Here is a 57,808-nt window from a genome sequence, read left to right as displayed (position 1 = left end):
ATGTACTTGTTATCTTGCTCAGTTGTGCACCGGGGCCTCCCACTCTTCTTTCTATTCAGGTTAGTGCCAGTTTGCACTGTTCTGTGAAGGGAGTAGTACACAGCGCCTTTTAAAATGCTAAACTTGGATTAGCTAGAAGAAAAAGAAACGCACACCTATTAAGACGAGGTACTGGCTAGCGGAGTAGAAACTTGAAAATAAAAGAGAGCCGCACACTCTAGGAGCTCAGATGCAAAAATGTAATACCAACGTTTTGACAGCCAAGCTGTCTTCATCAGGGTATAATCACAAACACTGCGGGATGACTCGTTTATATAGTGTCAAAGACACAGGTGTCTGTAACCATGGCCAAGAGTGGCCTAATATCATTGGTTAATAATCAAATATTAAAATGTCATACAAAGAACAGCATACAAACAAATGAATAGCATACGATCATAGATTAATTCATATGCTATCCATTTGTTGTTTGTATGCTGTTCTTTGTATGACATTTTAATATTTGATTATTAACCAATGATATTAGGCCACTCTTGGCCATGATTACTGACACCTGTGTCTTTTGGAGGTATACCTGTGAATGTGTTTCAAGGCCTATATTCAAACTCAGTGTTTCTTTGCTTAACATCATGGGAAAATCAAAAGAAATCAGCCAAGACCTCAAAACAATTGTCTCCAATTGGTTCATCCTTGGGAGAAATTTCAAAACGCCTGAAGGTACCACGTTCATCTGTACAAACAATAGTACGCAAGTATAAACACCATGAGACCACGCAGCCGCATTACCGCTCAGGAAGGAGACGCATTCTATCTCCTAGAGATGAACGTACTTTGGTGCTAAAAGTGCATATCATATCTTAACTGACCTAAAACAGGGAAGTTTTACTAGGATTAAATGTCAGGAATTGTGAAAAACTGAGATTAAATGTATTTAGCTGAGGTGCATGTAAACTTCAACTGTATATATTTGGGTATGTGTATTAATATATTTACCCCAAAAATATGGGGGATTGGAAATGATGCAGACAATTACATGGACGGAAGCAACAATCAATCCGCAATATTAAACCTGATCCACCCTCTAAAAAAAATATATAAAAAAAAAGACTCTTCCTAGAGCTGGCCGCCCGACCAAACTGAGTAATTAGGGGAGAAGGTCCTTGGTCAGGGAATTGACCAAGAACCCGATGGGCACTCTGACAGAGCTTCCTCTGTGGCGATGGGGGAACCTTCCAGAAGGACAACCATCTCTGCAGCACTCCAACAATCAGGCCTTTATGGTAGAGTGGTCAGACGGAAGCCACTCCTTATTAAAAGGCACGACAGGCCACTTGGACTTTGCCAAAAGGCACCTAAAGGACTCCTTGAAAAACAAGTTTCTCTGGTCTGAAGAAACCAAGATAGAACTCTTTGGCCTGAATGCCAAGTGTCACGTCTGGAGGAAACCTGGCACCAGCTCTTTGGTGAAGCATTGTTGTGGCAGCATCATGCTGTGGGGGGTTTTCAGCGGCAGGGACTGGGAGACTAGTCAGGTCTCTTACGACTGAAAATCTCTGGAGACCTGAAGATAGCTGTGCAGCGACACTCCCCATCCAACCTGACAGAGCTTAAGAGGATCTGCAGAGAAGAATGGGAGAAACTCCCCAAATACAGGTGTGCCAAGCTTGTAGCGTAATACCCAAGACCCGAGGCTGTAATCGCTGCCAAAGGTTCTTCAAAGTAAGGAGTAGAGTGTCTGAATACTTATGTAAATGTGATAGTTATTTTTATACATTTGTAAAAATGTTTTAAAAAAACCTTTGTTCTATCATTATGGGGTATGTGTGTAGATTGATGAGGGAATAAAACAATTCAATCAATTTTAGAAAAAGGCTGTAATGTAACATTTTGAAAAAGTCAAGGGGTCTGAATACTTTCTGAATGCACTGTACGAAGCTCGACGGGCCTAGACGCACAAAAGTTGCTTTGTGGTCTGATTGTGTTCAGATCTGTCTGACCACTTCAGGTGGTCAGGGATGCATTGTGTGCTGATTTCTCCTCAGTCTGGACACAATCAGACTACCGAAAGCGCATACAGTGGGCGACGTCATCAGCACTCCTCCCACAAGTCTCCAGAAAACGTGTGTTTTGGAACCGTGGCAACTTTTCGTTGATGGTGCTTCCAACAATAACTGCTTATTCCAGCTCAATAAACTCAAGAGAGATACGTGTGTATATTGTGGAGGCTAACACTAAGACTCGCTACTGATGAGGTGTCTCAGGTTGAACAGAGTAAGAGCCCAGCAGGTCTTGTGGGTTTGGCCCAGAGCTCACTGCTAGAATCCCCACCTCGTTCCAGTGGTGTCTTGGTCCAGCTCAGGATTTCACAACTTATTGGAAATTCCCTGAGCACCTTTGGGTATTTGTGGCTGAAGGCTGAAGCTTTTAAGGGCCTGAGGCGAGTTTACAAGTGAACTTGATGTTGGCATTGGTAGTGTTGGCATTGGTAGTGCAGCATATTTGTTGGGGATCTGCTTGCAGAAAGGTGCTGCTCAGAATCACTGATCTAAAATTCACCTTACATGCCAAATAACCACTCATTATGTGATCAAGTTGAGCAAATCTGTGTAGCACCTTCCTCAGGATTATCTCCTCAAACATGCTGAGTGTTGAGAGGGATTGTGAGCTTTATGCATGTTCAGGTATTTATGTATTGAGCTATGTTGAGATTTTTCAACAGGTTCAAGCTTTTGAGTCAAATCCTGCAAGCCTACATCCTGTGCTTGCTTGTCCCCCTCTCTCCCTCTGGACGAGCTTCAATTATTTATACGTCTCGGCTAGCTAACTTGAAACCGATAACCCACATGCTATTTATACTTCATTTCAAGGAGCAAATACTAAACTCTAGGGTCGTGCTCGTTTCTCCAGTCAGCTACTGGTAGGCCCTGGTGGGAAAGGGAGGATGAGGAGTGGGGAGGCTTGCCCTAGGTGGGCCGAACCAGACAAGAGCAGAAGCCAGGCTTGAGCTCTGAGGAAGGGGTTGGACCAAGGATTGAATGCAGAGAGGTGGGCAATACATACAGTATTAAGTAAGTGGGCTGGCTCCAGATACTCCTACTGATCACGGTGTCCCCAGGTCACTTTTTTAAAGGTTAGGAAACAAACACATTTAGTTATTTTTGTGAATTATCCCTTTCATTTATGGTAGAGAACGATGAAAGGTAAGAAAATGCGGCACAGTGAGAAAGAGAGAAGAATGAGAGATCTGAAATCAAACACGGCCCAATGTAGATTACGCTTAACAGTTTTATTTGGAATATTAAGACAATGAAGCATAAGCCAAGCACCAAGAGTGACAGCTACAAGTGTCGCATCATACGGCTCTTTAAAATGAACAGGTTATAATGGAAAGAAACAACTGTCTGAATGGTGAAGCAGATACACAGAATAACAAAGACACTGAAATGTGAACATTTGCACTCTCCAAATCCTTCCTGACAACAGTAAAAAAAAAAATATATAATAATGGAACGGCGATATTCGTCTGACCAGAGTTTTTTTTTAAAGTCTGTGGCAGTGCCTGAGGCCCCAGATATGAAAGGGCTCATGATTGGTCAGAATGAATAAGGCAGTCTGGGAACACAATGGTGCTGTAGAATGACAACCATTAGTCCCCATCATTGTCAAGTCCTGTTGCCACGGCACCCACATAGCAACCGATGTGCACATACAGCATTAAAGTGACAAGAGGATTGCGACCATTGTTACAGTACACTCCATTGCATATAAGGGAGAAGAATAATGAAAAATAATAATTCTTTAGTCATACATCTTTTCATTTTCCCCCCCTCGTTTGCATATAGCATTTTTACCCAGCTTTCCAAAAAAATAGGGGAAAGATGAGAATAAAACTTGTATTTTTCCTCTAAGAGCTGAAACCTTGATCCAGGCCAGGGGTCGTGATGTGGTCAAACAGGGTTGGCTGGTGATATGACCTGCCTGTCTCAGATTTATAACAAGTAAGTTGAGAAGAGATCCTGGAACTAGCCTAACATTGGGCCTGCCTGAGAATAGGTGGACAAGAGGCATTGTTCATAGGGGGGGTACCCCTCACAGCAGACTCCACATCCCCTCCACCAGACCCCCTCTATGTGGTCCACACACACACACACACACACACACACACACACACACACACACACACACACACACACACACACACACACACACACACACACACACACACACACACACACATCTGTCCTCCAACATTGCTTGTGATGTATGAACACAAATGAAATACTCCACTCACATCTCCACCTTGAACAAATAAAACACAAACACGCGCACAGACAATTAAAGTGCCATTACTTCAACAAATCCCTAGACCCCCCCTCGCCCCCCATTCCCACAGCAGGAAACCGGGCCTTCAATGGTACATTGTGTGACTAAGGCGCTACTCTCTTTTAATGCTAACTTTAGCCTAGCTCCCAAACAGGGCTGGGGAGGCCGCAGAACGTGGAGGGGAAAGCAGCCACCAGCATAAACAAGAGCCCCTAAGTCCCCTCCACATATCCCAGCAGCATCAGCAGGGTCATGTTGAGGATGTGGTCAGAGAAAGAGAGGGGCACCCATTAGGAAACACAGTGGCCCTTTATGCGCACAGCACAGTAAATGTAGATCTTGGTGAGGTACATTTAGCCAGTGATTAGTGCCAGTAGGACATCGCCGTAGCATGATAGACAGGTGGCAAAGAGTAGGTGTGTGTGCGCGCGTGGGTAAGAGCCTGTGTGTGTGCGCAGGATAGTGCATTTTTAACAGCTATCCCATACAAGATGTCAGGGTGATAGACAGACATGGATGTGGATATAGAACATACAAGTGCACATGCAAGTGACTTATATGTCAACCTATTTTTCCCCCCTTCAAACAGTCCTCCACAGCCCTTCATAGATCATACAAATGGGTGATTTTCACATGCAATCTCCAAGCTTTCTGAAAACAAAGTAAGTTCTGTCTGATTGGGTTTAGGCCACAGAAGAGAGAGGGAGGGAGGGATGGATATGAAAAAGAACATCTAGTTGATTTAACTATCACACACATGCCTCAATTATACCATTGACAATGACACCCTTTCCTGCCCTTCTGCCTCCAAACCATAACACATACCCACACATCACATTACCTTTCATTAGTACACTGTGAACGTAGCACAAAAGGGCTTGGCAGAGGCCAGAGCAGTTGCAAGACAGAGGTGTAAGATGATGGGGGCTCGTCTCTGTTTCTACCTGGCAACATCACCTGCCCTGTAGGCTTAAAATGTTTGTTCAGTTGAAATCAAATCCAGGATGGTAATTTTAAAGAGCCCTAGAGACATAGTGGCGAGCAATACTACTAAAAACAATGCAGCTTGTGTGCAACACCGTTGAATAACAGAGCTTTGGTCACAGACACTCAGAGATGGTCATGAATAAGCTAATAATATGCATTCATTGCATTTTCATTCATGATCCTCCCCCTCTGGTAACACACACACACACAACGCGTGTTGGGTAGTTAAAATAAACATATTCCCTGCCATTCAGAGAGACGGGATTCAAGTTACCTATCCAACCAGGATAAAAATCACTGATATCACACCGATAATTTGTAAGAATTATATTTGTATACATTTGCAGATAGTATTTCCATATACATGTACTCCTCATTTCTTATCTTTTTTTTCTCCATAGATTTTACAGACTCGTGCCTGTGTGTCGCTATAGGTGTGCCGTTCTAAAAAATGTCCAGTGTAGAAGCCCTCCAGGACCTGACGCTGCCTTGCCCAACCTATCCAGCCACCTATAAAACCCAATGACTTTTGGAAGTGAAGCCAATAAATGATTCTAGACAGCAGTGGCGGCTGTTGGGAGGAGCTTTTGGAGGACGGGCTCATTGTTATTGCTGGAATGGAATAAATGGAACGGTATCAAACACCTCAAAGATACGGGAACCAAGTCTGACTCCATTAATTCCATTCCAGCCATTACAATAAACCCATCCTCCTATAGCTCCTCCCACCAGCCTCCACAGCTAGACAATGGAGTAGTGTATTCACTTCTAGCTAGCTAGCTAACATTGACAATATTTTCTTGATGAAATAAAAATGTGAAAAATGTAAATGTAAATATATATATATATATATATATATATATATAATGTGCACCAATGAACAGAGCTCTTCATCCCCTGCTCCACATCATTCATTTTCCTCCTCCTCATCCTCCATTTAAGGGCTACATGAGTGGGAAGTGCTGCTGGAGTATTCTATGCACCAGGCTCAAGAGTTTAAAGTAGATCAGGAGGCTCTATGAAAGGCACATAGGTTACACTTTGTTGTATTCGTCTTCCTGATGCAAGCTCTCACAATATGCTGGGTTATTACGGGCATGGCTAGCAGCAGTGACAAATCGCATATCAAATGTAGCTCCTTCGGGTACTAATACTATAAAGCGGGATTGTGGCTGTAATGTGTAAAGCGGAGTCAAGTTAACTGTATAATGTCAATGGTCTGTGGAGGGTGCAGACATGAATTATATGAACCCTGAGCAGCATGGAGGATGCCACAGAGAGAGATAAGGGACACCATGAAGGCAGAACACAGGTCCAGAAACAAACCAGACCCTGAGACAATAACCAGTGTGTGTGTGTGTCTTCAAAAACTGCACGCACAGTTAAAGTGCCTGTTCTGTAGCCAGTTTGAGCCACCGGCAGACAGGTGTGAGAAAACAACCACCAGGACAAATATCATTAGTATTGTTCCATTAGAAGAACCGTACACTTGTGCCAACAGAGTGGTGGTGGGAGACAACGATTATGCTTCGAGAAACGACAGTGAGGATATCTAAAAGCCAAGGACTCGCAGTGCCAACACACACTGCTGTGTATGCCTCGCCCCCTACAGGTGTACGCTGTAGCAGCACCTTTGGACCTGGCCGCGTTCCACATTGCCTTTGGGGCGAAGAACTACTGGACAGCACCCTTAAACAGCACCTTATTTCAGACATAGGCCTACTCAATGATGCTTGATGATGGCTGGGTGTGTGTCTGTACGACACTGTCCACCAAGCGGGCCCTAGCGAACTGCAGTAGGAGTCCCCCCCACCCCTCTCTCCAGTAAAGCCACTGTCAACTCCACACCTCAAGCCTCACAATGCCCGCCAGGCATTCTTCTAGTCGCTTGATCAAGCAACAGGAAAAAAAAGGAAGGATAGAAAGTATGAGTGAACTGTACAACATAGCTAGCTAAACATGTGGGCCTAGATCGAGACTGGGGGGAGGGGTGAGGGGGGCCATGCAGGCAGCTCATGCTGTGGGATCAGGCAGACACTTGACAGAATGAAACAGGAGAGAGGGAGACCAAGCATGAAGGCTTATGCTCTCCCTTTCAGAATCTTTTCAATAGTAAAAATGTGCTTGCCAGACAGCATTATACTGAATATAATAGATATGTATTCCATGTGATGTAAGTAGTAATAAGTAAAACAAAGAGATTAGAATGAATCTTGGATAGATCACTTTACCTAACTCCTTCCCTCCAGTTACCCCTCCCTGCCTGACTGAAAAGTGCCATGTTCAGTATTACCTCCTGATTGGCTGGGAGTTTTTCCTGTTTTGACTAAGCCCGCGGCGGCACGCACAGGCCGCCAGAACCCCGCCACTATTTGATCTTGAGTGGCGGCTCCCTCTCCAGCCAGCGCACACGCACTTTCTGTTTGTAGTGATACTCCTTGAGGAAGTCCTGCAGGGCCGGGGGCAGTGGCAGGCCGCCGATGCCGTCGTACGTGGTCCGGGGGCAGATGGCGGCGCGTGCCAGGTGCTGCAAGCCGAAAGGGAAGGCCCGGTGGAGTGGCGCCGTGAGCAGCGGCTCAAAGAACATGCAGGCGCTGGGGTCCTTGTAGTGCTCCAGTAGGCCTGTGACGGTGGATGAGTGGAACACGCAGGGGTCGTGGGCATCGAAGCTGAAGTTGTGGTTCCACTGCTCGATGCGGGCATGCAGCGAGCGGTTGTAGCGGCGAAAGCTGACCGAGAACAGGTAGTCCTCCTGGGCCGAGTCTCGCAGCAGGAAGGTGCCCTCGGGCCGTCCATCCAGCAGCGCCTCCGCCTCGTAGCGGTCCATCACGCCCCAGTAGCAGGGCAGTGCAGTGATCTGCAGCAGGTCCGGTACCAGGCAATGGATGTAGTCAATCTGCGTGTGCACCTTCCATGGCCCAGGCTGGTTCCGGCTCAGATTGCCATCCCCGGACGCGTGCCGCTGCTTGGGCCTCAGGGCCTGCAGGCATAGGGTAGTTGAGTCCTCCTCCGAGTCACAGTCAGCCAACTGGGCTGTAGCCCCCCCGAGCACCTGCACCGATACCCCCACTCCCGAGCAGCAGGCCGCGGGGCCCCGGGCCTCCCCAGAGGCCTCTGCAATGCCGGGGGCCATCTTTGGTCCCAGTTTGTACAAAGAGGAGCCCTGCGCCAAGGCCTCCAGGGTGTGAATCTGGGCGTTGGGTGGGGGGTCCACTCCCTCTTCAATGCTGAGCCTGCGGCGTTCGCGCAGACGCTCCTCCTCGTCCTCGGGGGAGGGGTGGGCGGTGTCGAAGGCGTCAAGCAGAGCCGTGGAGGAATGCGGGCTGACGGGCGCCGTGTGCTGCTTGATCAGGTGCCACTTGTTGGCCAAGTCCGAGCCCTGGGGGAAGGGACAGGTCTCCAGCATCAGCTCTGTCAGGTGGATCTTGCGCTTCGAGATGGTGGGGGTCTTGGAAGGGCGCGAGCGGCGGCGGGGGGGCAGGGGGAGACACAGGCCCACTGTTTCGCTAAGCCGCTGGCGCAGGGAACGGGCGCTCAGACTGCGCCCCCCGCCCCCCGAGTCCCCCATTTCCTGGATAGAGCTGACTCCGTAGCGACGGTCCCTCCGACCAGCGGCCCCGCGCGCGCGCCCTGACCACCTGTCTGTATCCATGGAGCTCTGAGTCTTAGTGGAACATGAATGTTTTTTCTTGCCCCCCCAAGGTGCATGGCGTGAGTACGAGTCTCTCCGGGCCACAGGGACTCCTCCACGACCCCCCCTCGCATCCTCACTGTCTTTGCTGTCTATGGTGATCTCCACTATCTGGGGGATGTCCGACACACAGTTGTGACGTCGTCCCCCAGTAACCATGGGGAGCGGCAAGAGGCTTCGGGGCAGGCTAGAGGCCCGAGAAGCCTGGGCCTCGCCTGAATTGCCTCCCCGTCCCAGGTCCACCACACAGTGCATACCGTCCACCTCCACCACGCTGTTCTCTGTACTGGGTCCCGCACTGTCGCTGTGGAAGAGGGTCTGGCATCGGCTCCTCAGGTTGCTCCACATCTTGCCCACTTTCTCCATGGATAGGAGACCAAGACCTGCCAGACAGATGGACACATCAAATTAGACCAGTTGTAGGGTACAGGAATCTCACAATCCATGGCCTACATTACTATACAATTGCAGAATTTAACATAACATTTTTGTTAGGCCTAAACAATAGCTAGGTTTCCACCCAATTGGCGACAGATTTCCATGCGAATATTCTGGAATCCGCATTGAGAAAATATGCACATTTTCAAACCAGTGATATGCTTTCACCAAATGGACATGTTGCAGATAAGAATCAGTGCGTGATGACGTAGTGCACACAACATTTTTTAGATTTTTTTTGCTTAAGTTTCCATGTACAAAAACAAAGTTCAATCTGTTTCCATCGCATTTTCAACTCTAATAATAGTTTTGTCACAAAAACGGTTGCATTAAATAGCAAATGTGCCTACTCTGCTCTTGGTACCTGCGCTCTAGCCAACAGCTCACAGATACAGTGCGGGTAGGCTGTGTGGGTTGTCGAGTTTACATGAGATTATTATGGATAATGGATAAGACCCTGGATATTTATTGGAAAGCAGCATCAAGCTCATCAATGTGCACTTTCACCACCCTGTGAAGTTCATCATAACTTATTTCATATGTAGCCTAATAAAGTGCATGCTTTCCCGAGTCATAGTGGGAGGTCCAAACACCATATCACCACATGACTCCAAATTTACTTCGATACGATGGTTATTCTATCAATATTTGAGCATAAAGTCGTTTCTACCTCAATTTCCCACGTAATTAATTTTAGACACAAAAAGATCCCACCATGTCGAACAAACAAACTGTCAGTATTTAAAAAATTACACTGAAATTTCATGTTTCTGTCACAGCTGTCATGATAATTTTTTATACTATATGACTTGACTTGAATAAAAACTGTGGATGGAAATGTGGTTACCGTAGCAATTCAATGGTAGTGATCCTAAAGACAAAATTTGGGTGTGGGGGAAATTGGGTGATTCTTTGCATGTGGGATTCTTGCACAGGAATGTCTTGTGTGTGAGAGAGAAAGTGGGCTAGTTGGAGCTGTAAAGTGAGTGAGGAGTTGCCAGGCAGACGTGCAGGGACACAAGGCCACGGCTGTAAACTAACACAGGGATCTGCCTGCACCCAGCTGATCTGCTGGTATGAACCGTATTACAACGTCCGTCTGGACCTGACCAAGAACTTTCCCTTTCACAACAGTGTAGACAGCCAGCACAAACACGCACACAGACACTAAATTCATCAGTGTGCATGGACAATACTAGGTTCTTGAGCGCAGTGACCCCAAACTGCCTTCAAAATGGTTTGCCTCTCCAAGATCATGTTTAGTCTAATAGAATTAACATGTGGCCGCCAGCTCTCTTCCCTCCTTACCAAAGGTAATGGATCTCTTTCACACTGCATTTCCTTCCTACTGAACGCATTGATTATTGACTTTAAACCTTTAGTAATTTAATAAGGAGGTCAGAGACCTGGCCGTGTCGTGCCAGGACAACAACCTCTCCCTCAACGTGATCAACAAAGGAGATGATTGTGGACTACAGGAAAAGGAGGACCGAGCACACCCATATTCTCATTGACGGGGCTGCAGTGGAGCAGGTTGAGAGCTACAAGTTCCTTGGTGTCCACATCACCAACAAACTAACATGGTCCAAGTACACCAAGACAAAACCTATTCCCCCTCTGGAGACTGAAAAGATTTGGCATGGGTCCTCAGATCCTCAAAAGGTTTAACAGCTACACCAGAGAGCATCCTGACTGGTTGCATCACTGCCTGGTATGGCAACTGCTCGGCCTCCGACCGCAAGGCACTACAGAGTAGAGGTTGACCGATTAATCGGAATGGCCGATTAATTAGGGCCGATTTCAAGTTTTCATAACAATTGGAAATCGGTAATCTTTACACCTTTTTTAAATCTTTATTTTACTAGGCAAGTCAGTTAAGAAAACATTCTTATTTTCAATGACGGCCTAGGAACAGTGGGTTAACTGCCTCGTTCAGGGGCAGAATGACAGATTTTTACCTTGTCAGCTCAGGGGATTCAAACTTGCAACCTTACAGTAAACTAGTCCAACGCTCTAACCACCTGATTACATTGCACTCCACAAGGAGACTGCCTGTTACGCGAATGCAGTAAGCCAAGGTAAGTTGCTAGCTAACATTAAACTTATCATAGAAAAAACAATCAATCAATCATAATCACTAGTTAACTACACATGGTTGATGATATTACTAGTTTATCTAGCGTGTCCTGCGTTGCATATAATCGATGTGGTGTGTATCGTTGCTCCAATGTGTACCTAACCATAAACATCAATGCCTTTCTTAAAATCAATACACAGAAGTATATATTTTTAAACCTGCATATTTAGCTAAAAGAAATCCAGGTTAGCAGGCAATATTAACCAGGTGAAATTGTGTCACTTCTCTTGCGTTCATTGCACGCAGAGTCAGTGTATATGCAACAGTTTGGGCCGCCTAATTTGCCATAATTTTACACAATTATGACATAACATTGAAGGTTGTGCAATGTAACAGGAATATTTAGACTTATGGATGCCACCCGTTAAGACAAAATACGTAAAGGTTCCGTATTTCACTGAAAGAATAAACGTCTTGTTTTCGAGATGATAGTTTCCGGATTCAGCCATATTAATGAAATAATGCTCATATTTCGGTGTGTTATTATGTTATAACTAAGTCTATGATTTGATAGAGCAGTCTGACTGAGCGATGGTAGGCAGCAGCAGGCTCGTAAGCATTCATTCAAACAGCACTTTCGTGCGTTTGCCAGCCAATCAAAACCCGAGATTAGACTGGTGTAACCGATGTAAAATGGCTAGCTAGTTAGCGGGGTGCGCTAATAGCGTTTCGAACGTCACTCGCTCTGAGACTTGGAGTGGTTGTTCCCCTTGCTCTGTATGGGTAACGCTGCTTCGAGGGTGGCTGTTGTCGTTGTGTTCCTGGTTCGAGCCCAGGGAGGAGCGAGGAGAGGGACGGAAACTATACTGTTACACTGGCAATACTAAAGTGCCTATAAGAACATCCAATAGTCAAAGGTTAATGAAATACAAATGGTATACCTGGGAATATTGAAGACTAATGTTAAAAGGAACCACAAGCTTTCATATGTTCTCATGTTCTGAGCAAGGAAGTTAAAATATTAGCTTTCTTACATGGCACACTTTTTCACTTTTACTTTCTTCTCCAACACTTTGTTTTTGCATTATTTAAACAAAATTGAACATGTTTCATTATTTATTTGAGGCTAAATTGATTTTATTAATGTATTACATTAAGTTAAAATAAGTGCTCATTCAGTATTGTTGTAATTGTCATTATTACAAATAAATAAAAAATTGTCCGATTAATAGGTATTGTCTTTTTTTGGCGTTGAAAAATCATAAATCGGTCGACCTCTACTACAGAGGGTAGTGCATACGGCCCAGTACATCACCGGGGCCAAGCTTCCTGCCATCCAGGACCTCTATACCAGGCGGTGTCAGAGGAAGGCCCTAAAAATTGTCAAAGACTCCAGCCACCCTATTCATAGACTGTTCTCTCTGCTACCGCACGGCAAGCGATACCAGAGCGCCAAGTCTAGGTCCAAGAAGCTTCTAAACAGCTTCTACCCCCAAGCCATAAAACTCCTGAACACCTAATCAAATGGCTACCCAGACTATTTGCATTGCCCCCCTCTTCTACGCTGCTGCTACTCTCTGTTATTATCTATGCATAGTCACTTTAATAACTCTACCTACATGTACGTATTACCTCAATTACCTCTACATTGGTGCTCCCGCACATTCAGACTGTACCGGTACTCCCTGTATATAGCCCCACTATTGATATTTACTGCTGCTCTTTAATTATTTGTCATTCTTTCTCTTACTTTTTGGGGGGTGTATTTTCTTAAAACTGCATTGTTGGTTAAGGGCTTGTAAGTAAGCATTTCAATGTAAGGTCTACACCTGTTGTATTCGGCGCATGTGACAAATATATTACAGTATTATCAAATTGTATGTCATTTAGCAGACACTTTTATCCTAAGCGACTTGTGCATACATTTTTTTGTATGGGTGGTCCCGGGAATTGAACCCACTACTCTGGCGTGACAAGTGTCATGCTCTACTAACTTTGTTACAAAAAGACCTCTAGTAGTGGGAGATCTGATCTCCAAACTGCCATGGTGTACTCTCAGTTTCCCACCGTCTCACATTTGCAGAGATACCATTGCTGTCCTGTGTAGCTCTGTTGGTAGAGCATAGCGCTTGTAATGCCAGGGTAGTGGGCTCAATTCCCGGAACCACCTAAATGTAAAATGTATGCATGCATGACTAAGTTGCTTTGGATGAAAGTGTCTGCTGAATGGCATATATTATTATTATATATTTTTGCCCCAGTTACATAACATAGTTGCCCCATTTAGCCAAGCAGAGCAGGCTCTACAGTCTGCTTCCTACAACAGTGAAACACAGACAGAGTAAAACCTCTGTTTCAATAGAGATACAGGGATTTTGCAGTCAGCTGCAACGGCGTTAAGATGCCAGAGGAATCAGGCCCAGACTCGGCACATGACTGATTATGTTGATTTACCAAGGCCTATCCCCCTGGCCTAGAAAAGCCTATGACTATTGCTAATACCACTCATGACATCCAAAGCTAAAACCAGATGATTTCTCTTAACATTAACATCTTTTAAATGTATTTTCACAAAGGACTTTTTTTCTTCAAACGTTGCCTTAATTTAACCAGGTAAATCACTGACAACAGATGCTCTTTTACAATAGTGACCGGACCAAGATGGAGCACAATTAGGGGAATGATGTGTCCAATTGTCCTGAGTCAGGTGGTCAGAGGTGGTGAAGACAAAATGATTGCATAGCGTCATGTATTCTAAAAGGCACGAGATATGACTAGTATGTCATGTTTGGTAGAAGACGCCGCAAACATAACTCTCGTGATATAGGCATTTGATAGAAGTAGTAGTGGGTACAAATACCGGTATCCATAATACATCACGATGTTGTCCAAATTAATTGTTGCATTCGACAAAACATTCAAGCCAGTATGAAATGTCACCTGCTACAGACCTGCATAGACTGTGGTAAAAATTGATATAAGATGGATGTAGGCCTAATGTAGGGCCCTATAAGAATCTGCGTTGCGGAAGACACGGACGGAATCCAGACATTTAAACGTAATTCAATGATATTCAAAAATGTATTGAAAAATGCATTAATTCTGTCTGGCAGAATTATATCATGATTATTTGTATCAATCCAGTGGCTATTCGTTTTGCAAAAATCTGCAATCACATGAGCGCTCCAGAAACACCGCTAACCAAACAACGGTCTCTGGCTCGTGCTCACTTGCATTAAAAAGATAGGCCTAACTACACCCCACATTTTTCTGATACCACAAAAGTGGTCTCCTGATGTGATTTAAGTAGTTGTGGACTTAGAACTTCACTTTGTGGTTTTCTATAAAAAAAAGGGTGACATTTGAAAAAACAGAATGAAGCAGAAAATAACAGATTTTATAGGGCCCCTACAAATGATGGATAGGCATGACATTTTTGACTGTTCCGAGTACTCAGATGATTTTTTTCAAGTACTCAAATATATTTAAATTTCATTATTGACCCTTTTCAGAAAGCTGTGCGTATGACGGAAGTCACTACTTCACAGGAGAGGCATTTGAATGTTCAAAAATATCCTGTTTATGTGCCGTAATAACAAACGTGTATGTAATCTGTAAATATAAATAAAATGTGAAATCACAAAACTGTTTAGAAACAGAGAAAATACAGAATATTGCACAGCCACGATTGGTTGAGATAATGAGGGGCCGGGACATTCACGAGAAAGAGCATCCATTCTGTCATGCAAGGCTTCTGTCAATTTATAATTTTTATTTTTTAAATGTTACCTTTATTTAACGAGGCAAGTCAGTTAAGAACAAATTGTTATTTTCAATGACGGTGGGTTAACTGCCTGTTCAGGGGCAGATCGACAGATTTGTACCTTGTCAGCTCGGGATTTGAACTTAACCTTTTGGTTACTAGTCCAACGCTGTAACCACTAGGGTACTCTGCCGCCCCAATGGCACATCCTGCTCTCTGCTACCATGGATATTTGAAAGATCCGTTGGATTTACTCATATTGACATCATGGACAACATGCAAAGTGTAGCTACAGCTTTCAATACCAGAGTTGTCCTGAATACAGCTGCTGGTATCGACACAGCTGTCTTCTGTGGCAAAAGCAGTCTGGACTGGTTGAAGCAGAGTGGGAAGGATTATCTTGAAAGTGTTTCAGTCTGCTGTGAATCATCTGAGCCCATACACAGGTAAGAGTCTACAGTTAAAATGCCAAGATAGCTACATGTGCATTCGTTATTCTCTCAACTGTATCGGAAAGCAGTTTTCATTGCTAACTATTGTTAGCTAGCTAGCAGTTGCATACAGGTAACGTTATAGCTAGCTAGCGGAGCTGGCCAGTTGCATTCTGATTGCTGATGTGCTATCTTTTTCCTTTTCATGTATGCCAATTTGTCATGTTTAACTAGCTAACTACAGAAAATTGCCACTGTGGTGAAAATCCTATCTGATTAGAAAGCTAATGAAACCCCATGTTAAGTGATAGGGACACATGCTAAATTGGAAGGGACAGCTAAATTAAGTGACAGCTAAATATCTAGATATTGGATTACAGATTGTTTTTTTACATGTTCAACTAGCTTACTAGCTAGATGAATACCGTTTACATCTAACCAACTGGTAATTGTGAGGCTAAATGTTTGCTAAACCTAGCTAGCTATCTTGTAGTTTCTGTATTGCCATTGTTGGGCTGGAAGCAGGTTGTGTGTACAGGGCATTTTAGTACAGCTGTAACAGTAAATAGGCAATAACCTATAGGATATTAATACATTTATGTCTTAACATATTTTTCTGGAATTTGTCTTTCAGGATAAACCTGTTCACCACCAGTACAAGGACATGATCGAGGGTGAACAAGCAACAATTCAGGTATTTTGTCTTTGTACTTTGAGCTTATTGCTTGAGCTTGGGGGTCAATGAATGTTATGGCATATATGCAAGGCTTTAATGGGCCTTTCTGTAGCTGTGGGCCTTTCTGTAGCTCGGTTGGTAGAGCATGGCGCTTGTAACGCCAGGGTAGTGGGTTCGATTCCCGGGACCACCCATACGTAGAATGTATGCACACATGACGACTGTAAGTCGCTTTGGATAAAAGCGTCTGCTAAATGGCATTTATTATTATTATTATTATTATTATTATTAATGTCTTGTCTATTTTTGCCTGCTTTCCCCCTTTACAGCTTCAATTGTCTGGAGCCTGGTGTTGTGGCCAAGGAACTTTCACTCTGATGGAAGCAGGTTTCAGTTGCCAATGTAAAATAAAAAAAAATCTAACTATTTCACATTTTGGAACATTAGATTGAAAAGAGTTGGCGGTTCACATTTTTAGAACAAGGCCTGCACTGGAAAAAAGGAAGAGTTGTGCCGTTCTGCCTACCGCTGTTGTCCTGCCCCATTATTTGCCTGTTTGTGGCATGCCGGTTAGCTTGTATGATTCTTGCCATTCTCCTTCGAACTCTCATCAACAAGCTGTTTTCACCCACAGAACTGCTGCCGACTGGATGTTTTTTGTTTGTAGCACCATTCTCGCTCCAAGTCGCATAGGTCACTCATTTTGCCCATTCTAACATTCAATCGAAAAGTAACGGGACACCTGTCTGCCTGCTTTATATAGTAAGCCATGGCCACGCGACTCACAGTCTGTAGTAGCAAGCCATTTTCGTGAATGGGGTGGTGTACCAATACTTAACAAAATTATGTTTCATGAGTTGAAATAAAAGATCCCAGAAATGTTCCATATGCACAAAAAGCTTATTTCTCTAAAATGTTGTGCACAAATTTGTTTACGTCCCTGTTAGGGAGAATTTCTCCTTTGCCAAGATAATCCATCCGCCTGACAGGTGTGGCATATCAAGAAGCCGATTAAACAATGATCATTACACAGGTGCACCTTATGCTAGGGACAATAAAAGGCCACTCTAAAATGTAAACACAATGCCACAGATGTCTCAAGTTTTGAGGGAGTGTGCAATTGGCATGCTGACTACAGGAATGTCCACCAGTGAATATTAATTTCTCTACCATAAGCCGCATCCAATGTCATTTTATAGAATTTGGCAGTAAGTCCAACCAGTCTCACAATTGCAGACCACATGTAACCACGCCAGCCCAGGACCTCCACATCCGGCTTCTGAGACCAGCCACCCGGATAGCTGATGAAACTGTGGATTTGCACACCCAACGAATTTCTGCACAAATTGTCAGAAACCGTCTTAGGGAAGTTCATCGGTGTGTGTGCTCATCGTCCTCACCAGGGTCAAGACCTGACTGACTTCAGTGAGCAAATGCTCACCTTCGATGGCCACTGGCACACTAGAGACGTGTGCTCTTCAACTGTACCGGGTAGATGGCAGACTATGTATGACGTAGTGTGGGCGAGCGGTTTGCTGATGACAATGTTGTGAACAGAGTGCCCCATGGTGGCGGTGGGGTTATGATATGGGCAGGCATTAGCTACAGACAATGAACACAATTGCATTTTATCGTTGGGAATTTGAATGCACAGAGATACCCATGTCACAAGGACCTGTACACAATTCCTGGAAGCTGAAAATGCCTTAGTTTTTCCATGGTCTGCATACTCACCAGACATGTCACCCATTGAGCACTTTTGGGACGCTCTGGATCGACGTAGAAGACAGCCCGTTCCAGTTCCCGCCAATATCCAGTAACTTCACACAGCCATTGAAGAGGAGTGGGACAACATTCCACAGGCCACAATCAAACCCGGACGGCCAAACCCGGACGAAGCAGGGCCAAATTGTGCTCCGCCCTATGGGACTCCCAATCACGGTCGGTTGTGATACAGCCCGGGATCGAACTCGGGTCTGTAGTGACGCCTTAGACCGCTGCGCCACTCGGGAGGCCCAATTCCTATAATTTGTATCTACAATGTTTGTTTGGTTACGGTAATTTCTGTGAATGCATTCAATATACTGAATCATTATTCCAGTCTTTTACCATTCTCATTGTTGGAGTGGACAGATTGCTTGCAGAGCGCACAACCTATGCTACACTTGTGAGGCACAAGTTTTGGTTTATTTCATTCCATTTACGAGTTGTCAATTTAGTCATTGTCTTAGTTTAGAGCGCTCCTGTAAATTTTGAGTAAGGACGCACACCTGATAACACATATAAGTAGGCTTATAGGCTACCTGACCTGCGAGCAAATGTAGGCATATAAATGTGCCCATTTGGGGAGCTGATAGTATTTCTGATTAGCTTAACACACCACCACTAATGAGCTGTGGAGCTTCTCAAAGTAATGTGTTCTTCACCTCAAACAGCAAGCAACGGAAGTCTGTTTTTACATCAATAGAGCATGACAAAAGTTCCTCAATATATTCTAAATATCTTTACAGCCCTCTCCTTTTCAATAACCACTCAGCGTGAAAGGGAAAAATGGCATGCTCTGATCCAGTGGAAATTTCATAAAATAGGCCTGATTACTTCTTATCCCTTGCACAAATAGCCTACAACTGTTTCTGTCCAGAGCTCACTGGCCCGGGAAACTTGGAGTTCAGACCCAAGTTAATAGTTGATACAATATTTCAAGTTGGTTGCAGACAGGCCATGCGTAGCCAATGTGATTTATAGGATATTTGTTTTTTTCTACTTTCTACCTGCAGGCTGCAATGTTTTTATTTGTTGGCTTTATGTAGGCTATTTTTACATAATTGGCCATGGAAGTTACTTTTTAGGTTTGTATAATTTCATTAGGATTTGGATAGAATTTGGATTTAACCACGACAATGATTGAGATACGAAGACATTATTATAAATGAAATTAAAATGTTCACAAAAAAGTGTATTTGAAAACCATAACTGGCACGCGGAGCGGTAGAAATGGTAAGATAAATTGTCATTCCACATGAGAATGGTTGCCGACTCCTCATGTAGCCCATTACGGGCCACTTCAGGGGAGTAACGACAGAATCTGCAAAAGTTAGCAGGAGTGGGAGGATGGTCGGGTCAGGTTACATTTTTTCCTTCTGGTTATCTTGATCTCTGGCTCCTTCGAGTCATGGGTGTCTTATTTAATCAAGCAGTGTCCTTAAAGCATGTGACAAGCTCAAAACATATAGTTGATTTTATTAAAAACACACTTTAACTCTGAAGCATTTATTTGGGCTGCAATTTCTGAAGCTGGTAATGAACTTATCCTCTGCAAAAGGTTGGGTCTTCCTTTCCTGTGGCTGTCCTCATGAGAGCCAGTTTCATCATAGGGCTTGACGGTTTTTGCGACTGCACTTGAAGGTTCAAAGTTCTTGAAGTTCTTAATGTCTTAAAGTAATGATGTTGTTTTTCTTTGCGAATTTGAGCTGTTCTTGCCGGAATATAAATTTGGTCTTTTACCAAATAGGGCTATCTTCTGTATGCCACCCCTACCTTCTCACAACACAACTGATTGTTTCAAATGCATTAAGGAGGAAAGAAATTCCACAAATTAACTTTTAACAAGGCACATCTGTTAATTTAAATGCATTCCAGGTGACAACCTAATGATGCTGGTTGAGAGAATGCCAAGTGTGTGCAAAGCTGTCATCAAGACAAAGGGTGGTTACTTTAAATATCTTTTGATTTGTTTAAACACTTTTTGGGTTACATGATTCCATGTGTGTTATTTCATAGTTATGTCTTCACTATTATTCTACAATGTAGAACATAGTCAAAAATCAAGAAAAACCCTTGAATGAGTAGGTGTGTCCAAAATTTTGACTGGTACTGTATATGGAAAAATACACCATTTAAAATTGACACATTGATTGGTCAAAATAACAGACGATTTTCGGTCAACCAATATTTTTGTTGGGTCGGGGACAGCCCTCCTAACCAATTCTAAATGGCACTAGCAGTTCGCAAAGTAACTTAAGTGGGAAATAGACGGGATGCAATTATTCCAAAAATGCAGCTCATTGTTGGAACACATTTTCCTACTTCAATCAACAGTCCATTTGTGATAAAACTGTAGTCGATCGTCTCATTGCTGCAACTCCCCAATGGGCTCGGGAGAGGCAAAGGTGGAGTCATGCGTCCTCAGAAAAATGACCAGCCTCCTTAACAACCAACAGCTTAATCCGGAAGCCAGCCGCACCAATGTGTCAGAGGAAACACAGTTCAACTGGCGACCGAGGTCAGCCTGCAGGCACCCGGCCCACCACAAGGAGTTGTTAGAGCGCAATGAGCCAAGTAAAGCCCCACCGGCCACACCCTGCCCTAACCCGGACAACGCTGGGCAAATTTGGCACCACCTATGGGACTCCCTGCCGCGGCAGGTTGTGGCCCAGCCCAGGAATGAACCTGGTTCTGTACCAACACCTCTAGCAATGTGATGCATTGCCTTAGAACGCTGCGCCACTCGGCAGGGCCAGTTAGATATGTTTTTATAGGCATTTATTTCTGTAGGCCTAAGGGGTGTTTTTGTGTGCACTCAGCACATGTGTGTGGAGGGAGCGGTCGGAACGCAATTAAGTGAACAAGACACAGAGGGGAAAGGGACCATAGAACAGTGTGATGCTTGGCTTGGTTTATTTTCTGTTGTCCTCCGGAAATGCACATGTAGAAATGGAACAATCGAGTCAAAGCATATTAAAGTAGTCTTCAAGATAAAATGTAACTTGCCGGCAGCCACAAAACACATTCCATCAAATAGTTTCACAGTATTTCAAAAAAATGTGATCTCTGGTTAAAGATCGAGCTTTGACGTCCGTTCGAGTACTCCATTATTCATGCCCATCCCTACTACTAATGATGATCACACAAATACACACCTGTCACTAAGTGGGGGGGAGAGAATCAACAGTGTGTAATGATCATAGGCCTAACTCATAAGGTTGCTCATGGCAGGCTAAATAGTGAGGGGGAGGGAGGGACGAGGGAGTTTCAAACAGGACATTCATCCTCAAACTGTAACTGTACACAGCCAAGATTGGAGCAGGGGGCCTGGGTGTGACATCACTCATTCTTTCATTGTAATTGACCTAGTGTTACAGTCAGTCTCCCGTCCCTGACTAAGTCGTGGATAAGAGTGCGAGTGGGGGTGTATTGTGTGTTGGGTTGGAGGTGTTCCCTCTATTCTCTCAAGGGGTGGTGCCACTTCCCCTCTCTCCACAAGAACTTACAGACTTTATACGGTATCTCCCTTCCCTCCTTCAAGACATGGACCTTGAGGCCCCATTCACCCTCAACCATGTTAACTTAGTGGTCAAAAGCTTTAGTTATGATAACCGCCATTTGCAATTACGGTAACCTATCCATCATCGGTTCTCACAAGACTTACTGATAAACTCACTAGCCTATAAATAGTGTACAATTCATTTTTAAAAAACAATCCAGCTTTGACAGACTTATATAAGGACTTACACGCTAGGTTCAGATATGCACAGCAATTCCCTCACATAGTAATGTCAGAGAGATGGCCTATATTACTGCCATTATAACAGTCCAACACAAAGCAATCTACAAAAGGTAAGAATCATCCCACTCAAAGCAAGACTAACTAAGAACATACATGCATGTGTAACCTTTTGTGTGATCTGTGCAGAGTACTGAGTTTGCATGTGTGGGACTAGTTCAATTCCATATACAGACTGATTGTGAAAGGCCTAACTGTTCCCAATCAAACAAACAAGGTCGTGATAGAAAAAGAAAGAACTGCCCAGTCTACTGGACAATGCAGCTTTCAGCAAATGCACTTAGTAGGAGAAAGGTGCACACCCTACTTTTCCTTTTGTCTTTCCCTCCAAATGGACTGGTTGGTAACGTGAAGCAACATCAAAACTTTCTAAGGGGGACCATGTTTTTCCATGTGGGTTGGGGGATTTTATCCTTACGAAGTCTAATCACATCCACGAAAAAACAAAGAAAGGTTAGATTGTCATTTCAGGATTTACATTCCAACATTATTATTATTATTAATTTGTTTAAATCATGCCCAAGAATAGCTAACCCATGTGGTGTTTTACACAGAAATTAATATTGTGATTATGCAACTTTAACGGGGGTTATGTTGGGCCGGTGACAAATCTGAATTTTGGTAACTGCACGCACTGCTCGGCACTTAACCTTTAAATCACAATCAAATGTAGGCAAAGTTTTTCAAAACACCAGAAGGACATTAGCCTGTCCATTCATCCAACATAGCAGAGGTGTAACATGCAATGAGGAGTGTTTCAGAACGATATGACAGTGGTGGGAACTAGGAAATAGGATGAGGCCTCGGCTACATACACTGCCACTATACTGTAATATGGTAGAATAGTTTTACAGGCCTAAAGAGTTGTATGACCTTTATCTGCTTAATGCTCCTACACAGGGTAGCCTATACGCTGCTGTCGTTAGGCTAACACGGAGCGAGTGACCAGGGGAAAATGACGAGCGCTGCCAGTGTGTGGTATGGGGTCAGTTAGCTAATCTTCATCCATCCTGTGTCCTCATTAGCATGGCTCCATTCTGATTAGGCATCAAAGAGGCTCGGGTGAGCATTCCAAATGCAGCACCCAAAATAATACAGCATGTTGGTGGCTAGTATAAAAAGATCCCTAGTGGTAGCACACCTACCTGTGTACCGTGCCTGTGCCGTATCTCAGTGCAAATCAATGCAAAGCTAACAAGATTACAAGCCTAAATTGCGCAAGAGAGAGAAGAGAAGGGGAGAGAGGGTTGCAGAGAGCAACCTATTGAGAGAGGTGACGACAAAACACAATCAACGCCACAACAATTGTCCTCTTAACACAACTAAAACTGCAGCCATCTGCAATTCCAGCTTTGCCAAATGACTGAGCAATCCAATTTCACATAATACACACCAATAACAGCCCACAGAGCACCATTATGGATGGGTCATGCTACTTCAGACAGTGCAGGGCAATTCCACGATAAACGGAATGGTGCTGAGACTCAGATTCTTCACTTAACATGTATGCCAAAAAAAACTGATTTCAGTTTAACAAACCATACAACTCTATGCACAATGACAACTTTAAACAATTTACACTGAAAATTGTACAAAAATACATTTACTGGGAAAAACTGTGCAGATGCAAAGTTTGGTAACAGAATTTCAGTAAAATCTCCCTCAGTATTTTGTGTCCATACTTTCCAAAAACTCCTAAAAAAACTGCTCCGAATTAAGATTCTATGATGCCTGCTGAAAGAATGGGGTGTCAGCTATAACATGACACATTCAAATTCCTGTTAAGGTTCCACCTCGAAGACTGACGCAGGCTGCTAATACATACAGGAATTGGGTGTGGGAATGTTGTGGCAATTTCCACGTGTAGCAGGGAAATAACAACAATTATAAACACGGATGCGTCAATACCTTCAGGCTATGCTCAAACCCTAACACCCCAACACAAGCAGTCCTCAGGTCTCTTGGCCCTCCCACCCCTACGGGAGGGCAGCTCCTGCTCAGCCAAGTCCAAGCTCTTCTCTGTCCTAGCACCCCAAGCTGGAACCAGCTTCCTTCCCCCTGAAGATAGGACAGCAGAGTCCCTGCCCATCTGATATCTATGCCTGTATTATGTGGTTGTCCCACCTTGCCATTTTAAGATGAATGCACCTTAGCCTAACCCGAACCTTAAATTAAGGCCATAAAGCACATTTTTGTTTTCATGAATTTGTACAATATAGCCAATTTTCGAGGCTGTTGGAAGCCCAAGTGCAGGCTACAGAGAAAAGTTGTTTGGTTCTCGGATGACTTGCGTATAGGAAGAACTTTACAGCAGGTGTTTCTGATTAATAAAGATTTACCATCCACCAGCATGGCAGAGTTAAATAAAACCCTGCCCTGAAACTAAACGTAGGCTGAAAAGAATTTGCACGTCATCTCATAGGAAAAGACACGTAAAGACTCACGGAAACATCCGAAGTCACGCATTTGGATTTGGCACTTAAAGCCCAAATACATCATACTTTGACTAAAACGATGACTTATTCACTTACATCATTGTGCAACATCAAGGGTAAGCTCTAGCCACATTTCTACTGGTGTGGTTGTTTAAATTTACAAAAGGCAGAACAATTTCTCTAAAACTAAATATAAGTGTTGATATTAATTCAACATTGTGTTTTGATGTATTTCTAATACCTTTTAAGACTTTCTGGTAGATGTTTTCTAAAAACCCATCTGTTTGACCAGAAATCAAAGCCTTTGCTTATTCCTAATTTTTAGGATGTAAAATGGCTGTAAAAAAATTGACTCTTAGCTTTCATTTGACATGCTCCTATGAACTTAACATTTTGGTGCTCATGGGTCCTTTCACATAGAAATTACCAGCAGTAAACAGCAGCCAGGACCAGAACTTCCCAATGAATAATGTGCCAAAACTATATTTTAGTGATGTCTGACCCATCTTGACCTTGCTACAATTAGTGTAGGCATGCTATCGAATAAATAAACACATCTGGAAGATTATCAAAAACCGTCATCTAAGTGCATCTAGCAAGTGAGGCCTACTAGATGCTGGTGCACTTATCTGCTTATCTGGTTACTATTCACTACACGTATAATCAACTAGCCTAAACTGACAATAAGTGCAACTCTTACCCATAGAAAACCGTGGCTGCAATGAAACAGAACGGGGCTACTTCTGCTTAACACACCCATTCTCTGGGGATCCCAGTGATCTCAGGGAGGGTTCAAGAGTGGACAAGATTATGGGAGGAAGCCTGCTCTCTGCCCAGACCAGAGTAAATTAGATATTTTTGGTGCGTTGCTTTTAGAAAGTCCTGTGGGATGGCCAAAAGCCATGGCGGGTCTGTTCTGTTCAAGGCACTCACAGAAGACTTTTAGGTTTTTCATCATTTCTATCTAACCAGACAAGGGGCTAATAATAAAGTTAGTTAGGCCTACTTGTTTAACCAGAGTTATGAGAGGCTTAATACCAGATATTTGATTTACTTGATTTTATTTTTTATCTAAAAGCATGAAACATACCGGCTGCTGATAGACTGCAGATAAGCACTTATCACAACAAGAGGCCATTCATTCTCTTGCTAGTACAAAATATGTACCTGGAGCACACGGAGGAGCCTGCCGTTTCTACTTAACGTAGGAGACTCTGCTAGCTAGCCAACAGCTAACTGCTAACAGCTAGCCAACGTCTGCTGTTTTGAATTCAACAACCCGGTCAGGTGGTTTCACATTTTCGTTTCATTGCAGTGCAGCGGTTTGATTTGTTTGATCGTGGCTAGCTGCATAGCCGTCTTTGTTTCAAAGATAATTGTGTAGTCTAGACCGATTCCCTAGGTTAGCTAGCCAGCTATTGTCGTTCTTTTAACTCAACGTAACGTAAACAACACTGCTAGCTAGCCAGCTAGCCCCCGAATAGCAGCACTGTAGAATTATTACACTCAACGGAACGACTTGATTAGTGTAGTGTCAACAACGCAGCTACTGCCAGCTAGCCTACTTTAGCAGTACTGTATCATTTTAATCATTTTAGTCAATAAGATTCTTGCTACGTAAGCTTAACTTTCTGAACATTCGAGACGTGTAGTCCGCTTGTCATTCAATTTCCTTGCATTAGCGTAGCCTTTTCTGTAGCCTGTCAACTATGTGTCTGTCTATCCCTGTTCTCTCCTCTCTGCACAGACCATACAAACGCTCCACACCGCGTGGCCGCGACCACCCTAACCTGGTGGTCCCAGCGCGTACGACCCACGTGGAGTTCCAGGTCTCTGGTAGCCTCTGGAACTGCCAATCTGCGGCCAACAAGGCAGAGTTCATCTCAGCCTATGCCTCCCTCCAGTCCCTTGACTTCTTGGCACTGACGGAAACATGGATCACCACAGATAACACTGCTACTCCTACTGCTCTCTCCTCGTCTGCCCACGTGTTCTCGCACACCCCGAGAGCTTCTGGTCAGCGGGGTGGTGGCACCGGGATCCTCATCTCTCCCAAGTGGTCTTTCTCTCTTTCTCCCCTTACCCATCTGTCTATTGCCTCCTTTGAATTCCATGCTGTCACAGTTACCAGCCCTTTCAAGCTTAACATCCTTATCATTTATCGCCCTCCAGGTTCCCTCGGAGAGTTCATCAATGAGCTTGATGCCTTGATAAGCTCCTTTCCTGAGGACGGCTCACCTCTCACAGTTCTGGGCGACTTTAACCTCCCCACGTCTACCTTTGACTCATTCCTCTCTGCCTCCTTCTTTCCCCTCCTCTCCTCTTTTGACCTCACCCTCTCACCCTCCCCCTACTCACAAGGCAGGCAATACGCTTGACCTCATCTTTACTAGATGCTGTTCTTCCACTAACCTCATTGCAACTCCCTCCAAGTCTCCGACCACTACCTTGTATCCTTTTCCCTCTCGCTCTCATCCAACACTTCCCACACTGCCCCTACTCGGATGGTATCGCGCCGTCCCAATCTTCGCTCTCTCTCCCCCGCTACTCTCTCCTCTTCCATCCTATCTTCTCTTCCCTCTGCTCAAACTTTCTCCAACCTATCTCCTGATTCTGCCTCCTCAACCCTCCTCTCCTCCCTTACTGCATCCTTTGACTCCCTATGTCCCCTATCCTCCAGGCCGGCTCGGTCCTCCCCTCCCGCTCCGTGGCTCGACGACTCATTGCGAGCTCACAGAACAGGGCTCCGGGCAGCCGAGCGGAAATGGAGGAAAACTCGCCTCCTGCGGACCTGGCATCCTTTCACTCCCTCCTCTCTACATTTTCCTCCTCTGTCTCTGCTGCTAAAGCCACTTTCTACCATTCTAAATTCCAAGCATCTGCCTCTAACCCTAGGAAGCTCTTTGCCACCTTCTCCTCCCTCCTGAATCCTCCCCCCCTCCCTCCTCCCCTCTCTGCAGATGACTTCGTCAACCATTTTGAAAAGAAGGTCGATGACATCCGATCCTCGTTTGCTAAGTCAAACGACACCGCTGGTTCTGCTCACACTGCCCTACCCTATGCTCTGACCTCTTTCTCCCTCTCTCTCCAGATGAAATCTCGCGTCTTGTGACGGCCGGCCGCCCAACAACCTGCCCGCTTGACCCTATCCCCTCCTCTCTTCTCCAGACCATTTCCGGAGACCTTCTCCCTTACCTTACCTCGCTCATCAACTCATCCCTGACCGCTGGCTACGTCCCTCCCGTCTTCAAGAGAGCGAGAGTTGCACCCCTTCTGAAAAAACCTACACTCGATCCCTCCGATGTCAACAACTACAGACCAGTATCCCTTCTCTCTTTTCTCTCCAAAACTCTTGAGCGTGCCGTCCTTGGCCAGCTCTACCGCTATCTCTCTCAGAATGACCTTCTTGATCCAAATCAGTCAGGTTTCAAGACTAGTCATTCAACTGAGACTGCTCTTCTCTGTATCACGGAGGCGCTCCGCACTGCTAAAGCTAACTCTCTCTCCTCTGCTCTCATCCTTCTAGACCTATCGGCTGCCTTCGATACTGTGAACCATCAGATCCTCCTCTCCACCCTCTCCGAGTTGGGCATCTCCGGCGCGGCCCACGCTTGGATTGCGTCCTACCTGACAGGTCGCTCCTACCAGGTGGCGTGGCGAGAATCTGTCTCCTCACCACGCGCTCTCACCACTGGTGTCCCCAGGGCTCTGTTCTAGGCCCTCTCTTATTCTCGCTATACACCAAGTCACTTGGCTCTGTCATAACCTCACATGGTCTCTCCTATCATTGCTATGCAGACGACACACAATTAATCTTCTCCTTTCCCCCTTCTGATGACCAGGTGGCGAATCGCATCTCTGCATGTCTGGCAGACATATCAGTGTGGATGACGGATCACCACCTCAAGCTGAACCTCAGCAAGACGGAGCTCCTCTTCCTCCCGGGGAAGGACTGCCCGTTCCATGATCTCGCCATCACGGTTGACAACTCCATTGTGTCCTCCTCCCAGAGCGCTAAGAACCTTGGCGTGATCCTGGACAACACCCTGACGTTCTCAACTAACATCAAGGCGGTGTCCCGTTCCTGTAGGTTCATGCTCTACAACATCCGCAGAGTACGACCCTGCCTCACACAGGAAGCGGCGCAGGTCCTAATCCAGGCACTTGTCATCTCCCGTCTTGATTACTGCAACTCGCTGTTGGCTGGGCTCCCTGCCTGTGCCATTAAACCCCTACAACTCATCCAGAACGCCGCAGCCCGTCTGGTGTTCAACCTTCCCAAGTTCTCTCACGTCACCCCGCTCCTCCGCTCTCTCCACTGGCTTCCAGTTGAAGCTCGCATCCGCTACAAGACCATGGTGCTCGCCTACGGAGCTGTGAGGGGAACGGCACCTCAGTACCTCCAGGCTCTGATCAGGCCCTACACCCAAACAAGGGCACTGCGTTCATCCACCTCTGGCCTGCTCGCCTCCCTACCACTGAGGAAGTACAGTTCCCGCTCAGCCCAGTCAAAACTGTTCGCTGCTCTGGCCCCCAATGGTGGAACAAACTCCCTCACGACGCCAGGACAGCGGAGTCAATCACCACCTTCCGGAGACACCTGAAACCCCACCTCTTCAAGGAATACCTAGGATAGGGTAAGTAAGGGTAAGTAATCCTTCTCACCCCCCTTCTCCCCCAACAAGATTTAGATGCAAGTGGCTGTTCCACTGGTTGTCATAAGGTGTATGCACCAATTTGTAAGTCGCTCTGGATAAGAGCGTCTGCTAAATGACTTAAATGTAAATGTAAATGTACTTGTAATTTTAGCTTGCTAGCTAGCTAGTTGAAACACGAGCTAACATTTACTTGCTTGCTAACTGAGCAAGGCAGTCACAAACTTCATATGAAACGAATGGGGTTGTAAGTGCAGCAATGCACACAACTCTAAATGCTTTACCAAGCTAGCGATCTGGCCACTGTAGCTAGTAACATAATTATAAAATCACAATGAATCCGTTTTCATGAAGCAGCTGCCTATAGCTGGCTGTCGAGAGTCAATGCAGTGTCTTTACTTTACCTAGCTAGCGAATCATGCTAACCATTTAGCTAATGTTAGTCAGCTAGATAAAAATGTATCTATGGGATGTATGTGATTATTAAGAGTGAATTAAATATAACATCTAAAGTGTTGGTCCCATATTTCATGAGCTGAAATAAAAGATCCCAGAAATTTTCCATATGCACAAAAAGTTTATTTCTCTAAAATGTTGTACACAAATGTGTTTACATCACCCTTAGTGAGAATTTCTCCTTTGTCAAGATAATCCATCCACCTGACAAGTGTGGCATATCAAGCAGCTGATTAAACAGCATGGCCATTACACAGGTGCAACTTGTGCTGGGGACAATAAAAGGCCCCTCTAAAAATGTGCCGTTTTTTTCACACAACACCATGCCACAGATATCTCAAGTTGAGAGATCATGCAATTGGCATGCTAACTGCCGGAATTTGTATTTATTTCACCTTTATTTAACCAGTTAGGCTAGTTGAGAACCCTATCCAATAATTATCACATCCATATCCCTGACCTGATGATGAGTGAGACAAAGCATCTATCTGTTTCTCCACATGGCTGGCTACCTTGAGCACTCTCTCTCTCTACCTTGGCTGAGGTGCACCCGTGACCAGCTCGGAGAAGGTATGGTGGGATTCGAGATAGTCAGTGATCTGTTTGTTGACTTGGCTTTCGAAGACCTTAAATAGGCAGGGCAGGATGGATATAGGTCTGCAACAGTTTGGGTCCAGGGTGTCTCCCCCTTCGAAGAGGGGGTTGACCGCGGCAGCTTTCCAATCCTTGAACTGTAACTCAGTAAAATTGTTTCATGTTGCATTTATACTTTTGTTTAGTATAGTTTTTTAATCATCTTGCTAGCTAGTTATATAGCTGTGGCCATCTGCTTAGTATCAACAATGGCTTTCTACAACAATAGCATCTTAAGAGCAGCTAGCGAACATTGATTAAACCAGGGTATTCTACTCTTACACGACAAGGTCCGGAGCCTGCTGGTTTTCTGTTCTACCTTATAATGAATTACACCAGTCTAAATCAGTCCCTGAATAGTAAGGAACAATGAAAAACAGTTGAATTGGCTTCGAGGTCCAGGTTTGAGGGGACTAGACATTAACAGGGTTCGATACTGCGACCAAAACAGTCGCATTTGCGACTCTGACTTGGCAGTGCGACACATTTTTTGCAATGGTCACGTTAGGTTTTGATTCAGCATTATTCAAATAGCAATGTGTAATTGACCAAAAATTGACCAATTTTCTGAAGAGGCAACAACGGCACGGGAATGCCCCTCTGTGTGTGTGTGTGTGTGTGTGTGTGTGTGTGTGTGTGTGTGTGTGTGTCAGGCCTCGACATCCGGGCCCGACATCTGGGCCAGTCGATCGTCCCTGTCAGTAGCCTGCTTGGGCCAATGGAAAAAAATATTGTAATAATGCTATTTTTAATCTAGGCTAAATAATTTATTAAAAACAGATGGATTCCAGAAGCTGTTAATTCATTATGTTGATTATTTATCATGCACGCTGCACACATAGCCTATAGATAATCTGTCGGGCAGAGAGAGCGCCAGCTCTCAAACAGCTGGTTGGTAGGTGGAGTGCAGACTGACAGCGGTAGGGGTATGAAAGATTTTCAAAGTTATGATATCTACCAGTAAATGCTAAGGCAAAAATGGGTATGCAAACCAGGTATTTAAAAAGTTCAAAATCTTAGTTGAATTTTGCCATGCACAATTCAGTCATCATGGAATAGCCTACCTTGAAAATCTGACATTTCCTGTAGTCTGTCCTACATAGGGAAAACCCATAGAAGCCTTAAGACACAGATCAGTGAGCACCGCAGCAATATACAAAACAGATGAGACAAAAAAATCTGGTGGCTGCTCATTTTGTACAAGCTGGACATCCTAATAGTTCTCTGAGATACATTGGAATATAAATGGTCAAGATGTCACGCAGGGGAGGGGACATTGAGAGGAAACTTCTTCAAAGGGAATCGTTCTGGATCCACAGTCTCCTCTTGGCCTTAATGAGGAGTTTGACTTGAAAGTCTGAATTGTGTTTTCTTTAATCCTAATTGAATATAGTATGTATATTACTATAAATACTGATCATATTCTGTGTATGATCATATATTTTGATACATTGAATGTTAACTGTGAAACTATGTTATACATTTTTTACCTCTCGTTTCAGGAAGTGATGTCACTGAGTACTGCCCCTATATATAGGACCTTCCGCCCCCACCTGGGATATGGATGCCTGATGAAGACCTAAGGGTCGAACCGTTGTAAATAGATATCACCTGGGAGCATGAGCAGCAGTGTGCAGCGTTTTCCTTTCTGTTTTCCATGAGTTTGCCTACAACTCTAACATCTGTGGAAAGTACCTGGATGTGCGTATGTTCTTCAGCTTTTCATGTCGGTACAGTTTTTTCCCCTGTGCTTACTACTAGGGTTCCCGCCTCTGTTCTTCTACCCTCTGCTCCATGTACAAATGCTGCGCTTCCTTCAGAAAAGCATGTATCACAATTTCTCTCGTTCACTTTCGCTCACCGAAAATGACATTCGGTAGGTACTAGCTATGCTTGTATAACTTCACGAGCTGGATTTGCCAGACTTTGCTCCCAAGTGGCGCAGCGGTCTAAGGCACTGCATTTCAGTGCTAGAGGCGTCATTACAGACCCTGGTTCAATTCCAGGCTGTATCACAATCGGCCGTGATTGGGAGTCCCTATAGGGTGGCGCACAATTGGCTCAGCGTCATCCAGGTTAGGGCGTCATTGTAAAAAATTATTTATTCTTAACTGACTTGCCTAGTTAAATAAAGGTTAATAATAATAAATAATATATATGTTCGCTCTCGCTCGTTAACAGCGTCTATGTGTTTGCTATTTGTTTGTAACAATTTAGTAACAGAGGCACAATGGTCTTTTCTTGTGTTTTTAGCACTCCTTGTGTGCTATGCTGGTAAAACTGTAAATCCCAAGATGATAGAAGGACAGTATGACGATATGAAAATCAGGATACCCCCCGAGCCTACTAGCTACCACATGGACAGACTTCATCAGTGTGTTTGTGTGAGGAACATGCTGTCCATTGAGTCAAGCAATGCCCACATTATTCGGACACATTTTAGAATGTAAAAATATTGTGAATGTCAATGCATAATACCATTGGATATGCCTATAAAAGAATGCATTATTCGTAAAGTAATAAATGCATGCAGAAAAGTACACATTTGGGGGGCGATTTTTTTCCTATAGGCTATTACAACAATTCAATATAAAATGTAGGCCCTTGAAAATTAGTGCTTGTTAAACTCCTGAAATTTGACTTGTATGAACCCTGTATAAGCTACTTGCTCAGCCCGCAAATGAAAGACAAAATTTCCTGCTATTGAAATTATGCACGCACCATTTGCTTTCCTGTCAGATCTTGACCCGGGGCAGTATCCCCCCCACCCCACCCCACCCATTCGGGCCTGTAGCTTTCATTTGGCACTGGCCTGGTGTGCCACTGGCAAATTTACCTGAATGTTTCCTGCTGTGTGCGGTGAGCATAGGGCCTCTCTCTTTACCACTTTGTGTAGCCATTAGTGATGCTAATGACAGCCTAACTGTTTTGGGGTATATGGAATGGCAATTAAAAGTTAACAAAGTAACCCTGACAGAATCATGATTATCTGCGTCAATCCAGTTGCCATTCATTTCGAAAACTACATCACATGCGCAATAGAAACTGCACTAGCCAAACCACTGTCTGGCTGGTGCGCACCTGAATTAGGTTAAGTGTAACTATTAACCCACCCAAATCTAAGTTTAGACATTTCTAACATATACCGCCCAAACTTTTGTAAGAAAAGTGGATATAAAATTAAAGATGAACATCTCATGTGAAGTTAAAATGACTTTACTTTTACATTTTATCAAATATATTTGTTTTATTAAAATATGTGAAAAGTTCAGACTGGGCTTAATGGGTACTGAGTGTACCCTTTAAGCTCATGGGTGTTCCACATAAGCCCACCTCTTAAATAATACATCTTAATTCAGTTCCACATGTTAGAAATGTACAAACTCACATTTGTGATGTAAACTGTGATTAATATAATCTTCTTTTTAAAAGAAACGGAACATTACTATACATCATGAAAGTAGCACTCGTAACAGGGGAGTGTCCAATCGTACCACAGAGATCAATGTGGACTTAAGACTTTTGTTCTTGCTGACCAGTACACACCTGATTCAACTAATTCAATCAAGACATGATTAGTTGAATCAGGTTTCTTATTGCTTGGTTAGAACACAAACATGCCCCCACACTGGCCCTCTGTGGATAAGAAGCCATGCAACAAAGACCAGTACCCACACAACTTCCAATTAATTATTGCAAGCTGATTCACATTTGCTGTACTGCAATTCTACTCTTATTACTTCAACTCGTCTTCCTAACGCCTATCTGAAGACAGTTTCAAATCTCCCTCTGTGTATTAAAAAGGTACAGGTGCTGGACCAAAAAAACTGAATCACCTGGATGAATGAAAGACAACAATATTACAATGCCCCTACCCAAAAGTGCATGAGTAGTCACCCAATAGTCATCTTCTTGCCCCTCAGTTGTTAGCATTATTATCCACCACTTGTACGTCTTCTATCCCTGAATACCCTCAACCTCTCTGATCTCCCTCTGCATCAACATATACCTGTCCACTCCAAAACGTACAGAGGTTTCTAATTGTTCCTAATCTTGATAAAGGTGCCATGGCTATATGCACAGTATGCATAACTGTAGTTTGTGTTTTAACAAACTTAAAATCTGCACAAACAAAAAAATGTATGGTCATATTCATTTAATATTTGGATATCAACATACTATTCCCATGTGCTTCAATGCAAACCAGTCTTAATAGGAACAGAAAAAAAAGACAGAATAGCCATGTCTACCCAGAAAATATTTGGTAAATATACACCGTAGACTACAATATTATGCAAGTTAGTATTGGTTATATTGAACAATATTGTTTTGTCATTTACATTCTGTATAGAGGGAGTGCTTTTTGTGCTAGGTGTACCCTTTAAGGCCACCTGAGATAAATGTTACATTTACAAAAATGGCATCTATGTATAACAATGCAGGGTTAATTTAACAGTAAAATAAAACAAAATCCACAAAATAATTAGGCTGTGAATGCCTGAAATCTATTATATTGTTGTAGTTCACCAAGATATGCTGCTACTGTGAGACTGACATGCAAGCACTACTACTCGAATGAAAAACACATTTTTCAATTGGCAAGAAATAGTCATGAATGCTCATGAAATATGCCATTGTGTGCATATTAGCACATTTATCTCTTCATTTTAGATCAAGTATGATCACTTATCTCAGAAGGTACAAAAAATATCAGAAAAATATGTTTATCTATGTCACGTTCTGACCTTTATTTCCTGTGTTTTGTATTTAGTTAGTATGGTCAGGGCGTAAGTTGGGTGGGCAGTCTATGTTTGTTTTTCTAGGTTTTGGGTATTTCTATGTTTCGGCCTAGTATGGTTCTCAATCAGAGGCAGGTGTCATTAGTTGTCTCTGATTGAGAATCATACTTAGGTAGCCTGGGTTTCACTGTGTGTTGGTGGGTGATTGTTCCTGTTTCTGTGTTTGCACCAGATAGGACTGTTTTGAGGTTTCACATTTCTTGTTTTTTTGTTAGTTTGTTCATGTGAAGTAAGTTATTAAAGCATGAATCAAAACAACCACGCTGCGCTTTGGTCCGCCTGTCGTTCAGATGAAGAAAAACATGACAGAATCACCCACCACAGGACCAAGCAGCGTGTCAACAGGCAGGAGCAGCCCAAAGAGGAGGAGGCAGCACGGCGACGTGGATGGAAGCCCGGGAATCAGCCCCAAAAATGTATTGGGGGGGCTTACAGGGAGTATGGCTACGCCAGGTAGGAGACCTGTGCAAACTCCCTGTGCTTACCGGGGGGCTAGAGAGACCGGGCAGGCACAGTGTTATGCAGTGGTGCGCACTGTGTATATTCCAACTCCACGTATCGGCCGGGCTAGATTGAGCGTCGAGCCAAATGCCATGAAGCCGGCTCTACGCATCTGGTCCCCAGTGCGTCTCCTTGGGCCGGCTTACATGGCACCAGCCTTACGCTCAGGGTCTCCGGTTCGCCTACATAGCCCAGTGCGGGCTATTCCAACTCGCCGCACGGGCAGGGCGACCGAGAGTATTCAACCAGGTACGGTTGGGCAGGCTCGGTGCTCAAGAGCTCCAGTGCGCCTGCACGGTCCGGTCTATCCAGTACCACCTCCACACCCCAGCCCTCCGGTAGCAGCTCCCCGCACCAGGCTTCCTGTGCGTGTCCTCGGCCCAGTACCACCAGTGCCAGCACCACTCATTTGGCCTACAGTGCGCCTCGCCTCTCCTGCGCTGTCGGAGTCTCCCGCCTCTCCTGCGCTGTCGGAGTCTCCCGCCTCTCCTGCGCTGTCGGAGTCTCCCGCCTCTCCAGCGCTGTCGGAGCCTTTCTCCTCTCCTGCGCTACCGGAGTCTCCTGTCTGTTCAGCACAGTCAGAGCTGCCAGCCTGCATGGATCAGTCAGAGCTGTCAGTCTGCATGGAGCAGTCAGAGCTGTCAGTCTGCATGGAGCAGTCAGAGCTGTCAGTCTGCATGGAGCAGCCAGAGCTGTCAGTCTGCATGAAGCAGCCAGAGCTGTCAGTCTGCATGAAGCAGCCAGAGCTGTCAGTCTGCAAGGAGCTGCCAGTCTGCAAGGAGCTGCCAGTCTGCAAGGAGCAGTCAGAGCTGCCAGTCTGCAAGGAGCAGTCAGAGCTGCCAGCCTGCATGGAGCAGTCAGAGCTGCCAGCCTGCATGGAGCAGCCAGAGCTGTCAGCCTGCATGAAGCAGCCAGAGCTGTCAGTCTGCAAGGAGCTGTCAGTCTGCAGGGAGCTGCCAGTCTGCAAGGAGCTGCCAGTCTGCAGGGAGCTGCCAGTCTGCAGGGAGCTTCCAGTCTGCAGGGAGCTGCCAGTCTGCAAGGAGCTGCCAGTCTGCAAGGAGCAGCCAGATTCTTCCAGATCTGCCAGACTCTTCCAGATCTGCCAGTCAGCCAGGATCTGCCAGTCAGCCAGGATCTGGTGGATTCATCAACCTGCCTGAGCTTCCCCTCACTCCCGAGCTTCCCCTCAGTCCCGAGCTTCCCCTCAGTCCCGAGCTTCCCCTCAGTCCCGAGCTTCCCCTCAGTCCCGAGCTTCCCCTCAGTCCCGAGCTTCCCCTCAGTCCCGAGCTTCCCCTCAGTCCCGAGCTTCCCCTCAGTCTAGTGGGGTTCTGTGTGAGGAATACTTGGCCATGGTTGGTGGCGAGGGTGGACTATCTAGGGATGCAAGGAGAGGGGACTAAGACATTTACTGAGTGGGGTCCACGTCCCGCGCCAGAGCCGCCACCATGGACAGACGCCCACCCGGACCCTCCCTATTGATTTGAGGTGCGTTCGGGAGTCCGCACCTTAGAGGGGGGGGGGGTTCTGTCACGCCCTGGTCGAAGTATTTTGTGTTTTTCTTCATGTATTTGGTCAGGCCAGGGTGTGACATCGGTTTTTGTATGTGGTGTGTAGCTTAGTGGGATTGTAGCTTAGTGGGGTGTTCTAGGAAAGTCTATGGCTGTCTGAAGTGGTTCTCAATCAGAGACAGGTGTTTATCGTTGTCTCTGATTGGGAACCATATTTAGGCAGCCATATTCTTTGGTTGTATTGTGGGTGATTGTCCTGAGTGTCTTGATGTCCTTGTGCTGTGTTAGTTGACACAAGTATAGGCTGTTTTCGGTTTTCGTTTATTGTTTTGTAGTGTTTGTGTTTATTCGTGTTTACGTTGTTTGATTAAACATGGATCGCAATATACACGCTGCAGTTTGGTCCGACTCTCCTTCACCATATGAAAACCGTGACAATCTAAGGTAACCTCAAGTTTTTTGCAGCTTTGAAATTGGCCACTAATGGGAAATTACACATAATTGTCAATAACTTAATAAAACATCCGATTGGCTTAGAATAATTAAGTTAAGGATATAACAACCATATTAATTAGTTGAAACATTAAAACAGCAGAATTCTTTTGTTTTTTATTATCCAAAGATGGAAGTGGGCTTAATGGGTATGGTTACCCTAAACGGTAACTACCAGGGATGCACGATATATCAGTAAGCATATTGGAATTAGACGATATTAGCTAAAAATGCAAACATCGGCCCGATGTCTAGTTTAACGCTGATGTGCAAAACCGATGTCAAAGCTGACGTGCATATATAACGTAGGTAGATGACGCAATGACTCCACGAAAAATATAGTGCTACACGTACAAACTACCAAGTAGGCGCTATTTTTCAGATGTTGCCCTACCGGAGTAACACAGTATTGTTGAAACATACACATATGAGCATCTTGCTATGGGTGTCACTGCTATTAGCTTCACAACTGACATTTGGACTAGCGATGTCAGCCCCATGAGCATGCCGAGTCTGACAGCACAATGATTCGGCAAGGATTTAGTACTGAGGAAAGTCGTATTGCATGCTCAAAAATGTGCTGGTTCTCATACCGCTGCTGCCATTTCAATGGCATTTGAGAACATGTTTAAAACATGAACACTCCTAGCTCCATTCGATCAACTGACTCGAAAAATAAGCTCAACTGCGACTGCAGCAGACATGATACCCTGTCATGTCATTGAAACGTTTGCTCAACAAAAATGCCAATACAGACCATCGGGTTAACTTGGAAAAGTACTCTACTAGAGGTTGTGAACAAGCGATTCGGGGGCATTCTCTCTGAGCCTCTACTGTGTCGCCACCATGCTCGATGCTAGGTACAAGGACCGCTACTTCGATGCAGACAAGAAACAGGGTTTACGTGAAATGTTAAGAGACCCAGCTGGACGAGATGGAGATGGACACAGTGACAGTGCGCACCGAGGAAGAGAGGCCACTGACAGAGCTGAAACTTCACTACTTGACACGTATGATAAAATCCTGGTTGTGACTGAACAGAGAAACATCACAGCAAGTAAGAGAAATAGGTTTTGATTATGTTTTACTGGTAATGGGGACATACAGTGGGGCAAAAAAGTATTTAGTCAGCCACCAATTGTGCAAGTTTTCCCACTTAAAAAGATGAGAGAGGCCTGTAATTTTCATCATAGGTACACTTCAAATATAACAGACAAAATGAGGGGGGAAAAATCCATAAAATCACATTGTAGGATTTTTAATTTATTTATTTGCAAATTATGGTGGAAAATAAGTATTTGGTCAATAACAAAAGTTAATCTCAATACTTTGTTATATACCCTTTGTTGGAAATGACAGAGGTCAAATGTTTTCTGTAAGTCTTCACAAGGTTTTCACACACTGTTGCTGGTACGTGTTTGCAAAGGGAATCAGTGTCTTAACAGCGCGATTTGCCAAGGCAAGAAGCTCTGAGTGCAGCCCAATCCAGAAATCTGGCACTGTCTTCTGATTAAATATTCACAGAACCGCTTGTTGCAATTTCGATGAGGCTCTCTTGTTTAGATATCGGTAAGTGGACTGGAGTGGAGGCAGGGCATGAAAGGGATAACAAATTCAGTTGTTTGTGTCGTCCGTTTCGGGAAAGTACCTGCGTAATTGTGCACCCACTCATGTGCTTCGCTATATCACATTTGACATTGTCCGTAATCTTGAGTTCATTTGCACACTAAAAGAAAAATCATACAATGATGGAAAGACTTGTGTGTTGTCCTTGTTAATGCAGACAGAAAAGAGCTCCAACTTCTTAATCATAGCCTGAATTTTGTCCCGCACATTGAATATAGTTGCGGAGTCCCTGTAATCCTAGATTCAGATTATTCAGGCGAGAGAAACTCGTCATTATGCAAGAGGTCAAGACAAGTGAAAATTATGGTCTGTAAAGAGAACTTTAAGCTTGTCTCTCAATTAAAAAAACATGTCAATACTTTTCCCCTTGATAACCAGCGCACTTCTGTATGTTTTAAAAGCGTTACACGGTCGCTGCCCTTCTCATTGCATAATGCAGAAAATAGCAGAATTCAGGGGCCCTGCTTTAACATTGGTAACCATTTTTCACTGTAGTGTCCAAAATGTCTTTCAAGCCGTCAGGCATTCCCTTGGCAGAAAGAGCTCTCGTGGATGCTGCAGTGTACCCAAGTGGCGTTGGGAGCAACTGCTTGCATGTGCGTTACCCAACACATCTTGACCACCAACGTCCATTTGATGTCACAAAGCTGTCCAATACTTTAAAAATATCCTCTCATGTTGTCCTGGTTTCCAGTGGTTTGCAGAAGAGGATGTCTTCCTTAATTAACCCCACATAAAAGTAACAGACATATTCCAGGAGCTGTGCCAGGCCCGCCACGTCTGTTGACTCATCCAGCTGTAATGCATATAATTCACTGGCTTGTATGCGAAGCAGTAATTATTTCAATTTCATCTCCTGCCATGTCACAGATTTGTCATGAAACCGTGCTGTTTAATGAAGGCATTGTTTGTATAGATTCTTTGGTCTTTTCCCCCCAGCATTGTCCCAGCCATAGCCGGGGCAGCAGGAGGAATGAAGTCCTCCACAATAGTATGGGGCTTGCTTGTCCTAGCCAGGTTTTGATGCTTGTATTAATTTGGGATCTATCACATCCCACAACTGTCCAATACTATGTTTGGAATATTTATTTAATGCACAGAATAGGTCAACTTTTGTACTATGGGGGATAGTAGATTGACATAGGCTAGTGCTTTTGTAGTTCGTTACGCCTACTCATCTTGTTGGTTGACAAAAAGCAAATGTGGACAGCTCTTCCAACATCTTCAATATGCACTTCGGAATTGGCTAATAAGGATGTGCGCAGTTGCGTCCGCCTTTACTTGTAGCTTGTGAGAAAGATCCGATCACGTGACGAAGAGCCATGTGAGTGAGAGGTGCTTCAGCACACAACCAGAAGAAGGGAATTATAATTTTTATATTCAGCCCAAAGGGCACAACAGCTACGGGCCACAAAAGGCAAATATTTTTTTTAAGGGCCATTAAGGCCACACAAAGGTGATGCAGCAGGGAAATGTGTGGCATTATCAAGTGTTTACAGCCTGCGCAAAAAAAAACAAAGCAGAAAGTGCCTTTCATGCCACTTTTTTCAAATCATCGTTAGTCGCACCATGCCGCGTTAGAATGTATTAAAAATCTCAACATATAGCCCAACATTTGTATCACAACTAAAGTTACATAAATAACTCTAAATTAAACATATTACTGTAGTTGTACCGGTTTCTTTTAACTGCTCAACACAGAATAGCCGCATGTGCGAACTCCCTCAAATCGTTTGGAGAAAATATCCAGTGTATTTTATTCATGTTCAATTGTATTCTTCAAACTCTAAAATAATGCCACGGAATTCCAAGCAAACCTTGTCTGCTAAATGAACTAGTGTAGCCCACAGCCATATGGCATAGCCAGATCAGGACCTAACATAAGGACAACTCAGAGTATGCTATTTTGTTCTTCTGAAATAGGAAACATGATATGAAGAAAATGTAGTCTGAGACCGGTCTATTGTGTAGGCTATATTACATGGATTTATTAGACTTTTAAAAATGGAACATCAGTGGCTTGTAGGCTGTACGTAGAAAACAGGAGATGCTAATTGTGTTTGTTGATGAACTGATTTGGCCTTGTTTTAGATTTGGCTAATAAAGAAATACTGGAGGCCATGACTGAATTTAAACATGAGTTGGTTTCGGGGTATGGTTTGATGTGGGTGTCTAGTGTGTTCGCAGGTTGGAAGAGTTACATGCTGACCAGACCAGACACTTTGCGAGCGTTGCAAAATACATTTAGAAATCCATGTTATTCAATTATTGCACCCACACTGCTCGCACGCGCCAACAAGTGTCTGCGTTGCCAAGGGCTAAAATAGAAGTCATTCCTATTTCTTTCGCAGATCGCGCTGCAAGTCCTGCCTCCCCCATCTCCTCATTGGTTTATAGAAGCAGGTACCCACTTGCCATCACCTCATTGGTTAGACCCACATGGGTCTAAAGACTAAATGTTTTGCCGGTTTCATACTATGAAAGTGTAGATACCAATCTCCATATAAGTTCAAAGATGAAAAAGCCTAGAAGGAGGAAAGATGACTGGAAACGATTTGGTTGGCGGTTTTATATAATTGTCGGAGTAGAGGACCTTATGCATTTCAGGTAAAATAACAACTCAATGTTAATTTCCCAGTACAATTGCCACACATGTTTAATGCTTTTATTATTATTATTATTATTATTTTATTTTTTTGAATTTTTTTCTCCCCAATTTCATGGTATCCAATTGTTGTAGTAGCTACTATCTTGTCTCATCGCTACAACTCCCATACGGGCTCGGGAGAGACAAAGGTTGAAAGTCATGCGTCCTCCGATACACAACCCAGCCAGCCGTACTGCTTCTTAACACAGATGCCATCCAACCCGGAAACCAGTTGTGTCGGAGGCTACACCGTGCACCTGGCAACATTGGTTAGCGCGCACAGCGCCCGGCCCGCCACAGGAGTCGCTGGTGCGCGATGAGACAAGGACATCCCTACCGACCTAACCTGGACGACGCTAGGCCAATTGTGCGTCGCCCCACGGACCTCCCGGCCGGTTACAACAGAGCCTGGCCGCGAACCCAGGGACTCTGATGGCACAGCTGGCGCTGCAGTACAGCGCCCTTAACCACTGCGCCACCCGGGAGGCCCCTGTTTAATGCTTTTAGACCTGTCCCCAAATTAATGTCATTGGTTCAGAGATTGTTTTGATATTTTAACCTGCGTGTCGTAATCACGTTTGGTGTAGGGGAACAAAACAAATGTATGCACGATGGCGCACACGCGCAGCCGGTTTGGGTTCCGTGTTAGCCAAATTATTTTTCAACAATTAGCTTCAGCCGGCTGGTGTGTGACCGTGGCAAAGATGGTTTGACTTTGGATAGCGTATCTCCGGGGCTAGTTTTCATGTTGCACACTTAACCTTTTTGGGATAGGGGGCAGCATTTTCACTTTTGGATGAATAGCGTGCCCAGAGTGAACTGCTTCCTAATCTGGCCCAGATGCTAATATATACATATTAGTATTAGTAGTATTGGATATAAAACACTCGGAACTTTCTAAAACGGTTTGAATGATGTCTGTGAGTATAACAGAACTCATATGGCAGGTGAAAACCTGAGACAAATCCAACCAGGAAGTGGGACATCTGAGGTTTGTAGTTTTTCAAAGCTTGGCCTACCGAATACACATTGAGATATGGATGAGGTTGCACTTCCTAGGGGTTCCACTTGATGTCAACCATCTTTAAAAACTGGTTTGAGGATTCTACTATAAAGGAGGTGCTCATGCGACCTCTTTTGAGTCAGTGGTCTGGCAGAGAGCCTTGGTCTCATGACGTAACTCTGTCGGGAGCGCACTTCTCGTTTCAGTGCTTTTCTGAAGACAAAGGAATTCTCTGGTTGGAACATTATTGATGTTTTATGTTTAAAAACATCCTAACGATTGATTCCATACATCGACATGTTTCTAAAGGACTGTAACGGAACTTTTCGGGGTTTTGTCTGGATGAAGTGCCTGCGCCTCATAAAGATGGATTACTGGACTGAATAAGCTAACAACAAGTGGCTATTTGGACATAAATGATGGAACTTTATGGAACAAATCAGTCATTTATTGTCGAACTGGGATTCCTGGGAGTGCCTTCTGATGAAGATCATCAAAGGTAAGTGAATATTTATGGTGTTGTTTCTAACTTTGTTGATTCCAAAATGGCAGATATTCCTCTGGCTGTTTTGAGTTCTGAGCGCCGTTCTCAGATTATGCTTTTTCCATAAAGTTTTTAAAAAATCTGACACAGCGGTTGCATTAAGGAGAAGTCTCTTTAATTCTGTGAATAACACTAGTATCTTTTATCAATGTTTATTATGAGTATTTCTGCAAAATCACCAGATGTTTTGGAATCAAAACATTACTGCACTGCACGTAAGGCGCCAATGTAAACTGAGATTTTTGGATATAAATATGCACATTATCGAACAAAACATACATGTATTGTGTAACATGATGTCCCATGAGTGTCATCTGTTGAAGATCATCAAAGGTTAGTGAATAATTTTATCCTTATTTCTGCTTTTTGTGACTCCTATCTTTGGCTGGAAAAATGGCTGTGTTTTTTTCCGACTTGGGGGATATCTAACATAATATGTTGTGCTTTAGCTGTAAAGCATTTTTGAAATTGGACACAATGGGTAGATTAACTAGATGTTTATATTTAATTTGCTGTATTGGACTTGTTAACCTTTTAGGGATTTTAGGCAGTTTGATTTTGTGGTACTTGCTTTTTTTAAAGATATGTGTAAATGCTGTAAGAAAAAAAGTATATAATTTCACTTTGGATGAATTGCATGCCCATAGTGAACTGCCTCCTACTCTGTCCCAGATGCTAATATATGCATATTATTACTATTGGATAGAAAACACTCTGAAGTTTCTAAAACTGTTTGAATTATGTCTGTGAGTATAACGGAACTCATAGGGCAGGCAAACATCCAAACAGGAAGTGGAAATTCTGGGGCTGGTTGATTTTCAACTCATCGCCTATTCACATCCAAATAAGATATGGATCTGTTCGCACTTCCTATGCCTGCCACTAGATGTCAACCATCAGTAGAACGTGGAATGAAGCCTCTAGTGTGATGTGGGACCGGATGGCAGCTATTTGAGTCACTGGTCTGGCAGATTGACAGTTCCCGGTTACACACAGTACTTATTATATCGCCTTGCGTTCCATTACTCTGTAGACAAAAACGAATGCTCCGGTTGGAATGTTATTGGATATATGATAACATCCTGAAGATTGATTCTCTACTTCGTTTGACCAGTTTATTCGACCTGGAATATAACTTTTTGAAGTTTTCTTGCGAGTTTGCCTGGACCGGCGCCAGCTTTTGGACATGTGAGCTAAACGTGCTAGCAAAAGTAGCTAATTGGACACTAGTAATGGACATTATCGAACAAAACACTGATTTATTGCGGAACTATGATTCCTTGCACTGCATTCTTATGAAAGATCATCAAAGGTAAGGGAATATTTATGATGTAATTTCGTATTTCTGTTGACTCCAACATGGCGGAGAAATATATTTACTTCTGAGCACAGTCTCAGATTATTGCATGGTATGCTTTTTTGTAACGTTTTTAAAAAATCTGACACAGCGGTTGCATTAAGAACCAGTGTATCTTTAATTATATGTAAAACATGTATCTTTCGTCAAAGTTTATGTTATCTGACGTAGCTCTCTGTAATTACTCCGGATATTTTGGAGGCATTTCTGAACATGGCGCCAATGTAAACCGACATTTGTGGATATAAATATGCATATTATCGAACAAAACATAAATGTATTGTGTAACATGATGTCATATGAGTGTCATCTGATGAAGATTATCAAAGGTTAGTGATTCATTTTTATCTCTAATTTCTGCTTTTGTGACTATCTTTGGCTGGGAAAAATGGCTGTGTTTTTTGGGATTTGGTGGTGATCTAACAAATATGTTGTGTTTTCGCTGTAAAACATTTTTTTAAATCGGACACGATGGGTAGATTAACTAGATGTTTATCTTTCATTTGCTGTATTGGACTTGTCAATGCGGAATGTTGTCGAGGGGTTCCGCTAGCTAGAAAGGTTAAGATTTGATTAAATTATTTCAATATTTGTCTATGAATTTCTACCATTCATAGTTGGTTTGAGGTTAAGTCATTCAAATGTGGAGCTATTGGAATTTTAACATATTGTCCCATGTGCAGTGTAACATACAGAGGGTCCCCAACCCTAGCCCCATAGGGATATCCCAAGGCACATCTACTACGGGCATTACGATTGGGTCACGTGCAGCTACACTCCAAATTGATGAGACAGCCTATAGGGAGCATATCCGAGACTTAGAAGTGTGGTGCCAGGACAACAACAACCTCTCCCTCAACATCAGTAAGACAAAGGAGCTGATAGTGGACTAGAGGAAATGGAGTGCCGTGCGCGCCCCCATTCTCAGAGGGGCTGTAGTGGAGTGGCTTGGGAGCTTCAAGTTCCTCTGTGTCCACATCACTAAGGATCTATCATGGTCCAAACACATCCACACAGTAGTGAAGAGGGCATGACAATGCCTCTTCCCCCTCAGGAGGCTAAAAAGATTTGGCATGGGCCCTCAGATCCTCAAAGTTATACAGCTACATCAGAGAGAATCTTGACTGGCTGCATCACCTCTTGGTATGGCAACTACTTGGCATCCGACTGCAAGGCGCTACAGAGGGTAGTACAGTGCCTTGCAAAAGTATTCATCCCCCTTGGCGTTTTTCATATTTTGTTGCATTACAATCTGTAATTTAAATAGATTTTTATTTGGATTTCATGTAATGGACATACACAAAATAGTTAAAATTGGTGAAGTGAAATTCTAAAAAATAAAAAATGGAAAAGTGGTGCGTGCATATATATTCACCCCCTTTGCTATGAAGCCCCTAAATAAGATCTGGTGCAACCAATTACCTTCAGAAGTCACATAGTTAACCTGTTAGTCCTATAGGGGCAGTATTTCATTTTTGGATAAAAAGACATGCCTGTTTTAAGCGCAATATTTTGTCACGAAAAGATGCTCGACTATGCTTGGAATTGATAGTTTTGGAAAGAAGACACTCTTACGTTTCCAGAACTGCAAAGATTTTCACTGTGAGTGCCCTAGAACAAATGCTTCAGGCAAAACCAAGATGTTTGACCGACCAGGAAATGAACAGGATTTGAGGCTACGTTTTCCATGATCGCCTTATATGGCTGTGAATGCGACAGGAATGAACGGACACTTTCTCTTGTTTCCCCAAAGTGTCTGCAGCATTGTGACGTATTTGTAGGCATATCATTGGAAGATTGACCATAAGAGACTACAATTGCCAAGTGTCCCGCACGGTGTCTGCGTGGAAAATGGTGCGCAAAAGTCAGCTACCAGTATTTTTCCATCCGAATCAGAGAAGAATGCAGGCTTCCAGGGACGGCATTTCAATGAAGATATATGACAAAACACCTTGAGGATTGATTCAAACAACGTTTTCCATGTTTCAGTCGATATTATGGAGTTAATTCGGAAAAAAGTTTGACGTGTAGGTGACTGAATTTTCGGTTAGTTTCGGTAGCCAAATGCATAGTAACAAAACGGAACGTTGTGTCCTACACAAGAATCTTTCAGGAAAAACTGGACATCTGCTATGTAACTGAGAGTCTCCTCATTGAAACATCTGAAGTTATTCAAAGGTAAATTATTTTATTTGATCCCTTTGCTGGTTTTTGTGAATATGTTGCGTGCTAAATGCTAACGCTAAATGCTAAGCTAGCTATCACCACTCTTACACAAATTATTGATTTTCTCTGGTTCTAAAGCATATTTTGAAAATCTGAGACGACAGGATTGTTAAGAAAAGGATAAGCTTGAGAGCAGGCATATTTATTTCATTTCATTTGCGATTTTTAGAAATCGCTAACGTTGCGTTATGGTAATGAGCTTGAGGCTGTAGTAACGCGACCGCATGCGGGATGGGGTGGACTATGAGGTTAAATAAAGTCCACCTGTGTGCAATCTAAGTGTCACATGATCTCAGTACATACACACACACACACACACACACACACACACACACACACACACCTGTTCTGAAAGGCCCCCAAGAGTCTGCAACACCACTAAACAAGGGGTGGCACCATGAAGACCAAGGAGGTCTGCAAACAGGTCAGGGACTAAGTTGTGGAGAAGTACAGATCAAGGTTGGGTTATAAAAATCTGAAACTTCCACGGAGCACCATTAAATCCATTATTAAAAGAATGGAAAGAACCACAACAAACGTGCCAAGAGAGGGCCACCCACCAAAACTCAGACCAGGCAAGGAGAGACCAAAGATAACCCTGAAGGAGCTGCAAAGCTCCACAGTGGAGATTGGAGTATCTGTCCATAGGACCACTACGCCGTACACTCCACAGAGCTGGGCTTTATGGAAGAGTGGCCACAAAAAAGCCATTGCTTAAAGAATTTGTTTTTGCTTTTGGCAATCAAGGAAAATGCTATGTCTGGCACAAACCCAACACCTCTCATCACCCCGAGAATACCATCCCATCCATGTTTTTCCATCGGCAGGGACTGGGAAACTGGTCAGAATTTAAGGAATGATGGATGGCGCTATATACAGGGAAATTCTTGAGGGAAACCTGTTTCAGTCTTGCAGAGATTTGAGACTGGGATGGAGATTCACCGTCCAGCAGGACAATGACCCTAAGCATACTGCTAAAGCAACACTCGAGTGGTGTAAGGGGAAACATTTAAATGTCTTGGAATGGCCTTGTCAAAGCCCAGACCTCAATCCGATTGAGAATCTGTGGTATGACTTAAATATTGCTGTACACTAGCAGAACCCATCCAACTTGAAGGAGCTGGAGCAGTTTTGCTTTGAAGAATGGGCAAAAATCCCAGTGGCTAGATATGCCAAGCTTATAGAGACATACCCCAAGAGACTTGCAGCTGTAATTACTGCAAAAGCTGGCTCTACTAAGTATTGGCTTTGGGGGGGTGAATAGTTATTATGCACACTCAAGTTGTGTTTTTTGTCTTATTTATTGTTTGTTTCACAATAAAACATATTTAGCATCTTCAAAGTGGTAGGCATGTTGTGTAAATCAAATTATACAAACCCCTCCCCAAAAAATCTAATTTAATTCCAGGTTTTAAGGCAACAAAATTGGAAAAATGTGAAGGGGGTGAATACTTTTGCAAGCCACTGTACCTACGGCCCAGGACATCACTAGGGCCGAGCTCTCTGCTAGGGAAGGCCCCCACAAAAACACTGTTCTCTCTGCTACTGCACGGCAAGCGCTACCAATGCACCAACTCTGTAACCAACAGGACCCTGAACAGCTTCTAACAACAAGCCATAAGCCTTCTAAACAGCTAATCAAATGGCTACCTAGAGTACCTGTATTTACCTTTTTTTGCACACACATACTGACACCAGGGTTTCCGTTAGCCTGTAACATCCAGATTATGGCAATTCAAAGAAATGAAAAACCGATAAATAAAATTGGCACCGGCCAATTGTCCGGGTGGGGGGGGAAAAAAGCAAGCTTCCCATTCACCATTCAAGTGCGTAGGCAACTAGGCAGGCTTCAGCACGTCACACACCACTTTTCAATGAGCTGGAGGACGTATGCATTTTGAAAAGATATGCTTCCTGGTTTGAAACGTGAACATTTTACTACATATTATGAGGCATGTATTACCTTGCTTCAAAGTAGCCTAGCCAAAATCCAACCAAACATGCAGGCAATTATTTTATAAAGACTTCAGTATACCATTGAAACCAGTAGCCTTTTTCCCTCATGTTCTATTAGTTTTCAAATCAACTTAATTTCATTGACCAGTAGCCAAAGGCACAATCTTAATTGTGCTAATTGTTGCATATTTGATCCCCCCTTTTCTAAAATTTTCTAACAGATATTTTCATGTCTGTCACATGAAACCGCTCACAATGTTTATTTCCCACTTATTGATTTATGGAACGAACATTCGCACATAGCCTACTGACTTGTGCGCATTGCTGCAATAAATGTGAACAAATAGTTTATCAACGCTTTGTATTTAACATTCGATTGCATGATCCTCATTGCTGTAATGTCTTTTGGATGTAGCCCAGGCCTATCGGTTGTATAAATCTGGGACCCATCATCCCACAACAGTCCCATAGTCTTTTTGGAAGTGGCTACATCATTCTCGCACAGAACGAAAAACTGACCAATAGAATAGGTCAACTTTTCTACTATGGGGGACAGTAGATTAACATAGGTTAGTGATTTTGCTGTTCGTTACTCCTCTTGTTGGCTGAGGAAAAGTAAATGTGGACAGTTAACATAAGCACCATGAAAATCAACCTTTTTAATAAAGCATTCCATGCATCCTCACATTTGCAGATTTACAGTGCATTTGGAAAGTACTCAGGCCCCTTTCCTTTTTCCACAAAAAAAAATATTTAAATTGGTTTTAGAATAAGGCTGTAGAGTAACAGAATGTGGAAAAAGTGAAGGGATCTGAATACTTTCTGAATGCACTGTGTGTGTGTGTATCTGAATGCACTGTGTGTGTGTATATATATACACACACAGTACCAGTCAAAGGTTTGGACAAACCTACTCACTCAAGGGTTTTTCTTAATTCTTACAATTTTCTACATTTTAGATGAATAGTGTAGACATAAACAATGCCTTCAACTGAATCATGTAGTAACCAAAAGTGTTAAACAAAATCAACATTTATTTTATATTTCAGATTCTTCAAAATAGCCACCCTTTGGGATGATGACAGCTTTGCACAGTCTTGGCATTCTCTCAACCAGCTTCATGGGGTAGTCAACTGGAATGCATTTCAATTAACAGGTGTGCCTTGTTGAAAGTTAATTTGTGGAATTTCTTTCCTTCTTAATGCATTTGAGCCAATCAGTTGTGTTGTGACAAAATAGGGGTGGTATACAGAAGATAGCACTATTAGGTAAAAGACCAAATCCATATTATGGCAAAAACATGAAGGTCAGTCAATGCGGAAAATTAAGAACTTTGAAAGTTTCTTCAAGTGCAGTCGCAAAAATCATCATGAGGATTCATGAGAGCCAGTTTCAATTTAGCTCTTGGTGATTTTTGTGACTGCACTTGAAGAAACTTTCAAAGTTCTTCATTTTCCGCATTGACTGACCTTCATGTTTTTGCCATAATATGGATTTGGTCTTTTATCAAATAGTGCTATCTTTTGTATACCACCCCTATTTTGTCACAACACAACTGATTGGCTCAAATGCATTAAGAAAGGAAGACCCAGAATTGTAGAGGATAAGTTCATTTGAGTTAACTGCACCTCAGATCACAGTCCAAATAAATGCTTTAGAGTACAAGTAACAGACACATCAACATCAACTGTTCAGAGGAGACTACCCTGAAATCAGGCCTTCATGGTCAAATTGTTGCAAATAAACCAATACTAAAAAGGACTCTAATAAGAAGAGACTTGATTGGGCCAAGAAACACAAGCAATGGACATTAGACCAGTGGAACTCTGTCCTTTGCTGTGATTAGTCCAAATGATTGATATTTGGTTCTAACCGTCGTCCGTGTCTTTGTGAGACGCAGAGTAGGTGAACGGGTGATATCCGCATGTGTGGTTCCCACTGAAAAGCATGAATGAGGAGGTGTGCTGGTGCTGTGCTGGTGACACTGTCAGTGATTTATTTAGAATTCAAAGCACACTTAACCAGCATGGCTACCACAGCATTCTGCAGCGATATGCCATCCCATCTGGTTTGCGCTTAGTGGGACTATCGTTTGTTTTTCAACAGGACAAATGACCCAACACAGCCCTCCAGGCTGTGTAAGGGTTATTTGACCAAGGAGAGTGATCCTGAGGTCTCCTAGCCTCCTGAGGTTGAAAAGGCGATATTGCGCCTTCACCACACTGTCTGTTTGGTTGAACCATTTCAGATTGTCAGTGATATGTACGCTGAACTTTTCACCTCCACTGCGGCCCTGTCAATGTGGATATAGGCGTGCTCTGTCTGCTGAAGTCCACGATCAGCTCCTTCGTTTTGATGACATTGAGGGAGAGGAAGTCCAGGATCCAGTTGCACAGGGCGGGGTTCAGACCTGAGCTTGGAGGGTACTATGATGTTGAAGGCTGAGCTGTAGTCAATGAATAGTATTCTTACAAAGGTATTCCTCTTGCCCAGATGGGATAGGGCAGTATGCAGTGCGATGGCGATTTCAACGTTTGTGGATCTATTGAGGCGGTATCCAAATTGAAGTGCGTCTAGGGTGTCAGGTAAGGTAAGGTGGTACGATCCTTAACTAGACTCTCAAAGCACTTTGTGATGACAAAAGTGAATGCTACGGGGCGATAGTGATTTAGTTCAGTTACATTTTCTTTCTTGGGTACAGGAACAATGGTGGACAACTTGAAGCAAGTGGGGACAGCAGACGGGGATAGGGAGAGATTGAATATGTCTGTAAACACTCCAGCCAGCTGGTCTGTGCATGCTCTGAGGACACGGCTGCCTTGCAAGGGTTAACACGCTTAAATGTCTTACTCATGTTGGCCACGGAGAACGAGAGCCCACTGTCCTCGGCACGGTGTTATCCTCAAAGCGGGGAAGGAGGTGTTTAGCTTGTCCGGAAGCAAGACGTCGGTGTCCACGATGTGGCTGGTTTTCCCTTTGTAATCCGTTATTGTCTGGTGTCCCTGCCACACTCCGGTTTCCACGAATCGAGGCCAAAGACAGCATCACTAAGGTAGGTCTAAAATTCACTGTGCTACACCAAACAGTACCTATCCTGTAACTCCCAGTAATGGATACCAAAAACATATTTGGTTAAATCACATTATCTGATGTAACAATCTGTAGCTAAGAGAACTGGTGTTAAGCAGATGATGGGAGAGGTTGCCTCGATGAAATTGCCATTCCAAGGAAACATACAGTAAATTCAGGGAATACTTGTAAAGCTGTGGGAGGAGTGTTGTAATAATTAAATTGCCATTCAGCACCTCATGAGTCATCTGCTTGAAATCCAGCATCATGTCTAATCCCTCAACAGGGATACAGTTCTGCTACAATGACACACGCAGGCAAAGGAATCCACTACAGGAAGAAACCCAGGCACTACACTGTTTTGTCTGTTGGACAAAGAACAAAAACAATTATATTCTATTGTACAGTTTGAACAGTTGAACCATGCCAGCATTACATCAATATTAGGATAGACTAGTTGAACATGCATACATGTGCACAGGCACAAATATTACATGTACAACAATATCTAGCCTAATAGAAATATGGCATAACCCTCAAACTTTGCCCAGTGACCAGAGTGTATAAATGAGCCTAGGTAGGTAGGTAAGTAGGTAGACGGTATCCACATACAGCCATGTCCATCAGGCATGCTTAGGCAAATATCTTTATAGTAAAACAAGCTTCAGTTTTAGAGATTTACAACAGTAAATTGTTGTATTATTGTTTCTCCTCACTGTTCGGTAGTAAATGTATGATATATGCAATACTTACATCTGTTTGTAATGCTATCTTGCTATCATTTTGTGGGATTGAAATGCATCCAAGGTCATAACCAATGCCAACCCTCGTCAATCATGTTAAGTAGCTGGCTAGTCATTTTTGCTAGTCATTTATTTTACAGTTGCTGATGTTACACGTTTGCTAACAAGTTACAAATGGGAGGCGTTGCATAACATGTTAGCAGGTGCGTGGCTAACTAGCCAGTCAAGCGCTAACGTTTGCTGGTAAACCTAGCTTTAGGTGGCTGGTTGTAACGTTATAGCTTGCTGTTTATGTAGCTAGCCATATCTACGACTTAAAGGAGAAGAGGTTTTACATATCGAGATACAAAAGATCTCCGATTGTAAAACCTCAATTTTTTTGTCATAGATATGGATACCGGTAGTTGTTAAGCAAGCTAACTTAGCTAGCTACCTACCTAGATAGCCAGCCAAGTTAGCAAATAATTGTATTTCCTCCCCACTGTAACACAGTAGTATATTAGCCAGCAATACACAACATGGATTTAAGTAGATTATCTAGTTATTAAACTTTAGTTTAACTAAAGGGAAATTAACTGGGCACCGCATTTGTTATCTGCCTTCTTGGTGCTAGCATAGGCTGTAGAGGAGCTTCAAACATTAACAAAGAGTTGGATTTAGCTTTGAATCCTCTTTGCTACATTCCGGTTGAAACATGTATGGTTGAATGTCACCATGAAGCTAATAGAAGCTCCATCGTCAAATTCGAGTTGATGAGAGGAATTACTTGAAGCCATTACGTCTGGTCAGTTCTTTCAGTTTTGCCTAAAGGATTGTTGTTAGTTTCCGCCTCCTTTGTAAAAATATATATATATTTTTTAAAGTCTGCCTAGGGGGAGAGATGGGGGCCAGAGTACAAAGCACCGACCAACACAAGTTGTAGTCTTTCATAGACAGGAAAAATGTGTGACCTGCTTGTATAATTACTAATGAATCCACAAATAGGAACATCGCTGAATGACGTCCGATGGCAAACAAGGACAGACATATTTACATACACGTTTTTGTGTATATAAAAATGGGCAGAATATTGCACAATCCAGGTGTGGACTCTATTAAGAGACTTACCCAGAAAGACTCACAGCCGTGATCGCCGCCAAAGATTATTCTACAAAGTATTGACTCAGGAGTGTGAATTTAAACAATGTTTTCACTTTGTCATTATGGGCTATTATTGTGTGTAGATGGGTAAGAAAAAAAACAATTTAATCAATTTTGAATTCAGGCTGTAACAAAACAATGTGGAATAAGTCAAGGGGTACGAATACTTTCTAAAGGCACTGTATATGTACAGTACATAGCTACCCCTGCACATCGATTCGTACTGGTATTCCCTGTATATAGCCATGATATTTTCTACTCCCTATATAAAGTCATGTTTTTTTACTCTTAATTCCCTGGGTCACTATTTTTTTGGTTTGTTTTGTTTGATCTTTAACTCTGCATTGTTAGAAAAGGACCCGTAAGTAAGCATTTCACTGTTAGTACACACCTGTTGTCTATGAAGCGTGTAACAAATATGTGTGTGCTGCCAGTTGTGGGCTGGATTGAAACAAACCTAACCTTCATTTAAGTTGTGATGCAGTCACGACCACAAGTATCACAAAACTCTTATGGACGAGATTGACTATGACCAAAATTATCCTATCCACTTAGTGGTCAATTTTGACAGTAGAATAAATATTTCTGACTCATATCGACGCAACCAAGGTGGGAAGTTTACTTAACACAGTGGCTGGTGGATGCCCAAATTTTACCAGCCCCCTCACAAAAAAAAAACTGAGGATAAAATGACAGAAAACACATGCACGCATTGTAATGTTAAAACAATAATATATGCCATTTAGCAGATACTTTTATCCAAAGCGAGTTACAGTCATGCATGCATATATTTTTGCGTATGGGTGGCTCCGGGAATCGGACCATACAGGACATTTATTGAATGGTTTTGAAATTGATTGAAAGTGATTTCAAAGAACAACACAGAACATAGACAGTGAATATCAGAGTGTGTTCTATACCTGTTCCAGCAGCCATGCTCTACATCTTTCTCTCTTGTTTGAACCTATGCTGTACCCCACCCCACTTTCACCACTGTAGCATTGAGATTCTCTCTTCCAGAGCTGACACAAACACATTTGGGGGGGAAAACTACTCCCAAATGCTCTGTGATGACCACCTGCCAATGTCTCTGGTAAGAATAGCCATTATGACAGCCAATGCCAACATCTACCAGCATTTGGCTGGTAATTTCCCACCCTGGGTGCCACATAGGCTGTTTTCTAATTTGATTTTTAGTGGCAGCTGATCTTTAAAGATGTGACAATAAAATGTTTTATTTAATTATCTTTAATTATCAGGACCACCTTGTCCTGAACACAGGCATCCCACAAGGTTGTATCATGTCACCTCTCCTGTTCTCCATATACACTAATGAAATGGCATTCAACAACAGTGACCTCATCAAATATGCGGACGACATGGCTCTGGTTGCTTGCTTGGAGGGCAAGTCTAGCTCAAGCTACTCCCAGTTAATTGACTGCCTTGTGAAGGGGATTGACAATAGCTTCCTTGACCTCAATGTCACCAAGACTAAAGAACTGTGGCTTGGAGGGTAAGCTGGGGAACAACGCAAGTCCCTCTTTTGAGCACGTCACCATGAATGGCTGGGACGTGGAACAAGTCACATTTGAAATACTCGGGGACAATTTAAGACCACAAACCTATCTTCCAGGAAAACAATTACCTCATTAACAAAAAGGCAAGTCAGTGTCTCTTCCTACTTAGGAAGCTAATACGTTAATGCAAGCAAACACACACTGATCATGGTGTACACCTGATGGTGTTCTCATTTTCAACATCTCTTCCTGGTATTGGACTTTCTCAGTCAGGAACAGGAGTAAAGGAGTAAACGAGCACAATTTGTCAATCAGGCCAGCAAAAGTGGGCAGGAAAGAGCCACAACTCCAATAAGTGTACACAGAACATCACAAGGAAAGCCCTCCAGGTCTTCGACAACACCCACCCACTGCACGCATCCTTCCAAATGTAGTGGCAATCCTAGATAAGACTGATGGACTGACATGTACACGTTTAGTGTAATGTGTATGTTTAATGTCTGCTTTTACCCTTTTAATGTAAGCCACATCTTCTAAGACACATTTCCATTCTGTGCAAACTTAACTGACAATCAAGTTCTCTTATCTTAAATAATATGCCTACATAGCCTTGGGATAGGCTAGCCCTACAATAAATCAGACGTTTCAGGTTACTGCATGACAATGACAACGGTGGAAGACAAACTGGGACACAGATATGGACACAACTACAGTAGGCAACTTTCTTGGATTCATTATTGTGATATAAACATGAAGTGCAACACTTCATAATAGCATTAATTATGATATGGTGCTTGCACAGAACGACATCAGCTATAACGCTATTATATAATGTGGACCATTCACTGCATTGGTGAGGTAGGCTATAGCGTAACAACCTAACGTTAGCCTAATTTACAAAATCATAATGGTTTCATATTTTCTAGGTTGTGAGATTAGTATTTGACATAGTAATATTTAGGCAATCATAAACTAATAGTTTAGCATTGCATGCGAGATAGATGAGATAGGCCTACATCGGTTTAAATGGCCCTATCATCGGTCAGACAGCACTGGTTAACTGTTTAACTATCTACAGTAGCTAGTTAGCTACTGCTATCACTGTACGTTGACAATAGTTGGCATTACATCATGACCTGGCTGTAAGTAAGGATCTGTCTAATGCGATATGTTTTTGACATGATGTAGGAGTTGTGATAATATACCTCGGTAGATCAATGGTAACATTATTCAACAAAAAAAAACTTCACCGACAGACAGATCACCACCTTCCTCCAAAAAAATGGCTGCATTTCGCAAATAACGGTGTCAAGCTAACGTCAACTAGCTGGATGCTAACGTGAGCTTCAACATCGAGTTGGTCTGCTAGCTAATTAGCTAGCTAGGATGAACAAATATGTTACCAAATTACAGACAGACGTGTACAGTTATTTAGCGACATAAAGTAGCTAAATGACATGTATTCCGTAATTAATCATGGTTATTAATATTCTCAACTTACCCTTTTGTCTTTTATAAACACTACTCAACAGTTCTCTTTGTCTGCAAAAAAATGGCTATCAAGACAAGTCAGGCACATATCCCCCTTGAGTTCCACGGTGTCGAACGAAACACAAAAACGTACGCGGGCGCTTTTCAATGTCATTCTGAATGGACTTTCTAATACATAAGACAATGTCTATGTTAATTAAAAACTCTTAAAATGATACATAAAAGTCAGAAACCCTGTTCGGTCTCTTGGACGAGACTTCTTTTCGGCCGTGGTGGTCGTTCCTGTTCCTGACAGCCAATACGGTCGCTAAGCAAAGCCGAGAAAAGAAGGGGCGTTCAGTGTTGATTGCAGGCGGGTAGAGAATGGCAACATGGAACTCCAATGGGGGAAGCAGGACGAGAGCGAGCTGCTGATGGTGGATACTGCAGGGAAAGTCCATGCCTGTGGCCCAGCATGACAGGCACTGCATCTCGCCAATGACAGCGGAGTAGAAAATCAAGTAGTGGCCTGTTGGCATTTACTTGGAAACGTGGAGAGGCTGCTATGAGCGCCGGGTGTCTCTGTTGATTCGTGTCAATTTGCTCGAGACAAACAGCAGGTTATATTAGAGGGGTCGAAGATGTTCCTCGTGATAATTTCAGCAGCTAATGAGAGACTGGGCTGCTCTCTGCCTTAAAGGTTATTAGGTTGGGATAGTTCCACCTGCCAAATCCTGAATGATTTAATTTACTTTGTACCAATGCATTCAACAATGGGCTATGCTATTTACCTTTGATTTGATTGATGTAGGCCTCTAGAAATTCTATATTCTTACATCCTATATTACTGGTGACTTTGGTTGACTGATTCAGGGCTCCAGTCTGCGACAATAGCCTAGTCACATTTTTGTACCCTTTTCACTTGGCTGTGCAATGCTGCGATCTGTACATTATACCTACTCACCTCAAACAAATCCTATTTTGTCGGCAGATAAAAACCATTATTTGTTCAAACAGTAAAGTGCATTATCCTCATGATTCCTGTAATGAAAGTGTCTGCCCAGCCACTGCCTGTTTCACAC

At 43.4% G+C, this 57,808-nt stretch overlaps 1 protein-coding gene across 1 annotated transcript; it reads right to left on the bottom strand.

Moving 5' to 3' along the window:
• Nucleotides 1-7,120: 7,120 nt before the first annotated feature.
• socs5b (suppressor of cytokine signaling 5b) lies at nucleotides 7,121-57,483 on the bottom strand. The gene is made up of 2 exons (XM_035754047.2): nucleotides 56,758-57,483; nucleotides 7,121-9,384 (listed from the first exon to the last, which is right to left on the bottom strand). The coding sequence occupies exon 2, from the start codon at nucleotides 9,365-9,367 to the stop codon at nucleotides 7,679-7,681; it is 1,689 nt and encodes a 562-aa protein (XP_035609940.1). The 5' UTR covers nucleotides 9,368-9,384; nucleotides 56,758-57,483; the 3' UTR covers nucleotides 7,121-7,678.
• Nucleotides 57,484-57,808: the final 325 nt, after the last annotated feature.

This window comes from Oncorhynchus keta, chromosome 36 (genome assembly GCF_023373465.1).
Source record: "Oncorhynchus keta strain PuntledgeMale-10-30-2019 chromosome 36, Oket_V2, whole genome shotgun sequence".
In the NCBI taxonomy this organism is placed as follows: Eukaryota; Metazoa; Chordata; class Actinopteri; order Salmoniformes; family Salmonidae; genus Oncorhynchus; species Oncorhynchus keta.
Note: the sequence above shows the minus strand (reverse complement) of the source record. Positions and strands in the feature narration are given on the sequence as shown.

Bases quoted from the DNA above. Each gene is read 5' to 3' on its own strand.
- socs5b (XM_035754047.2), bottom strand. From the start codon at position 9,367: ATGGAGAAAGTGGGCAAGATGTGGAGCAACCTGAGGAGCCGATGCCAG.